The sequence below is a fragment of the Anser brachyrhynchus genome, assembly GCF_964034855.1.
Source record: "Anser brachyrhynchus genome assembly, chromosome: 1".
Taxonomy (NCBI): domain Eukaryota; kingdom Metazoa; phylum Chordata; class Aves; order Anseriformes; family Anatidae; genus Anser; species Anser brachyrhynchus.
This window is the reverse complement of record NC_137694.1, coordinates 186349062-186421150: the sequence shown is the minus strand read 5'-3', so window position 1 is coordinate 186421150 and position 72089 is coordinate 186349062. Positions and strand designations below refer to the sequence as shown.

The window sequence follows — 72089 nt, the reverse complement described above, 5'->3', positions numbered from 1 at the left end:
ATTTGAAAGTCATTTTGAAGCTCTCAACATGGGTCTTCATTTTTCAAAGGTTCACTCCTTCTACTTCAGGGACGTTGCCACTGAAATGTCTTAACAACTTTGATGAACTAATTTTAACAGAGAGGCTTTTGGGTGCACTTTTACAGAGAAATACTATGTAACAGATATTTTTTTCATCTTATCCTTCTGTTTTTCCCTACCAAATTTTATTCTGCTGAACAAACAACTGAATCTTTTATTTCCTTTTCTTTCCCTACACTGGCCCTGTGATCATTAACTACATCCTTATGAAGCACACAAATTGTAGAAACTTCATACCAGCAGACTGCACGCATTTTGTGTTCCTCTTGCACACTGTACAGAAAGAGAGAGGGTCAAATTATTACACCGGAGGGCTTTATTGCACTAGTGTAAAAGAGCATTATTTGTTTTTCTCTGAGCTGGCCTGGATTTTCATGGCTGAGACAAGAACAGCCCTTTGCCCACATTATTTGCAGGTTACATAATTTTCAGAGCAGAAGGAAAAGCACAAACAAGTCTGTTCATTATGGTCACTGCAGACGGTGAGAATTGGCCAGCCGTACTGGGCTCCAGCAAGTGTGGGAGGTCTCAGGGAGGTGTTGAGAGCTGGAAGAATAACATATCAGTTTGGGAAAAAAAAAAAAAAAAAATGGAGTAGTTCTTGTAATTGAAGGGTATGAGGCACTGAGTAGAAAGGATGGTTGAATTTGTAATTCAAAAAAGAAAACCACTGATGATTTGGGAAGCATTTATGGCCAATATGTTGACAGATGATTCTAATTGTTGGACAGATCCTTATGATAGCTCATAAAAGATTCAGCAGCAACACAGTCCCTGCTCCAGAGCATTTACTGTCTAGAAGATGAGTGTGCAAAAGAAGTCATCACTAAGGAAGCTTTCTTTTTTTCTTTCACTTTAGTAGTTGTTTTATTGATTACCTTTCTGGGCATTATGAAGGAAGAGATTCTTTCGGAAGGCTATGAGTGATAAAAGGTCAGCAGATGAAGACAAAGAAATCTTTTATACCTATGTCAATACTACAGACCACTACCAGAGCTAACTGTCAGGGAGAAATAAACCTTTATGTTGAGCCAATGCTTTCAGGTTTTGTTCTCATGCACATGAACAGCTGCCGACAAGAAGACATGTGAAGGCATGAACAGGGATGGGATCTGGAGTTTCATCAGCAGCAGAGAACAAAAAGGCTTAGAAAAGTGCTCACTTCTGGAAGAATGGGACATTGGGTAGCTGATCAGTATCTACAGAGGAATTAGAGATATAGCTATAGGAGAGTAAATAGAAATGTAAACAAACAAACAATCAAAACAAAACAATGTTACCTAATCTATAGGTAATGCTGGGATTTTCTGGTATATACATGCCCAGAAGTATTAAATTCACTCCAGTTTCATCCAGTCACATCTCAAATACTCCGGAGAGTGTAGGAATATCATCAAATCCCAACTGAATGCAGCAACACGTAACTTAAATTTGTAAATTTGTTAGAAGTCTGGGAAAGGTAAAAGATGTATAATGGCAAAGCAGGAATCAGGAGGAATTGAAATGCTTTAAGAGTACTATTAATTGCTTAATGAATCCTTTCAAAACTCTGTAGATACATTATAATATAGACCAGATAAGTGGTTTTCCATGAATTTACGGTTTAGATATTATTGGTTCAGTCTGAGCTCAAGGGGAAGGTTGAAGTGGTGAATAAGGCTTTGAAGGAAACACTCCCAGTGGATTTTTTCCTTTCAAATGCATAAGATTTCTTTCACTTGGGAACAATGTTATCTGCTCACATGCTGTATGGGAAAAGGACTTAGGCTAGGAAGTTCCAGGAAAAAAAAGAAGAAACGATGCACCATATTGGTGGACAGGCTCCTAATTGCAAATAGTCTCAGTATTTTATAGTTTGCAGGCATTATTGCTTGCCATATTTGCTACATCCATCATTCTCTGAAAGGCACTAATAGTGGCCTTGGTATGGCAATATCTGAGAGCCTCACGCGCCTCCATTTAATTAGCAGCAAAACTCCCTCCTGCAATTCAGGGAAATCACATTAGCTGTTTTTTCCAGCAGAGAACTGAAGCACAGAGAGCTTAAGAGGCCTGTCAGAGATGACACGGGCAGTCTGTGGTGGAGTGGGAAGTGAGCAGCATCCAGGGCTTCAGCCGCAGCCCCCTGCTCTCACCACCCACCCCTGCAGGGTAATGCGCCCATAGGAATTGTCTTACCCTGGCATGTGTAGAGTTACTGGAAGTGAGTTTATTGCTTTCTAATGGCTCGGGTCGTTTATCCTTCAGTATTCATGTGGGAGTCGGCGTCCAGTGAGTTGAAACACTGCTGCTCCAGCTAGAGGTAAAGCTGAAACCTAGCTTTGGCAGTGCACTCGGCTTATACTAATGGAGAAGCAAAAACAGCTCTTCCCAACGTGCCCAGTGTTTCTCTGAAAAATGTGAAAAGCCCTCGGCAATTCTCTCTTTTCCAGTCCACATTTATAAAACTTAGCTTTTGACATTCTTGCTGTTGGGCTATTTAATGAGGAAGGCTACAAGATATGTTAGAAATCAGATTTGCTGTAATCTCTGAGTAGGCTCTTCCAGGGTCTGTTGGCAAGATATAATTGTCTGGCTCACGCAACATAAACACGAAAATGAAAAGCAATCACCTTACTCCTTATCTCTTTCTCCCCCTCATCCTCAAAAATGAATAAATAAAAAAGAGTTGCATAAGAAGAAGTAACTCTCTAAATAAATTGAGAATCTAAGCTCAGGAGGGGCCAACCATGGTGCTGCACCCAGTCGTTTACATTTCTAATATTGGCCTGTGCTTTTGTTCCTATCATTGTTTGTGTTTGCTGCTGATTGACAGCTCTGTGTCCTGCTGGTCATGCATAAAATTTGTTGTTATCACATGAAAAATATCACAGCCCAGGTGACCATTATACTTGCTGCACATTTAGCGAAAGCATAGATGTTTCAGAGAGGCCTTCCTCATTCGATGGTGAGGACACTAGTTGGTTGGGACAGCCCTCCTACAAGCCACTGAACAGGTATCTGATAACATCTGGCCAACCACAGCCACAGAAACTCAGTGGAGGAAGCCAAAAGCTCAGCTTTGGTAACTGGGATCTACAGAGCTGAGCTCTTCTGCTGCTAGAGGGACAGTCTGGTTGCTGCCATCACAAAGGCAGGACCCAGGGTCTGTGTTTCTCTTCTCTGGCTCTGAAATGACTTGTTCTTCAAGTAGGAGGGATTGCAGAGACTACAGCTTGAACACTTTCAGCTGTCATAAAAGCAGGACCTTCCTTTCTTCTTCTTCGCTGACAGCTGCACCCTACACCAAAGGGTCAATAGCTACACAAGCACACTCCTACTGAAAGGTGCAGAAAGACTTCAGCATGCCCCCCCCTCCCTTACAATTTTCCAAGCTGTGAGTCAGCTCTGGGAATTGAATAACCCCATCACATAAACTGCAAAGAAGAGGTCCTGTCTGCATGTATCGATGGAGACAAGCCATGACTGTCTGTGACCTTGCTCATGATACATTAAACAACCACTTCAATCACAGTCACTCTACTGCTTCCAATTCGATTCATTGCTTGAGCATGAATTTTTCAGGACTAATTACATCTAATCACGGGTGACTTGGACACGTGAGCAAACTAAAGGTTCAGCAGCAAGGCATGAGATGAATGAGAAATTGCTTGGCAAGGATAAAAAGCCAAATTTTAAGCTATAAAGAGACAAAATGTATAAAATCTCAAAGAGACAGAGGAAAGCTCTGACTGTCCAGGAAAGCTGGGAAATATGCAGGACCTACTTTTAATACATAAAGTAGTTAAGAAAGGGGAGGCTCTCTTCATCTTTGTTATGAGCCAATTGACAGGATACAAGGGACCATTCCTTGATTGAGTTGCCTCAGATCATGAGGAGGGAGGGCAGCAAGATAAGGTGGACTTTGAGGAAGCAAACTGCAGTAGACTCGGGCAACTGATGATTAAGATCTCAGGGGGGGCAATCAAACTGAAAATGGAGTAAATGGTTATTTCTTTAAAGAAATACTCTAAAGTGCATTCCTGCCAACAGTCCCAGAGGGGAGGAGGAATAAGTTTAGTAAGAAGTTAGCCCATCTAATTACTGAGCTCCTCATTGACCCAAACTCATGGGGGCACAGAGAAAGAAAAATGAGAAATGATTGCTGAATGCAATTCTAAAACATGAACATTAGGGTGAAGAGAAATCAGGAAAAAGAAGGCAGAAAGTAAGGTACTTTCTATCTCTGGTCATAGCATAATTTCTTGTTAGCTTCTGTAGGAATGGCAGTAATAAGGAGATAAACAGGAAATGTGTAATCCATTATCAGTAGAGGGGGAAAGCTATTAACTGATTATGCTTAATGTCTTTTGCCCACATCAGTGTTTTATATATATATATATATAATTTTATTTTTTTGCTTCCCTTAGTAAAAAGGTTAACTGCAATCAATTGGCTAATCATTTTATACCCATGACAGAGGGACAAGATGCACCTTGGGGTGTCACTGAAGCAAGCACAGAGCTGCGGGAAGTTTGGGGAGAAGTGAGCTCCTGGGAGACTGGAAAAGACATGGAGGATGCTGAGCTTGGGTGAGAAAACAGGGAAGAGCCAGGCATTTCCTGACCACTCAGCTTATCTTCAGGTCCTGGAAAGATCCTGCAACAAATAAACAAGCTTTCTGGTAGCACTTAAAAGAAAGCCAGGTATATCAACTCCCATGGGTTTGCTGAGACTACTTAGGAACAAATGTCCCATTCCAAAGATAGTTTGGTAGGAGTTGGGTTGTGTCACTGTCATCAGCTGAGATGCCCTTCAGCTCTGTGCCCTCCAGGTCTCTGTCAGAACCAGGGTCCAAGGGCCTGGCACCCAACAGCCCCATGGACAGAGTGGGCAACTCTGGTGGGCTGGGGGGGGTAAAAGTAGTGCTTCACAAGCAGGGCTGCCTGGCGGCAGCATTCCCACAGAAGTACGAGCTGTGTTTAACGGCAAGTGTGACAAGCTGAAGAGTCATATATGCTTTTTGGCACAGCCCCTTGGAAATTTTGGTGGGCATTGATGTCACTCAGGCAGTGCGACATCAGCAGCTAGCCCACAGGGCAAGCCAAGGAACGCAGTCCCTGCAGCTCCTCCATGTGTGAGGTGGGATCGGAGCTGAGCCCTTCCTGCTCTCCCCAGTGCTCTGCTGCTTTTGCCCCAGCCACAGGAGTGAGTCCAAGCAGCTCCCAGACATAAGCCCACTGACATAAATCTCTGTAAAGGCCTTGCAACTGATTTTCTCATTTGTCATGAACACAGTATTGATACAGGGACAGAAGGAGATTAGAAAAGCAAGGGACACTCAATTTGTGGGAAATATCTGTGGAGCCAAATCACCGCTACCCATACATCCTCGTGGGTATAGGCCTTTGTCATGACAACCTACTGCCAAATTTTCACTCTGATTACTGTAGTCCAGCCTTGCCAAATCAGCTCAGCCAGTGGAGCCACATATTTATCAGGCAATGAGACTGGCTCCCCTTGGAGAGGGTTCTGCAGACGGATGGAGCAGCAATGGCATGAGGCAGGTGCAGAAACCGTCCCACTGCCCTTCCAGTGGTGGAGTCTCTGAAGCATTAAGTTAAAACAGAAAGGTTTGTTGGGCAAGAAAAAGGTGGCTGTGAGGAGCTGTGGCTCAGTGAAAGTTGGCAGCAGCTGTTACGTGATGGATCCAGCTCAGGTGATGTGCACAAGTTAGTTCTAAACCAAAGAGGTGGCCCACGCCGTGGTAGCAGGCCAGTTGTAACCTCCTAGGTTCTGTGTGGCTGGTTTCCAAAAATCCTGTGTGGGGCTGGGAGGATTCACTTGTTCCTGTACTGCCATCTCAGGGGTTGTCCCTACCTCAGAAAGGATTTTATTTACATAAAATGCAGTTTCAGCCTGGTTATGCCATAAAAATAAGACCCGACTGCAGAGTGTTTGCAAATCAGGCACAATCCTTCCGTGCAACCTTTGACATGAGGTGGTAACTTCTCGTTTCGGTATGCAAAGTTTGCCTTGGCCAGACTGCTGAGCTGAAAAAAGCACATATGCCACCCTCAAAGCCCGAAAGCAACACTGCCAATTTCACAAGTAGTTAAACTAACGCTGGAGGACTCCTGTTTTCTGAGGCAGGAGCCAACTGTCTCTAATAGGTTCTTTCCATCCCCGGCTTCTCTGAAGATGCAGTCTTTGAAGACTGTGACTGACAGGCTCATTAACACTGAACAGCCTCAAACGCACGCAGAATAATGCGGTGAGCTAATTAGAGGAGCACTGGGATAAAGAGAGCATGACAATACAATATTTCTGACGTTAATTAGAGGAAGGGAAAAAAAAAAAAAGCAAGACTGAGCTCCCCGACTGAAACACGAGATCAGGGTGAGCAGTCCTGCAGCATACCAAGGACTGGGGACCACATCCAGCAGGACCCGTATGGCAGGGGGGAAGTGCACCAAGCACTGAAAAAAGAGGAGATGGGAAATAGCTTGTAGAAAGGACCAAAAGGGTGATTCCTTTCTGCCTGTCTCCAACCTGCCACATAGGTTTTAATTCATGCAGACTAAGACAAAATGCAAAGGAAGGGGGAGGAAAGCAAATCTAGCTCCCAAGTACACAAAACTCAGGCTAAGAGTAAGGAAGAATACGAAATGGAGAGCAGCTGTAGGGCTTGAAAGGTATTAACGTGGGTTGCTGTCTGTCTTAACCATCTCTTGCAATGTTTAAAGAATGAATCCATGTTTTGTTCTGTTTTGTTTTGTTTTGTTTTGTTTTGTTTTCCATTCCTGGCCTCTGTCTCTCTCTAATTGCTTCAAGTTGGGTGTCCCCAGGACACATTTTTCCCAGGTGTGCTCCTGCAGCTCTGCATGCTGAATTTCCTCCCTGTGGGGCTTGGCTGTGGGAGGATGCTGGGGAGAACCAAGCCCTGTGGAAGGGCAATGCCAGCAGCTGGCTCTGATGGGAGCTACCTCCAGGGTGACAAGGGAGTCAGGGCAGTTTTGGGGAGCAGGGACTACTCCCTAAGAAAAAAATGACTACAAAGCAAATGCTTGCTCTTCCTTCTTCCTATCTGTGTCACTAGTATGAAATGTACGCATATCTGCATGTGCCTTTTCTCTTTTAAATAAAAGAGAAGGAAAAGCACCGGTAACTTTCAAAGACTAACCCTGTGGATGTACAGAGAGGTCAGCATCAGATGCAATTGCTGTGTACATCCAGGAAGGTGGTACAATTTCACCTGCCACATGCAACACAGCTGGGAAGTGACGTGGTTCACAACAGATTCAACCCTCTGGTAACCTGCTTTCTTCCGCATATCCTTACATCTCGTTTGACCTGGACATGGCATGTGGCTTTTCTTATATTGGGCTTACACCTGAGAAATTTCTTTTCTCATATAAAATCAATAGATGCCTTTTTACCTGTTGTGGTATTAAAATATTGTTTGTGACATCTCTATATTTGTTTAAAACACAGTGGGTTGAATGTCACACTTCTTTGGCATGTAAAACAATCATCTTCTCTTAAAATTCATTATTTTTCACATAACAACTAATTGTAACATTTGTCATAATTAATTTATGCTTATTTCTGATTAAATAGCTCAGAAGAAGTCAGACGATATGGTTCAGCTAGGGATTAGGAAAACATAAATAACAGAAAACTCACCAAAACAAAATCATTAGGGAGAATGTGTGGGCAATTTTTTTAAAATGCTTTTATCACCATCACATCTCAGCTCTATTTTTATATTTAATGACCAAAGGAAAAAGAGCTATTATTCTGCAAGGCATGGTATACGTGTTGCATAAGACTTTCTGAAAGCACAAGAGATGGTCAACCAGCTGTCAAGGTTACATTAGGAAACTCTGTCCAAAGAAATATTTTCTGCATAAGGCTTGAAAGCTGGTGATGTGACAGCCTCCCAGTGAGGGTGGTTTTCAGCAGGAAAAGCCTGTCACTTCCCAGCAGCAGAGGTGTGGTCCTTTCCAGCTGGGGAAGCCAGAGTCCCATTGTCAGCTCAGCCAAAATGGTGACAAAACCATGACTTGCAGAGCTGGAAGAAGAGATATTATCTCTCTCTCTCTCTCTATCTCTCTATCTCTCTCTCTCTGTATTCCTCAGGGTTTATGCTTTCAAAACTCTAAGATGTAAACTCTTGTTTTGAATAAGAATGAGAAACACAGAGATTTTAGCTCACTCCCTCCTGGGCCAGCCACTATTTGGAAACAATAATAAAGAGGCGGTGATAATGAATGGGCAGGGGGTGAAATTCAGGAAAGCATCCTGTCTTTGCCCATAATTAATGTCTACCAAATATCCTGCTGCTTCCCTGGTGGTGGCTCCTCTGTGGTGGAAGTCCAAGTACTGCTGAGCATGTCCACAAAGAAGTTTTTCCTTTACACAGCAAAACCTGGGCAGCACTGAGCACCACATTTATTTACCTTGTGCTCTCTATCTTGGCTTCTATACCTCATACAGTTCTTTTTTTTTCTCCATTAATTTCTTTCTTCATTTTTATCTCATTAATTTTATGAGAAATTTCCTACCTCCTTTTTTGTCTCTACTGAAATCTCAAAACATGTAAAGAGCTGTAAATACCCGCTCTATTTGCAAAATTGTAGGAAAACACTCACATCTTCAAATAACACCCGAGAAGCAAATAAAGAAATATGAAGTACAGATAGTTCCTCTTCTGAAAATAAATAAATAAATAAGACAACAATGAAATCAAAAGCTTTGACATTGGCTCTGTAAAGTGATAAAAATACAGGAAGCAGAGCCAACCTTTGAAAGTTCTAATCTTTGAATTTAGAAATCCTCACCTGGTAAATAAAATTAATTCACTTAGGAAAAAAAAAGATCAACAGCCTAATCATATTATTCAATTCTAAGTGTTTAAATGCATGAACTACTGTCTGTATCTATTTGTGATCAGTAAATTTGTTCTGAAACTCTCTGTGAATCAAGTCTTTATACAACAGGGGACTGCTGCTCTCTTTCTGGAAACCAGGGGAGCAGGACAAGTAAATGAAGAAAGATATTTCAAGGGATTTAAAAACTGAACCAGACAAATTTATCAATGTGCTAAAGAGAGACAAAGTACTTTTAGGAGAAAACACATGGAGAAAAATACCCTAGCATATGTATTAGAAAATTACAGTCTTTCTACATCCCTTTCCAATTTGCCACTTTATTGACCTAGCAGGGCAATACATCTAATGGACGTTGAAGGTATCATCTCTGGGAGACTGCCAAAAAATCAGTCAAGTAAACTATTCTTTTATAGCACAGATGATGTAATTTAAATATCTATTTCTCTGTGGTCATGTTTCATGGTGTGTTTGGGGAACCTCATTCCTTTGGTTAAGCACAAATTTATTTACATTACAGCATTTCTGCAGGAAAAAAAAAAATGTTATTGGGGTCCCAGTGAACTTATGAGTACATAAAGCACCAGCCCAGTTCCCAAATGGACCACATCATCCAGGCTAAGCACATCCTAACCCAGAAGTCATGATTTCATCACTCTCTCACTGGATTAGCAAAGACAAGCAAGCAAACAGAACTGAATTATTTTCTGTTAATTAGTTTTCCTCCCATTTCTGTTGTGTAGTGTATTGCTAAGCCCCCCCTTTGTCAGGGATCCAGATCCTTTCATTGCACACCTTTACAGCTACCAACAAGCTGCATAGGACAAGGATGGCCAGAGCTGTCTCTACTGTTAGACATATGAGTATATAGTGCTAATTCCTTCTTTAATCTTCAGTAGCAATTGTTGGCTCCCAATTTTCTGGAAATATCTGAGAGATGGAGACCTATCACTTTCTTTGATAAAATATATATTTAATTCTAGCTGTAGATATTTAAAGATAAGTGAATTTCAAACATACTTATTGGCCATCAGATGACCTGATTATATGGTGAGCTCTTCCAACTAAATTTCCCCAACTATCTTTTGTATATATTCTATATACAAAGTAGAGTTGAACCAAGTCAGCCTATTTGTCTGTCCTTTAACCTCATGGCAATGACAGACATAGGACTGGATGTATATACATACGCTACTGATGTAAAGGAGAATGACAGCTTTTTTTCACCGTGGTCTTGCTGACTTGTCTCCGTGTTGAGATGCAAAGACTGTTATCTGGCTAAACTCCAACACCTGAGTCACAGCTCAGGATATGGTTCAAAATCTACTTAAGCTATTTTTCCTCATAGCTCATCATAATTTGGCTACTACCTGCCAGTGAGCTATGTGTCTGCATAAAACATGACTTTCAGTGAATTTATTGTGAATTCTCATTCACCTATTAATCACTTCATCCTCCAATAACTATGCTATGAAAAAAAATTAGCTCCTACCTTGCTTTTGAATTGGAAAGGTGTGAAATACAATTTTTCATTTCTTTACATTGAGTGACAAAAAATGTTAAGGATAAATTGAGGACTGTGCACATCCTTTGAGAAAAATGCCCGACTTCATTAGAGTAACTGGTCTCTCATAGTCTGGTTTTAAAGTCATTTCAGAAAAATAACCTAATCGTCTGCACAGAAGCTTATATTATATGGTATTTGATCATTTTATGTTACTCATAAAAGTGGAAAGTTGCTTGAGTACACCTTCTTGTCTAGAAACCTTGCCTTGGGGAAAAAAGAAGATTTTTTTACTGATAATTAGATGGTAGGTAGAATAAATAAATAATATCTGGAGAAACAACTTTTAGAGGACAACTACATTTTCCTGTACAACTAAAATAAAAAGGCTGAGACACAACTGATAAAAATTTACAGCAGCTGTAAAATCGTTGTGATTTTAAATTTAAACATTGAGAAAGCAGTTATTTCCTTGTTAGCACAGTAGCTTTTTTTTTTTTTTTTAGTGTGAGGCTAGGAATATTTAGAAGAGGGAAAACATTGTTCAGAGTGTTGTGATGCTCAATTCAAATGGTCAAAGAGCTGGTGGGAGTACTGAAGAGGCTAAAATGAAGGCAGAGTACTAGTGGTACTAGGACTTTGGGTACCTCTGTCACCAAAACAGGGGGGTCACTAAGGAGTGATTATAACAGATTAGATGACCAACATAGTTTAGTTGCCTATTTCATAATAAGGTGGATCATCACCTACAACTGTTTGTCCTGGTCCCTTGCCTTAGACAGTCTGGTTCAGAGTCTGCATTGCAGATGCCGTGTTTGGCCATACCAGTCCCATCCTTAAGGTTCACAAAAAGGGATGGCAAGGCTGTGTGACCTGCAGCAGCATGAATGCTCCCAATGAGGCTGGAAACTCTGCCCATCTGCAGGAACTAGAGAGGAGCTTCCAGGCTGAGTTGCAGCGGCAGAATTTCATACCTCTAAATAGGTGTAAAAAGTTATTGTAAGGAATTGTGGGTTTGCTTTTATGCACAATGGTCATCAAATTGGAAATCAAACAATACTTAGCTAAGTCTTCTTGAATGCAATGTATGACATTGCATTCCCTGAGTTATCTAATTCAGGCACCAATTAATACCTCATATGGTAGGAGTACTGTGCCAGACATCAGGATACCCTATTCTGTTGGCTAACCACTATTTATATTTACACCACATCACCCTTACAGGCCATAACGTTACTTCTCTTGATCTTACAGTAAATGTCGGGCATTACAATTCAAAACAGCTTGAATACTGTAGCTATAGTACCAGTTGTCAGAAATGTAGCTCTCTAGACAACTTAGTCTAAACACATTCTCATTTTAATACATCAGCTACATCAGCATATCAGAGGGTTTGCTACTCTGCTATCTAATTAGAAAAAAAAAGCAGATGCTTTTTTTTTTTTTCTTGAAAGTAACATTCGTGTTCCAATCTCTTCTACTGCAACTATCAAAGCTCCATTTCAGAAATTGAGTCCCCTTTGCCTTACATTACTACAATTGCTGGAATTTTAATGGAGAGAAAATAGATCCTATATATTAACGGGTAATAGGGAAAGACAAAGGAATTAATTTATTTTAAATATTTTTCTCCCATTGTTAACCATGGGGATAAGAATATGTAGAAAACTACCTCTTGAGGAGCAAGTCATGGCATAGTCATTTAAATATTTTGGTGTCTATTCCTATTTCAGGACTTATGATTTTGGCAGAATTATAGAAAATTCAAACTGAAGGGCTATCAACTCACTGTACTGTGAATCAGGCATCCTTGGACCATACTCAAGAGATTTTTGTCTACATTTCTTTGAAGAACATAAAATAATAATAGTAAAAAAAAAGATTCTCCTCCTTTCTTAGGTCATGGAAAGGATGGCAAGAGCAAGAGGCAAGAAGGTGGAGTCCATCTTACTTGAAGGGTAGGAAGGAACAGAACAAACATGGGTCAAATTTCGTTCTTCAGTCATCTAGTACAGCACATGTCCAGGCTGCACCGTACTTAAGGCAAGTTACCTAGTCATGACCTCACTGCCTGAAAAGTTTGTATTCATACTTGGACTGTGGCATGTATGGTAGCTAGCAGCTAACTGCTGGAATTTCTGGTTTTGCATGTGATCATATGCAAGACCATGTTCTGCTGAGGTTGATGGTGTACAGCCTGCGTGCTAGGTACAATTATCACAGTTGTATTTGAAAGTTTGTCAGCACCTGACTTATAGCCATCAAATCAATGCAGGAGGTGCAAGAGATCTGTGGCAGAGCAACTAAGTGTTTCAAGTGCCATAAACAAGTGGGGTTTAAATGCAAGCAATTCTGAAATTGTAGTTTTGGAAAAAGTGAAGATGGGAGTGCTGCAAGCACAGCCCCCCCTTTTGGTGATGTATGGATATTTATGTTGATGTTGAATATTAAGGCATAGTAATTGACTGGACTTCATTGTTCGAGAGAGAAGCCCACCTATTTTTTGAGCTGCAGGAGTCGATGAGGCAGCTAATGTGATTATCACCTTTAGGAGTGGTCACTAACTGGTAGCTACCAAACCACTTAGCATGGATTGCATCCTAACCCTAACAGATTGCAAGAGATCTCTTGCTGCAAGCCTACATATACGATATACCTAACATAGTTTTGCTGCCATGTACATTGAGCAAGCAGGGAAAAACTAATTGACGCAGACTTAATACAGTGCTGTGCTACTGTATTGGTGCAATGCTATCCAAGCCACCAAGTGTTGGGCAACAGGAAGGCATGAGAAGAGTATGCTCTGTTTTTCCATACTCTACTATGACCACAGGAGACCAGCATTCAGAACTGGACACACATAACTAAATTAAGGCCTTGTAATGCATTTGGTCTTCCCAAACACTGCACAAAGAAAGGGGAAATCAGAAATAGAAGAGAAGGTGGTGGGTGGCTCAGATATGTATTTCATGACCCTCAGGATTCAAAGAACCTTGATAAAGAAGAAGAACAAGGAAGTTGCTTGGAAGCTTAAATGAAGAGAATAAGCAACCAATGAATAACAGCAATGATCAGAAAGTGTGCCGTGGGTCAACAAAAATTTTGCACTCATTTTTTAAAAATGAAAGAAAAAAAAATACAGTAATTTTCTCAGGTTGTATGCAACCAGGATGATAGTGAAAATTTAAGATTCAGAAAAACCACCAGGAACCTTAAGTTTTATTAGGCAAGCAAAGAGCACATGACTTATGTCCACATGTAGATAAAACCGAGCGTGGAGTGTGAATTCTCTCACTGGATAGACAAAGTTGGAAAGGGCAAGAGACCTTCTTGCAAATAGAAGGTTGTTAATCATACATGGATGAGAAAAAATTACTGTGAAAATAATATAATGTGCTAATTAATCCTACAAGCAGAGAGGAGTGTTCTCTTTTTTGCACCTTATCAAAATAATAGAACACAGACTGCTCTGCCGTTTGATTTAATAGGCTCATACAATTTGCAAGCAAACTTAGTTCTGGTTAAAGAAAAACCCTCATAACAGAAAAGACACTAATTCTTTTATATATATATGTACATAAATTAAAAATATTTTTAATTTAGTCAAATAGGCAGACATTCAAAACATATATAATCCCAAGTACTAGTTTTCAACATAATTTCTACAAGTCTGTGCAATTCACTTGCACTTCATGGTTAATCACTGTGACTGACAGAGTAACTTGACTGATAATAAACTAAAATATGCCACAGATATCTTCCTTGCTGAAGCATGATAAAAGTCTGGACACAAAAAGCCTTACTGCAGGCAGAATTATTTCTCCCTGGAAACGTAAGCTCATATTTGTAAGTGTTGATTGCAGTAGGCTCTTTTTGCCATTCAGAAAAGAAGCTGTCTCAATATGAACTGGAATTACTAGACATGGTGGTATATTAGTAAAACAGGTCCACAGAAGTCAATCTGTCAAAGTGAAATTGGACCAGGGAACACATTTTACAGGAAAACTGTCAGTTAATACATGAAATAGAACAAGTTTTGTATCCCTTTCTGTCCTCAATCATCACAACATGTAGAAAGCCTGATCTGCACCATCAGATTTTTGTTGAAGAGATTTGTTCCTATAAATGTGAAAAACTGGAACTGTGCAAGTCCCTGAAGCCTGCTCAAAACCAGACCTGCCCCAGTGAATGCGACAAATATCATTTCCATCAAAGTGATAAGGGGGTGAGGAAACTAAGAAAGCTTCAGCTGTGGGGGAAAGCATATGTGAACAAGACATATGTGGATATTTTCTTGCATAATGTATATCTTTTAGCAAAGGAAATAAGGAAAAATGTTTATAGTTTCTGCAAAATATTTTGAAATAGGAGGTAAGCCCTTGCTCTTGTGCTCTGCACTGCAAGGATAATTTGTGTCATAAAAGGGTTGTATCTGCATTTTTTGTATTAGGCAAATTGTGTTCCCCCAGATATAAGTATTGGAAATGGATCTCTCAAAAATAATAGTGGCATTGAAAGACAAGGAGGGCACCTAGGTTTTTTGTAATGTGAAACTATGTTATGACCTGGGTTTGATGTCAAATGGAACCATCAGCAAGTACACGATCAAGTTGTCCTCTTCATATAACACGTCCCATAAATACTAATTTGGAAATAGGATTTTTGATTATGGGTAATGGAAAGGTGGAAGTTGTAGATGTGGATGTTCTGTTCAACAGAACAGAAGTAGAGGTGTGTATATGCAGAGGCATACAGATGGGACAAACATCTATAAAAATGTCTAAATTAGCTCCAGATAATATAGAGAAACAAAACACAAAAATCTGCTTGAAGTTAGAGAGAAAAAGAAAACAGTTTTAGTAAGAAATTATTAACTAACATGGGAGCCTAATTAACTAGAAATTAGTCTTTGACCCTCAACAAGAAGACACTTGCAGGAATTAGCGATTTACAAAAGGGAAGATAGTATTGCTTAGTAACAGTCATCTTAGAAAATATATATATGTCACTTTGCTTGTAATGTCCTTACTCCAGACTTCATTTTCACTCTCCATATATGAGACAGCGTGGGCTGAGCTATAATTACGTGTTTTCCAATCTCTGCAGTGAATCCATTATCTAAGGGGAACCCCACTGTGAGAATGAATTTGGCATAGTATATAAATAAACCAGCTTTTGACATAAGATGCAAGCCCATTAGCTTGAAAATGGAGAGCATTATTTGATTACAATTATGGCTGTAATACTAACATCAGCAATTGCATACATAAAGTAGAAGAAACATGAAATGATTTTGCTTGTGATGTTGATTTAGAAACACATCTCTCTAATATGTGTATGAAAATTAACATGTGGTGGTACTTTGCAGTCCCAAATGCTCTGAAGCTGTAACACGACTTGAAGTAGTGGAAGTTTGTACTATTGCACCATAGAGTAGCTAGTGCAAACACGTTATTCAGATATGTAGCTGGCTTCTTGCATTGGAAGTCTGTTGGTGCTAGAGTAAATTTACAAAAATCAGTAAGTTACATGCATGGTATTCACAATTTATTGTGGTAACACCAGCAGAAAGAGCAGCAGAAGTGGTAATGATTTATCTTTTTTATTTTATTTTATTTTTTTAACTGGTAAGTGAAAGCAATGTGACAGATTAGTGAGTCTCCAAATGTTGATATTTTATTTTTGATATAGAGAAATTAATTTACTTCTTTTTCTGCATTTTAATCCCATTTGCTTTTGTATAAACTATAGTGTAAAACCACAATTATGTCATCGATTCCTTGCCTTTACAGTATGACTTCTTATTGAAATTAGTTAAATTAATTAAACTAATTAATTAAACTAATTAAATAGTTTAACATTGGAATCTCTTCTGTGTACATACAGATCCAGCAGACACAGGATGGATTTTCTTCTGGTGCCTGAGAAACAAGAATGTCTTGGTAGGTACAGTTAGCACAAGTGCCTTTGAAGGTTTGCCAAAATCTGAGCTATTAGGAACAAATCAAGATGACAAAAAAGGTGGGTGAGATCTGTGAGACTGTGAAGAAATATCCAGTTTAAACAAAACTGATGGTTGGAGAACTGGATGAATACATAACAACTCTAAAGTTACCCATTCTACTGGTAATATATGGACTATTTTTTTTCTGCTGCGTACTATTAATTGCCACTGACTTACGACGGTTATGTGACATGTTATTAATCCCCTTTGGTTGAAGAACTGGAAGTTTTTTTCATCAGACAATTTTTTACTTACATGCAGGTAAAAATGCTAAAAAAATATAAAATTTACCCCATTATCTGACAGGGAAACATCTGTCTTCTAGACGCAAAAAAAGGTTACTTAATACATACGACCTCCCAAAGATGTTTTTTGGTTTTTTTTTTTCCACCAAAAAAATACTGTTGAATACCAGTAATTGTGTTTTATACCAACATGTTAGAGTTTTAGGTGACTTCAGATAGTTGCATGCAGTGACAACCTTGCCTATGGTGTGCTTCTTCTTTCACAGTAAAAGCAACACCAAGTCCCATGTCCCATCCCTCCATCATATATTGAAACTACAAACTTGTGGTCAGAAACAATTTTCTTCATAACAACATTTGGGAAGAAATACGTGACTGATCCAGAAATAGGTTTGATATTTTGAGGTGTGGAATAGCTTTGCAAGGACATGAAAAAAAATAAAGCCCAATTTCAAACACGATACTCACAAGAGTAAGGTACACATTTTTACACTGACTGTGGAGCTGGGTGTATTATTGCTGTGATCAAGATAAATCTGCTTCCTAAGGGAAGTGAAGAAATATATCCTATATGAATTTTAATTTCAAGGACAAGACCTCAGTCCTGCAGAAGCCCGTTTATTTAGTCTCTTTGGCCATGCAAGAAACTCTATTAACCCTCTAATAAGCAGAGGCAAGTAGGATGAAATGGAGATTGTGTTTTCTTATTAGGAGTTATTGCAACAAAGGCTCATATTACAAGACAGTGAATTTTACAGATTATATTCCTGACTAGCTATGGACATAGAGCTGATACAATCTTGTCTGTCTCATCCATGTATAATTTTGTGCCTTTTTATTTCTTTTCAATATTGTTTAGTTTCAGTGAAATTTTACAGAGGAGTGAAAAATCTTAAAATTACTAAATCCCATTAATTTCATGCAAATTGGCAAGGCAGTAGAGGAAGCAGATTCCAATTACTTAATGGACTGAAGGAAAGGCTGTAGGATGAGCTCTGTCACATTATCAGATGTTGGAGAATCGACAGGGAAAGAAGCCATACAGATGAAGATGACTGTTTGGTCTTCTGGTATGGACAGAACTACAGCTTGAAGAAAGAGGCAGGCACTGCTTCAGTAAGCATCTGTCCGGCTGTGGCACAAAATTACTGACACTTTAGACCTTAGTCTGGCAAATAACTAACACCACAATGTCCTTACCTGCATTTTTATATAAGCTACACCTTTGTAACACAAACACATGGTGAGATTTTTGCACTTTATGTCATTTAGGCTTTTAATATTGCTAATAATATTCTGCGAAAGCAAAGAACCCAAGGCATGTTAATGAAATCTGTTGATAAAGATGAGGAGAGAAAACAAAAAACTGTCTGAAGAGAAAACAATCTGAAACTGTTATAAAAGGTGTCTGCACAAAAGAGAGTTACAGATGAGAATATTTTCCAGAAGACACAAAGAAGTGTGCTGGACTGATCCTTCCTAAGCAAGCAGAGCACTTGGATGCTGTTACAAGGAATTCAGAGAACAAAAGCTGATGAAGGTCTGGAGAAAATCTTACACCAGCTGAAGTTGTTGGCATGATTTCCTCTGTCACCATTAAGAAGATGTACAAGATACATTATAGAAATATTTTAGATTTGAAAAAGTGTAATGTCTCTTTTCCATATTAGGTTGATTGAAAACGCTAACAGAGGCTTCACTTCTACCTGTGAGAAGCAATTTAAAAACCCTGATAGTCAGCAGAAAATATGAAAGAATGCATATCATAATAAATGTGTAAAACAAAACATGAATCTATTTCAAATAATTCAAAATGAAGACGACTACACTATTTCTGCCAAGCCTATACATGTACATACAAACACAGCCATAGAGAAGTCTCACTATGCAACCTATTTTTCTGGTTAAAATTAAATGTTTTCTGGATTAAAAAGCAAATAAGCACCTAAATATTCTAATAATGGCTGGAATGGTATATTCCCACACAAATATATATTTATATTCATCTATGAAATGCTTTTCTAGTACTGCAATTGTGCAGACTTATGAATGTATATGTAATATATGTATACTTGAACCCAGGAATATATCTATATAATACAAGTAGTTATAAATCAGACATTAACTAATATGGATTTTTATTTATTTTTATATTTGTTTGTTTGTGAAGGGGAAGCATACTAATGGTTCAAATGTAAGTCAGACTGCAAACCAGCAGAAGATTTGTCAGGATTTCTGGTGCCTATCTGTTAGGCTACGAGTTACCACACATCTTTAGCACAAGATCTGCTGCTCTTATCGTTTTGTTTCTGGAGGGGGCTGCTGAGGGTAGGCAGTGTTACCTGTAAGACATCTGGAACACGTCGTGACCGTGAAAAGGTGATAGACCATTAAAACTCTAGAAGCAGTTGCTGTTGGGTCAGCTGGGCACAGACACCCCTCTTCTCCTTTGCTTACTCCTGTCTCAGATATATGTTCATCAGATTTATTAGGTTCTTTTCAGCTCTAATCTGAAGTTTTCCTCAACTCCATCCAGAGAACGGCACAACCTATCATATCCCAAGAGTTCTACCACTAACAGGCTGCTTTTAAGCCTTAGGGGAAAACAAAACCAAACAAAACAAAGAACAGAAGAAATGGAGAGAAAATAGGTCCTGTGCACAAAAATATTGCTTTGCTATAGTTGTTCAAGAGGAGATAAAAGCAGTGAGGACAGAGGGGTTACCAGTCCAGATGGACGTGATGGTACCATGTAAAAATCTCACCCTGATTCCCAGGGGCCAACAGCTGAAAGGAAAAAGCATAAGTGCAGTGTGCTACACAGCAGGAAGAATAGGAACTAATGCATAATTCAGACAGTGTGTTAATTAGTGGAACATAGATTACAAGCCCTGGGAAATGATGGAAGAAGTAGTTTCTCTTTGAATTTAAAAGCATTGTAAACTTGTGCCTGAGGATTATTTAACAACAGATTTCCTCCTATCAGATAATTAATAATTTATCTGTTTTAAGGATAGGAAAACTTGGAAAAAAAAATAATCATGAACATCTGAATCAGCCTGGCTACACTAAAGGACCCCACATACCCTCAAATGAAAATACTTTGGGTCTCACAGCAGAACAAGAGCATCACGGGAGAAAGGTAAAGGTTCAAATGGCAGTGGAGGGTATCCTGGAGTTTACATTCCAGGTGCATTTCAAACTCAGTTTAGCCATAATAAGTCCCAAATGATTGACAGAAATATTTTCATATTTCCTCCTCACATATCTGAGCTTGACTTTAGTTGCCTGTTACCCGAGTTTGGCAGTAATTCTGCCTGACACTCCAGTATTAATCAAAATGCTAAATCAGCGCTCTTGGGCAACAGTACACATCGATAATGCCAGCTGACATTAAGACCACACTAATTTCTTCCAGCTCCTAGGGAATGTGACATAGGGCCACTCTCCTAGCATGGCATGGCCCAGGCAGGGTGCTATTGCTGGGTACTGCTGGTGTTCCCCATGGCACTGGGCACTGTAAACATCACCCAACATCCCATCGCAACTTGGGCTTGGGCAGGTGAGCAGCCCCATGTCCCCTAAACATTCTTTCTCTTGGCAGCCTTGTGCCAAGGCACAGCACTGCAAAACAGGCAGCAGCAGCCATAATGCAAGAGGCAGAAAGAAAACAACAGTTGATTGCTCCTAAAATGTGTCTTGGCCGAGCTGGTGACTGCCCAGTCCAAGGCAGACAGAGCGATGCCCAAGCTGAAGTAGCAGCGGCCACCCACCCCTCAGCTGGGTTTACTGCACTCAGTAAATTGGAGGCCGTGTTACTGATCAAAAGCAGTAGAGCAGGTCTTTGGGGTTTTATCGGAAGCAAGATGAATCTTTAGGAAATGCAGCTTGCCGTCTGCGGGATGCAGAGCAATGCTCAGTGGGGCTTCAAAGCAGCCTCACACTGTAGGAGTGCAGGGGAGTAACTGCACTGCCAAGCTGTGCTGATGGGCTGAAGAGCAAGAACTGTTAGGACTAACTTCACGCCAGAATAACTTCCTGCTAAAAACCAAAACCAAACAAACAAACTTAAATAAATAAATAAATAAATAAATAAATAAATAAGCTTCACTTAAAAAGAGAGTGGAAATAAAGATATGGTTTAAAAAGTCTTGAAGTTTCCCTTGATGATCTAATGGGGGGGAGAACTTGTTCCTTTGTAAAAATGAATGCACAAAGAAGAATTCTGCGGCACAAAAAAATTGTTTTTCACTCTGGTTCCTCTCTATTTTATAAGGAAACTCAGACTCCTAAATCATGCCCCTCATGTCTACACCCTTCTTCCTGCCAAGGCTTCCTAGAAGGTTTATGGAAGGGGTCACAGAATCAACACCATGAGCTGAAATTTATGGGAATCAGATGAACAAGAGAACATTATATTCACCACTGCCAGCCAGGCTCACTGTCCCTCCTGGCCACACTGGTGGCAGATGTCCCTTCCCTTTTCCAGGTGGCAGACGAAGTGCTTCCCACCTGCCCTGCTGGCCAGCAGCCCTACACGTGCCCCATGCAGAGATGGGTGCCCACCACCCCCAGCCCAGGGAAACTCCCCCTGGCTGCTCCTGGCTCCTTGCCCACCCTGTCCCTCCTGCTGAAAACACACCCCACAGAGGAGGAATCCTCCAGCATCAGGGCTGGCCTATTACTGTGTTTCCTTCCCAAGTACAGCACTGGCAAAATCCTAAAAATGAACATAAAGGGCTGATGTGTTCCCCTTTACCTTACCAAATAGCGTTGCACTTCAGCCTCCTCTCCCACCTCCTCTTTATCTCCCTCAGCTCTAGCTCATCTTATTCAGACTTGCAAAGATCCATATATGTCTTGGGATAAAGAATTAACAAATTAAGGAATGAATAATACTACCCGAAGAAGGAAAAGCTTCCAGCAGTGGCTATCCATTATTTATTTGTTGCCATCAAGTTAATAACTGCTGTTTGTCTTTCAGGATATTGCTTTATAACTGTCTGCTATATGTTTTTTACAGAAAAAAAAAAGGACATTCGTTACAATAATAGCCCTTAGCTCTTGCACTTATGCCTTTAAAAGCATTACATAATGTTAATTATATGGTGTACATTAAACTCGTTGCAACAAACAGACAAGATTATTTTTCAGATATCCAGAATGCATGCAGAATAGGGGCAATATGAAGACTATCACAGCACATCCTTTATTTTTATTTCATGCTCTGAGCAAACTGTCTCTAAAGCCAACCTGAAGCAGCCTGTTTGGCTCACTTGTTTCTGTGAAAGGCAGAAATTGTGCGAGATGGCCGTGGTCAGACATCTCTGCTCTTTAAAATGCACAGATCAATAAAACCATAAGGCTCACCTCCACATCCTCAGGTCCCGCCTCCCACTGCCCTCCCGCTCCTCCCAGCCCCGTTTGCCGACCTCGTGCCTTCTCGGTGGTGGTGTGGAGCCCCAGAAGAGGAGCCACAAGCTCCATCCTGAGCAGCCACTTCTGCATGTGGCAGGTACCTCGACACTACACAGAACACTGATATATGAAACCATTTCATGGTTAGTTCAGTATTTTCATGTACTTCTGTATATGAAGTGCTGGGTGCAATTTAGTTTGAAGAATATATTAATGCTAATTAGACTTTATATTGTAAAAGATGACGTTCCGTCATCAGTCTGCGTTTAACTGTTGCCGTCCCATTGTCATTTCTGACGATTCTCCCATTATTAGCATTTTTGATCATCAAAAGCGATGATACCTCCAGCCAAGAAGACCCAAAGAAGGCCGAAAGTCAAATATGTGGGGTTTTATTGTGTTTTTTTTTTGACCGAAATACAGAACTCAGTCCACTGAAGGAGAGTCAAATATCCTGACTTTGATTCTCTTTGAATGGATGGGAACTTATCCTTTCAACTCCCTTTAAATTCATCGCTGAGTGCATGCTCACAACATGACTAGTAATTTTATCATCAGCCACCATCCTGCCTAGCTTTTGTGTAAGATAACACTGAATGGTCCTACAATTAGGCTTTATATTGGCTACAAACTTGGAAATTGTCAAAAAGCTTAAAGCCAATATGATGTTTATTATTTTTCTGTATCTTACATCTCTTTTTGCTGAGAGTGTCACCTGAGAGAGTGTCACCTGAGAACTGGCAATGATAAGAAGCAAAACTACAAACCAGGTTATTTTCCTCTCATCTCCTGCAGTAGCAACAAGACACTTCACACGTGATATTTTCTACTTACATGCAAATCTTAGGTTACTCCTCCAAGAATCTACTCTGTTTGTGTAAACATATTTTGCTTGAGCAATTGACAAATATCAGTGCTCTGTGGGTAAAATTTAAGTAAAGTTGAAAGCAGAGAAATATCTATGAGAGCTTTTAATTTTTTATAGTAAAATGTATTGAGTCAGTTTTTTGTTTGTTGTAACTGATGCAATATCAGAGTAGTTCATTTGATTTCACCTGAGTTGTTGAGGATGTATACTACTGCTGAGCAGATTCAGAGAGAACTTATTTTCTTTAAATTACAAGACCTTGATGATGAACTTCCACCATGAAAAGCAAAATAATACACCTTTAAAATTTCTATTAAATCTAAATTTGTATACATCATGTAAAGTATCTTGAAATTTGCACATATCTAGCTGATTATTAACATTATTCAGTGGAGTAATAGCATTCAATTTTTTCAGTTATATTCAGAAACAAATAAATCAATCTCGGGGTTTTCAGCTACTTGAGAAGAAACCACCAGCATAGCCACAGCTTTCAGAGAACATTCTAGATGAAAGGAGACAAAATTATACCTCAGAGAGGAACAATGTTCAATATTACAGTAGAACTACTTGATTAATAGAAGAGGACCATATGAGACCACTTTGATAGCTCTTTTAATTTCAGCCATATCCCTGTTCTCCTGACACGCATAAACCACCACAGCAGTAAGTCACTCTGTCTCGCTCCTCCATGTACAAAGTTTGGGTTGCTGGGATTGTGGCTATAATTTCAGTTCCCAGGGTGGTGAATTTTTAAAGAGCCTGCAGTCTGTAAAGCTGGTATCAGGGCATTTCCCTCCTTTGACTCGCATCTAGTAATTTAATTTTTCTCCTTAGGCGTTCTTGCTGTGCTTTTGTTTCCAGAAAAGCTAATGAAATTAAGTGCCCTCTTGGAAATGCTTCAGTGTCTCCCAGAATAAGATTAAATGAATGGAAGAAGATTTTTAACATACAAAATAGCACCACTGGGATAGATAAATGAAGAGAAGAGGTGTATTTGTACATCACTGTTGACTTCACATAGAATCAAATGTGTTTGGGCTCCAGGTTGGTGACAGTCTTAGCCACACATGGCAGTTTGAAATGCTGTAATTATTTCCCAAGCTATGACCAGAGATATCTACAGAACCTCAAATACCCTGGCATGGTTCATGGTGATAAACTCTGGCCTTAGAATCCTGATGTGGGAGATAGAACATGAGGTAAAGGAAGCAGAACTTATTGCCTGTTGAGACCTTGCAGACCTCCTCAACACGCAGGCTTTCTCTGCGGTAGTCACTAAATGCCCACCTGTAACTGCACAGCCCACACAAAGCTGACAGCAGCACTGGTGTCTCTCCAGATGAGCAGCCTAAGGAGTGATTTCTGCCTGGCACTTGCTTATCTCATTAGTGGTTTTGCAACAGCACCTTGAAACTATGTCTAGGATTAGGGTATTGTATAGACGGTTGCTATACTAACACCTAGAACATTTTATTTACTGAAAGAAAACGTTTCTCCCCATTTTAATGAACTAAAAAAACATTGACTTTAATGGCTGTGGTCCAACACTCACCCTGGTGTAAAATATAGACTTGGGCACCGCCTGCAATGTCAGACTTCAGGAAAAATGGTCTGCTTTCCAGCCCTGGTCCCCAGAGCTGTCAGACCTCTGGGAACTGTACACTCTGTTGGGAGAGGTGCAGGCTGAAACCATACAGCACACTATAGGGTCAGGGCTCTGGCCCCAGCCGGAGCTGCCGTGGGTAGTGGAGCGTGGGCAGAAGGCATCACACCCCCCCCAGCTACATCCTTCCCCTTGCTCAAGGGACCTGGAGGATCCAGATCAGCAACGAGAGGTACTTTCAGAATACAATCCCATGGTCCCATCACTGCATAATGAGAGTATGTGTCCAACATTTAATTAAGCAAAGCCTGATGAGATGAACCCATGGTAGGTGCTCAAGCATCCTTCCTACTTCTCTCTACTGTCCCTATCAAGGTCTGGTAAATAGAGACACCTGCGGTTCTGGTGCACTAATTTCTCTCTTGAGCTTAGAGTCCAGGTGCACAGAAGCACCATAAAAACTTGTCTGAAAGCAGCTGTGGGTTATCTGTCTGAGACCATTTAGAGTGGTACAAAGATGGCACTGCCCTGCACTGCCAGCTCCCGAGCCCAGGACCCCATGGACCCCACGAGGCCACTGTCTTTCTCCACCGCCCAGCCCTGGAAAGGAACTGGTAGTTGTGGGCACTGTCCCTCCAGGTTCCCCCATGAAAACTGAACTCACAGCAGCACGCAGTGAGGTTTAAAGTCTTGGTCCCCTTCCCATGCAGTTGGAATCAGCTCCACTGATATGTGACCAAGTCGCAGTCTGGGCTGGCAAAATTGCTTGTTTGGCTTCAGGAGCTGCACTGTGGCTGGCACGTTCCTGAAGGGGAAATAATTAAAGCCTCAGACAGGCTTGTTCAGTAGAAAGAATATCAGTCTGCGCAGCAGGGGACTGTTACAGGAGCTGCTTTTACAAGTTATTTAAAACTTAGAAGTTTGGGCACCTGATGGCAGCCAGCAGGTAAAGCGGTGGGGCAGGGAAAGACAAAAAGACCATGGCTGAAAGACAAAACTGGAGGTCTGGTGGTTATAGCCAGGGGGACACCAGGAAGAGGAGCAAAGTAGCTGCAGATGGATACTCTGCCCTCTTCTCTTTCCTCTTAGGGAGCTGAAAACCGTCTATATACTGCTCACACAGCAGCATAGATAAGCAGTCCCTTGCTGAACAAGGTGCTCAGGTCCAAGCCCTGGACATGGGACTGTCCAGACAGCCAGGTGCAAGAGAAATGCAAAAATAATTATTGTATTGCCAGTACTGCATTAACTTGAGCATTCAGATCATAGTAAGAGGGCTTCAGGAAAATAATCATCATCATCATCATCATCATCATCTAGGTCAAGAGGATATTATGCTTTGTTGTGGGTGAGGTGGACAGGAATCTTCCTTGCTTGGCACAAGGATCCAAACCTCACTCAATCCACTCACAAGTTGCTGGGCAATACTTTCATCTGTCTGGATAAGAGGAAATTTTTATACCTATAGCTCAGGTTAAGAAACAAAGGAGAACAAAGATTTTGCCATAAGGCAATGCTAGAATTAGATTGAAATGCCAATATCACTAGCATGGTTAATGTTTTGTACCTGGATCCTATATTACTTACTCTGGTTTTAGACCTGTCCCTGACCACAAAAGTGATGTTTCATATATATATCACCATACATTATTGAGAGCAATATTAACAAATTGAAGAAAAATAAGAAAACATTCTGCTGCTGCCTCTGGTATCAGCTAGGTAACATTGTACACTTTAATGAACAGGAAGCCAGGAGCTACAATATCACAACTTGCATGAAAGAAAACACCAGCAAGAGTTTGATAAGGATTTATTTGAGGGAATGTGTGATGCCTTTGCTTTAATACAAGTGATAACTTTGAGTTTTGATATATGTTTTAGTAAGGCTGTGTCTCTGGCAGTCGTGCAAACAAGGTGTCAAAGCAAAGGTGTCAGCCCAACAGTAGGCTAGCAGCCCACCAAAACACACTGGTACAGGTTAGAGTTATCACATGCATTTAATACTGTGACTTTTGTGACATGAGTTCACATGGAAAGTGTTGTGTTAATCCACTTAACAGAATGGTTGATAGATTGAGAAAATCAATCTTCTTTCAGATGCAATAGCAAATAACTAGAAACTGGTAAAACTGAAGACTTTGGTCATTACTGAGCTGGGCAAAATGTGAATAAGAGACCCTGGGGAAAGGGTCCAGTGAATGCCTTCTATTGACAGCTTGCAAATTTTTAAAACTGCTTTCCTGTGCTTTTCTATTAACTGGGAAAAATTAATAAAAAAATCATATATTTGACTTCTTAGAATTCAGTACTGATGCATAATAATAATAACTCATTTGTTATTGTTAACCAATTTATACAGTTTAAAAGCAGTTTTTTCAGCTTAAGGGCAAAAGAAAATTACTAAATCAAATCCTTCCTTCATCTGTGGTGCTATTTGCTGGGGACTTTGCATCTGTTACTCTCCAGTGTGTCTAAAACTTAAAAGGTTGACTGAATAGCTCTCGTTAATGTTTTCTTGTTTCCAAATGTTGGGTCCTTCACAGTTCATGTGACTGTAACCAGGCACATGAATTTATCTTGTACTGATAGTTAGGATTACAGGCCAGTAAAACCAGCTTTTTACTAATATGTACGTATGCATGTACACTTGTATATTATGAGAAGGCAACAAACAGAAATAGTTGCATCATAAAAAATAGTGAAAGAGTAAATCCATGGAAAATCAGACTCTAAGCAGTGATGGGTTTGCTGTTGTTGCAGAGGGTGAAAAACTGGCACCAGCTGAACTTCTTCAATTAGCTACAAACGACAACTTGGAACAGAGATTATAAACCAAATCACAAATTTATTTTCTGTAGCTCTTCTGCTAACTATGAGAAATAGCCGCCAAACAGAATCATTTTACAGATTTTAATATTGGAAACCTGCCTCAAGAAAACTGCCTTCCAGACTGAGCAACGGGAATAAATCAGTTTGTGGATGACTGCTCCTTACATGGGACCAGGATCCTTACGGGGTTCCTTGCATGTGGCTGGCTTTCCTTTTCATGCCACTGTCAGGAATCACTGATGTGCATGGAACTGCACGTACACGATATTATATGAGAAGTGAATCATCCCTAGCATGCAGCTAACAGCCCAGCATCCTGGAACTGCTACAACCAGCTATCTCAGTTTTCCCTTGAGTATTCTTGTCTTTACTGCAATGACGTGTTTAGTTTTGCTCTATTTTATTGATTAACAGAAAATGTTAAGGAAATAAAATATTTTTATAGCATCTTTCATTGGAAAAGCTATCAAATAACTCAGCACATGAGAAAGGATGTTGGGGAATATGAGAGAGATCTCATCAGTGACACTGAGATAGGACCTGTCCTCCAAGCTCTGCCTGTCTCGCTCAGCACAGAGCTGGCCTTCCATACACGTTGGGTGATTTTTGAAAATGAGTAAGGTTTTCCAGACTAGCAAATATTGAAAACCAAGAAAGGGGAAAATCCAAGATTTGGATTAATCAGACTGACAAAATACCATGACATTGTACTCATGACACAACTTACATATGACTATTACAAGTGTTGCATTGCCCTCTCCTAACCCTGGATAATAGTCTTGCTTTTAGTCAGCATGAGCCTGGGATGAAGAGCATAACCCTGAAATCTAATGTGACCTAGATGATCCTTCCTTTCACAAACCTTTCCCTCCATGTGGCTAGAGCAGGCATCTTCTCTTACTGCTCCAGTTCAAACTTCAGCAGAGTTTTGAACTTCCAAACCTCAAACGTGCAAGGTAGGAAGAACTTATCTGTTAGCCTACCTCTGATCTGAAATAATATCAAATAAATCAGTAGCAAGAAAGAATTGCCTTTGGATAGATACACATAAAATTGGATGAGAAAGCATAACTATCACTGTCCTAAGTTCTCTGTTTAAAACCTGAGGAGACACCACAAAGAAGAACCTAAGGAGTTAGGAATAAGGGAACTGTAGTTTGTAGGTGGTCTGAAGCATAGTATCACATGTATTTATGCTTGCTTTAGGGTAAGAGAGTAGAAAACTGCAGAGCTCCACTGTTTACAAGGAGATAAGCCCTTCCAGTGAAGAGTCATTTGCCTCTCTGTCTGCCAGTTATGCTTTAGCATCCTTGGCTGCCATCAAGTGATGCCAAAGGCAAAGGACCTAAAGTTATGGTTGATGGAGGACTCTCCTCACGTATTATAAAGTGCAAGTTCAGGACTTCTCAGAATCTGACCCAACCTATCTAAACACTGTCTCAAACAAATAACAACAAAATGCTGTGAAAATTGCACTTTTCATTCGCATACCTGAGTCTTGGGAAGAAAGATAGCTTTTGGCCCTTTTGCATATCATTGTTGTCTCTGACCCAAGTTAACCTTGCATTATTTACCTTTGGTACTACCAGACTCTGAACTGGTAAGAAGCCCACTTTTTCTTTTTTTCTAAACCTTTGAATGTGAATAAATCACAGAAAGAAGGAGAAACAGCTGTTATTTCTTCACTCTTGGTTGGTGACAGAAGCTGCATTTCATTATAAGGTTGAGATGAAAAGCTCCTTTCCTTGGAATATAGTCTGGCTTGTATGGATGCTTTCTGAGGAGTTGGTACGTTATTCTACCTCAGTGCTGATGTCATAGCATTTTATGCTACCACTGAATAATTAGCTAGGGTCATCACACAGTTCACATTTTCCCTCTGATTCTGATGAATCCAGGGCAGTGCTGGATAAGACAACATTACCCCTCAGGGACAAGAAGCAGCAGCAGCCATTGACCTTTGAGATGCTAAAATTATCAAAAAAAAATCTCTCACTTCTCTGAATTATAATGAACACTTTCCTTAGACTGGTTTAGGTTTTCCTCAGCTCAGAATCTATTACTGTTTAAAAAAAAAATAAAAAAGAGAAAAAAAAAATTACCTTTTAAAGAGTTATAGACCCCTTTGGGAATATTTCATCTGACACACATAAAGAGATGGGCTGCAGTAGCTGTGCCTACATTCCCTGGGTAAAAGGCAGCTCTGTGTGAGATACGTCTTGTGCTTTGGTTTTATTTTCCCTTCTGCTGTCTGCTCCTCAGCCAGCTCCATAGGCTTCAGACAGGAGGCCCCCGACGAGATTTGTCTCTGTGGTCATTGCTTTTACTATATTGTAGGCAGAAGATTCATCTTTTTACTGGATCATTTCTCTTTGTGATAGAGGTCCTGAATTTCATTTATACTTTTGCCACTTTGGAGTGCTCTGGCACTGTAATTGGGCTTTAAAATCAGCTCAGATCGCATTTGTAGTCACTTTAAAGCACTTCTGCTCTGACAGAATGGTATAAAATGGTTGTAGAATACACGGGGATCAGACTTGCTATGTTTTGATTAACTAACAGCTACAGAGCTATCTTTTGAAATGGCATCAACATGAAGACATCACAGGTAAAGATAGCAGGGTATCTCTGCCCAGGGTAGATACAGTATTCGTATCAGATACGAAGAAGATCATCTGATATAGGTGTAATAGCAACCAAGAGTGTGTCCATGGAAAGAACTAATATAAAATTATGCCTAGAAGGACACTTTGAATGTATATTGTAAGGAAAGAAGCTCTGATCTCAAAATTTTTCAGAAACTGTTATAGAAAATAGTGTTGGGTCTATTATTATGTGAACACAGCAATGACACTGAGGAAATGCACTACATAGGTGAGACCAGGCTGCATGATTTGGACGCCATATTCAGGCTGTCAGCTGTATACAGAAAAATGCACGTACGTATAATCTAGACACAACAACCCATTTGATTGTAAAGAGTATAGGTGTGGCCCATGCAGTGGTGTACATTTGGGAGAGGCTGGGGTAATAATAAAATAATAATAAAAATAATAAAAAGGGGTGGGATTTAGTTTGTCCTTAAATACTTATTTGTAGGCAGGTATTTGCAGGTGTCTTATGCGACCTGAGTGCCCAAGATCCCATTATAGACAGCGGAGAACATGGGCTCAGCTCAGTTGTGTCTAATGCCATTTGAGATGCCCTTATGCATCCTGCCTGCTTCCCAGTTGTCAAGTGAGAAAATTGCAGGTTTTCATATCTACCAGCACTGCACGATGTCTTCGGTACCCTCTGACATTTCAGATGTCATGGACCCTCTATGGGCATCTGAATTAAACCCAAGATGCCACAGTTTATGTGTTTAATTTGATTTTACCAATCCTTACACAAAACAGAAATCACTTCACTGAAATCGGGGAACTAGACAATGGAAATTCAGGGCAAGAAAGTATGGTCTTGTTCACAAAAAGAGAAGTGCTATTAAGCATTAGAGAACACACACACCGCCTGCCTTGTGGAGTAGCTACAAGTGGAGCTTGCGTCTTTGTAACAACCAGAACTCATTAGCCTCAAGACACAAATCTGCAAGAAAACCACTTTCTGCAGTTCCAGCTCATGCAGAACTATTCATTCATCATAAGGTATGTACAAAGTTCATTGCCTTTAACATCAACTGCAACTTTCCCATCTGGCTCTGTATTACAGGAGCTGCTGTTGGCTGTTCATGTGCCCTGGTTCCCAGAAGCAGCAATCCCTGGACACGAAAAGACAGCACTGGCTGACCTTGGACATTATCTGTGTACTTAACGTACCTCGCTGCAGATACATCCCAAACAAAGAGCTAACTGAGAAACATTAAAAAGATTCCAAGATAAATGTTAACTATTAACAGGCAAAGCTGATCCATGCCAGTGCTTCATACCATGGTTAAGCAGTGCGTGAGGTGCTTGTCCTTTTATTAGCATGTGAATTTATTCATATTATACAAATGGCATTTAGGGAAATGAATTGCCCATTATTCCACAGGGCTCTCATTAAAGATAACCTCTCCTGTGGTTACTTGATGGCAAAGTTCCTAAGTGGATCAATAGGAAGCATGGAGAGAGCAGATGAACTTTGCAATGACTACTTCTAATAGTGACTGCAGGTAATTAAAAAGACTAGAGGTATTGGGGGTATTCTAATAGTGGTCTAACAGTATTTTAAAAATATCTAATAATTAAGTCAACTTGAACTTTAAAAACCGTTTAGGATATTGGCTTTATTTTTTTAACAAGTAGCTGCTATGTGCTGGAGGAATCAGAAGTTAAACGTTGGCTCAATAGGTCTTTCTTTAAAGAGTTTTCCTACTCGCAATGTTGGTCATTATTAAACAGTAATGTTTATGCAAATTGTAGTGCAGAAGCCTTGTCAGCATCCAAAAATGTTACCCTGCGAGCTCATTAGCTTTCAGTCACTGTGTTGAGCAAAAAGTACAAGACAAGAAATATGCCAAATGCAGTGCTACCATCTGAGGGCAAATCCAGGGGCTAGGACTACATGGTCAGGTTCGGGAAGGAGCCTCCAACTTACTGGTGAAGAATGAGGGGAGAGTCAGTGTTTCTGAGGAAAGAATTACCTGTCCAAATAGCAAAGGGGCTTATTTTTATCCTCATTCCTACTAGACATGCGTTCTCTATATGTAAATGTTTAAAGTCCTGATGCAAGCTGGACAGATAAGGACCCAATATAGTTCATGCAGCCTCTGCATGCCTGTACCTTACGAGTGTAACAAAGCAGCCCTTTCTGTGCATGTCCCTACGTTCCCTAGATATTCAAATGAAGAAAATTAAATGAATTTAAGGCCGTCACAAAAGGTTGTGTACACCTAATTCATGCATAGTCTTAGATGAGTAAGAACTCCCTCTGGAGGTCTTCACAGTCACCTACCACTTTCTGCTGACAACAAAGTGAGTTTAAGCACTTCAGAAAGCCTAATCCTCAGAGCTTTAAAATACAGCTTTGTTTGATGCATAATTTGGGTGAGCTGCACCCAACCAAGTACCTCAATATATACATTACAGTGCCTAGGTGGAGATAAAAAGAACCAGCTAGAGATCCTAACCAAGAAGATAAATGGAGAAATTTAGATAAAAACTTTCTTTGCTGATTAATTTCATAACAACTAAAAAAGGTCAGAATTTCACCCTGTAGAAGCCCAGAGAAGATTGGGACTGTATCAGCTTCTGTCAAAGCTCCCCGGGCTGTGGTACACCTGCAAGCCGTAATAAAGCAGAAAAGTCATGGTGAAGCAAGCAGACTGCATCCCCTAAACACACTGGAAGGAGATAGGGCAACTCTGATGGCAAACTTCCCAGCAGAGCAGGGAAATCATGAAGCTGCTTGCTAACCTTCACCACTTGCTCTAAGCAGGCTCTACGCAGGTGCAGGGAAACATATCAAGAACCATCAAAGCAATAACAGTAATAGTAATAGTAATAGTAATAGTAATAGTAATAGTAATAGTAATAGTAATAGTAATAGTAATAGTAATAGTAACAGTAACAGTAACAGTAACAGTAACAGTAACAGTAACAGTAACAGTAATAATAGTAATAGTAATAGTAATAGTAATAGTAATAGTAACTTTCACATATTTTTCTGTGTTTTGTGTTAAAAATCCGCTACAGACACATTGTCTCATGGGAAACCTAGGGGTGGTCAGGATGACACAGAGCCCTGGAAGCCCAACTGGACTAAGCATTGATCAGGCCATGTCTCCTTAGCATGTCTTTTCCAGAACTGCAGAGACCACCATACCCACCCAGAATACTCTCCAGACCTTCAGCCTGCTGCTCTGTGCTTTTAAGGCAGAGTCACTATGTTGCTGACTGTCGCTGCATTCAAAAAATATTTATAGTGGCTTTGTAAGGACTTTTCTTTCTTTTTTTGTGCTCTTGCCACTTGAAGAACAGCCATGCATTTTTCTGCTTTGCTGCTCCTTCATCCTTTTTTTTCAAACGTTCTCCGTAAAGATCTTTTCTGTCCTCCTGTTCCTGTCTAATGCTACATCTGAGCATTTAGCCTTGCAATACATTTTCAGACACATTTTTCATAAAAGACTGTCCGAAGCAAGGGCCAGCTCACACTGTGCTGTTTGCACAGAAAGCGAGGAGGAAGAGCAAGTTAATTATGTTGGAGCAGCCGCGCTTCCCACTACCACGGCCCCTGCATGAGGTCCTGACGCAGCCGCCAAAGCAGCCTGCGAGAGGCAAGATCTTGCTGACAAGTCCCCTGGTGCTGCTGTGAGCAACGCCACTGAGCAGCTCGCAGCAAATGAACAACCCACAAAGAGCGGCGGGACACCGGTGATGTAACCCATGCTAAAAGACAGCAAGAAGTATCAGTGACCCCTGAGAAGCACAAAAGCCTTCCTGTCCTATTCTCCTCTGCTGAACAAATGTGTGCCCGCTCCTCATTGCACTGTTCACCTCCCCGTGAGAGGCACTTTGTTTGGGAAAAGAGTGAGAAAAACAGAGCAAAAAGGAATTCTTGCTCATTGCCTAAGTGCTGGCATCTTTTTGTGGCTTCACAGGCTAGGATGATGTGTCCTAAACTACACTGTGATAAATACTGAGCACACCTGCATCTGGATTCTGATTTTCTCCCAGCATCGAGGATTACCAGTGGCCATGCTGGATGCACTGGGGTAAGCACATTCACCAGCAGGAAGCACTCAGGAATCTCCTCATTCCTCAGTGGATTAGGGTTTGAACTGTAATCACCAGAGTGAGACAAGTCCAAGGGATCACAGTTTGTTTTCTTTAGAAAGCACTGGTTTTTTGGCTGCTGCTAGTGACTGCATGCCTGGCTTAGCAGCCACTTTGGTTCTGTTGCGTTTGTCTTCTCTTCTCTTCTTCCTGCTTGACCTCAGGGGAAAATTCTTGCTGTTTGTCCCAGCTTGCAATTACACTGCTGGAATAATTGAGCGGTAATGAAAAGAAGCATTTCTCTCGCCTTTTTTCTCATTTTGGGTTGCAAACATTTTGCTTTACTGCTTTTGCTTCTCCCGTCTCCTCAGACTTTTGTGCCTGGGCCCCTGTCTGTATGACAAATAGATACTGAGAAGTTTAATCCACCGTCTGTGTCTGTTTATAGCTGGTGACATCCCAGACACAGGACTCGCACCAAAGAGCCCTCTAGTCAGAGTATACAAATAAGAAAGGATATGGCAAACTCTCAGTATTTTGTTAAAATGGTTTCAGCAGGATTCTTCACCTCTATAATCTAATCATTGCTAGTAGTGTGGTAGGTGTCTGCAATACTTCTTTCCTTACAGTTTCAACAGGTTTCGTGTGTTATTGCTCCAATAGCTCATGCAGTCAGTAAGCCACTGCCACACACACCCCTTTCTGCAGAGTTTTCCAGCTGAGCTGAGCCAGTGCTCTGCTTTCGGATTAGGGATATCGGGTCCCTCTGATACTCCTTCCTGTCTGTGCTCATACACCAAACCTAAAATCAAACCAACCAACCCAACAAACAAAACCCCCGACTTCCCTTTTCATAGCCGAAATATTGAAAGGGGATTTTTGCCTTCTGAAAGCCAAACCCTTCTTTTTTTTAGTATGCCACTGAACTCAGAAAGAAATTTGGTTCGTTCTTTGGGAATAATTTTCCCTTTCAGATTTGTATTTTATTTACTTATTCATGTGCATTGTTCCCCCCACACTGGCTTTGTTTCGAGGCATCCCAAGTTGCTCTTCCCCTGGAACCACGTAGACTGTGTGAAAGAAAGCACATCTCGCAGAAGTGCCTCCGCAGCACATCACAAACTGCGCAGCTCCCAAAGAGCAATTTAAAATGAAGAACAACCTTTTCCAACATCCTTTTCAGAGCTGCACGTGGACATTAGCCAGACACAAGACTGAGCTGCGGAGGGTGCATTAAACTCCCCATCTGCTCTTCACACTGCTTGCCACTGATTTATAACCCACAGTAAAGTCATTTGGCCAAAAAAATAAAAAATAAAAAAATCAGAGTGGCTCAGACAAGTGCACCAGAAGCCAGCTGAGCCTCCTCTCGCACGGCGTCCCCTGCAAGGAACGGGTCCCAGCCAGGTAGCATTTTCTCAATATTTGATTCCAGAGTATGTGATATCTGCAGGTAAGTCATTCTCCAGACAAACTAGGAAAGGCGGATTTTGTTCTCATTTACGTTACTTTATAGGCATTATAGCAGTTGGTCTTGGCACAACTATTCGTTTACCCTTGTGTAAATGATGCCTAAGTATCCTTGAGGGCCTCAGCAGCTGGCCTGAGAACTCGGAAGAGTTTTTGGACAGACACCTGCAACTTTTCATCTCCTGGGGCAAAAAAATACCGCTGCCCTAACCCAGCCCTTTGCGGGGCCCAGCTCCCGGCTGTGGTGCTGTGACCTGTCCCTGTGGCATCCTGGTGGGGTGGCTGCTTCGGGAAAGGGCCAGCCCTGCGAGCTGGGCGGCGACGCATGCAGTACATCAGCAGGCTTTGTTACGGGTCTGGCGAGAGGTGGTGGGGGCTTGCACAATGCAAGTAGCAGTCTGAAGTGGGGGCTCAGGGGAGACCTTATTGCTCTCTACAACTGCCTGAAAGGAAGGTGTGGGGAGCTGGGGGTCGGCCTCTTCTCACAGGTAACCAGTGATAGGACTAGAGGGAATGGCCTCAAGTTGTGCCAGGGGAGGTTCAGGTTGGAAATGAGGAGACATTTCTTCCCAGAAAGAGCAGTCAGGCACTGGGACGGGTTGCCCAGGGAGGTGGTGGAGTCACCGTCCCTGGGGGTGTTCGAGGAAAGGTTGGACGTGGTGCTTAGGGACATGGTTTAGTGGGTGACACTGGTGGTAGGGTGATGGTTGGACCAGATGATCTCGGAGGTCTATCCCAACCCCAATGACCCTGTGATTCTACGACATCCACCCCAGCACCTCGCAGGGCTTTTACCCCCTCCACAAGCCCGAGCACCGCACCCAGCCCCCCCCCCAGCCCTCTCCCCGCCCGGGGGCTGGGGTCCGGCGGCCGCCCGCGGGCAGGGGACGGGCGAGGGGCGGGCCGGGGGCGGCGCTGCGGCGGCGGCCGTGCGGGACGGCGGCGGGAGCCGGGAGCCGGGAGCCGGGAGCCGGGAGCCGGGAGCCGGGAGCCGGGAGCCGGGAGCCGGGCACGGGGGAGCGGAGCCGGAGCCGGGAGCGGTGAGCGGGGGGCGCGGGCTGGGGGGGCTCGGAGCCGCGGCGTTGGGGCTGGCCCTCTCCCTGAGCTCGTGTTGTGGGGTTTCTTTTTTTTTTTTTCCCCTTTAATTATTATTTTAAGGGAGGTCGGTACTTTTTACCATTATATTATTATAATTTTATCTCCCATCCTTCCTAAAGCCCGCTGTGATTTATTGGGTCTGACAGGAGCCGGTCCACCACAAAGTGCCTTGTAGCCGGTGTCGGTGGTCGCGGGGGCACCGGGGTGCTTGGCCCCTCGTGTGCCGCAATCAGGGCATTGGGTTTGCATACCCGTTTGTCCTAGGTAACGCGTTGGGCCTGCCTTTGGTCGTTCCCCAAGGCGTTTTGGCAAGAACCTGGTTTTGCCCTCATTGACCCCATGGGCTGTCAGAGTGCTCGCGTGGAAGACTTTCTGGTTTGGGAGAAATTGCTTTTGCCGGGGGCAGAGAGGGCAGGAGGCTCCCTGGAGGAGCGTGGGGCCGTGGCTGCGCTGCTCCTGGCGGGAGGGATGCCGAGGGAAGGGAGGCACAGGTCGGTTTCTCTTTCGGCGAGATGCTGCAGGCTTTGATGGTGCAGAGTGTGGGGTCATCGCTGTGCAAGCACGTTTTCGGCTCTCTGGGCAAAAGCAAAGATTGCCACGCGTGTGCTCTTTCACATTGTTTGGGGGAAGATGACGGCAAAGGAATTGCTCCCTCTGCAAATAAATTCTAAAACGCCTGTCCTGCGTGCCGGGAGAGGAGTGGAGCTTAGACAGCACAACGTGTTAAAACAAAGCAGGTTGGATGCACAGAAATGTGTCCTTTCCAACCACTTTGTGCCTAGCTAAGAGCTCCAGGCTGTTGCAGTACCTTCTCAGTAGGGGTAAGGAAGTTTGGGACAGAAAGCAAGCGAAGCAAACTCTTCCTACCTCACGTATGCTAAACAGGAGTCCGTGGGAGATTATGAAAACAGTGGTAAAAGGCTGAGCATTTGCCAAAATTCTTGACATGTATATAAGCAAAGAAAATTAGGAATGCATAGTAAGTACTATTAAATTTAATTCGGAGGTAATTGTAGCAGAATGGTACAAAGCTGAATAGAAGAAACGTGTAACAACTGGAGATATAGGAGGTACATAGTGCTGGCAGCTTTATTCTAAGAAGGGATCTGGCTGGAGGGTGGATGTCTGTTCCCTTACAATCTTGCCTTTTGCAGTCATTTTGACCCCGCTCTGAGTTTTCTGAGCCTGAACAGACTGAAACAAAGGACGACCTGAAAGCCCCGGTGTCCTTCTGTCTGCCGTAATGCCTACAAAGGCTTGTCCCCATCAGGGATGGGCACTGCTGCTTGTAGCTGGGTACCGGCTGCCTTCCTTCCCCACCTTCCCCTCAGACTTGGGCCATGCACATCACCCAAGGTGAGGGAAGAAGCAGCATGTCACGCCCGCCTCCTTCATGTTTCCCAGGCTTTCCTCTGCCAGCTCTGGCGTTCAGGCTTGCCTGCCTGCAGCCTGCTGCTCGCTGAGCATCGCTGGCAGCCGCAGAGATGCTGTAGGACCTCGAGCTGGTGGGGAAGGGGTCCGGGGCTATTTCAGCACCCAAGTCTGCTCCAGTGCCATCACCAAGTTGGTGAGTGCATGTGTGTGGATGTATTTGGCTTAGGAAGTTATTGCCTTTTGCATTTCGTTAACCTTTTCAGACGTAAAAGGATGACCGGGGTAGCTTGTGTCTGCCAAATGTCTTGGTTCGTAATTGGGTCTTAGTGGTGCAGTGCAAGTTATAAATTGTATTCTGCGAATTCCCCATCAAAGGCAGGAAGCAGCACAGTTTTCCTCCTGGCGCCCCGTCTACGTAGAAGCAGAAGAAGAATTAGCTCAAGCACAGAGCACATCAAGAAGTTACTGAAAAATACGATGTTTCTGATAGGTTTCGAGACTTGGAATTTAAAAATTAAAAAGTCATGATATTTTCATCTCTCCCCGTAACACCCTCTTGCCAGCACTCCTCCCCTTGTGTCTTCACGACTGCAGTTGCCTCCTTTTCCTGGTTGGCACGGAGGAAATCCTGTTACGACTCGGTCGATCCACAGCGCTGCTGCAAAAAGCCACCTCCGTGCCTGCTGCTTCGGCTGCGTCTCCCCTCGTGGCCAGTCCTGTTTTTGCCCCATCTCCACCACATCAGACACGCCAGCCGCAGGCTTCACTTTCAAGCATCCAGGCTAGCCCCCCTGTACGTGGCATCCCACCTCTCCCACCTCTCCTGCTTTTTCAGGACAAAACCCCTGGGATTTGGTCAGCCCGTGCTCTCAGCATCCATCTCCCTCAGGCTATCATCTTTGTATTTCCCCAAGCTTTGCCTTGCGCTTGTCTGTAGCTTCCTATGGGTGCCTCGTCCATCATTTCATTAATTTCCTTGGTATGTCCCAACACATTTGCTTTTGCTGGGATGCCTTCAGCAGCTGCCTGGTGAGATGCTGAGACAAGCCCTCACCTGCACTGCCACACATTCCAGTCACTGGGATTAGTCTGGGGCTGGATGTGAGCACAACAGTGTCCTCTAAGGCCAGGACACCTGAGAGGCAGTGTTGCACAAATAGCTCTATCTACCACCAGCAGAAGCTGCCCTTCTGTGGTCTGTGATTAGTGCTGGTTATCTTCACTTGCTCTTTTTGACATTTCAGGTGCAACCCTGCCCCCTTATGCTTACACATCACAGCATGGTTCACAGCAGCGGTGTGTGTTTGTGTAAGTTACTGTACACCCCTGTGCAAGCAGTGAAAATAGGTACATGTGAGGCACACACCTGTAGATATGGTAATGCCAGTCTCCTTGTCGAAGGAGGCAATGCAGCCTGCGTTGGTAGAATAAGAATGGAAATATTTTTGGTTATACAGTCGAGAGGATGCAGAGAATCAAAAGGAAAGGTTCTCCCCTTACGCCTCTTGGTAAAGCAGGTACCTGAGTTGGGAAGCAGAGTTACAGCAAGCAGAGTGATAGTACATCTGTGCCTGAAATTCACCTGGCATTTGAGTTCTCAGCCTCAGTACATTGTTGGTATTTTATCTGTTTTTGGGAGGAGAAAAATTTCTGAAATAAAATGGTGCATTAACAAAGGTTTCTGGTGAATACATTGTACAATGCCTGTCCTAGCTTTATATTGTGCCAGGATTCCTAAGGAGATTTGAACAAAGTCTGCTTGACATTTTAGGTCTTGAGGTGGACCACGTACTCTATTTTTACAAAATGTATGGAAACCAGGGTGTAACCTGAATATTACTGTAAAAAAAGTGTTCTCTTTTTACTCTGGATTCCGCTTCCTGCGTCACAACGTCGTTAGTTATGGGCTAATAATCCCATTGACTAGCCAGGCTGAGAGCCCCTTCGTGTTCAGCAGAGCCCCCTGGAGAAGCCTTCAGGGAGGGCTCCCGAGACCTGCTGGGACGATGTGACCACAGGGGTGGACGTGGCCCCTGCGGAGCACCAGGGATGGGGGCTCCCAGCACCTCCTCCAGCATCAGGCAGGATGCTGTGCTGTGGCACCGCTGGGGTTAATAGAGACCTGAGGTCCATTTATTTCCAGATTTACCCACGTTTAGCCCTTAGACTGTATTCCTGGTAGGTGAAGGGGATGGTGCTTGATCTTTCTGAGTTTTTTTTTTCCTCCGTTTTCCCTGGAGGAATGCAAACCAGCGGATCTGAGCCCTGCAAGTTGTCAGCTTCACAGGTGAGCGCAATGGAGAATGAAAGCAAGCCCTGATAATCATGACTGCTTGCCCCGGGGCTTGATATTTTATCTGGCAGGTTTTACTCTGAGTAAGCGATGCGTAGGAGCTGGAACACTGCCCCGTGAGAAGTCCACACAGCTTCAGGGAGAGCCAGCTGCCCTCCGGCCCTTTGGCCAGAGGCATGGAGCCCAGCGCCAGTTCCCTTGCATCGGATACAGAAGGTGGTGATCGGGAGCTGCTGTTAAGAATCAGACACAAGCTAGCAAAGCTTAATTAATTTCTGTTTGCTCTGAGGTAATTGCATCCACACACGCATGCTGGGTGGCTTCTTGTCCAGAGAGGCTCATCCTCCACAGAGCCACTTGCAGCCCCTGCAAGAAGGGGCAAAGGGAGCGGGGTGACACAGCAGAGAAAGGGAAGAAAAGGCAGGAGCAGCTGCAATGTTTTCATATGCTCCTTCCACCGAGGGAAGTGGGCTTTAAATGAAAATTATGGGTTTGCGTTCCTTTCGTTTTGCCTTGTGAAAACGTGCAGTCATCCCACCCCACACTAAAATTTCAAACAAAAATTTTGAAATTGTGTTCATAAGAGATTGGACAAGAAGTCACTCCATAAATGCAGAAATTAAGGAATCCCAATCCCATCATTTTCTCTCTCTGCATGATCTCCCCTTGCACTGGGCCTCCTTGCCAGCCTGCTGCCTCCATGGGTACCCATGGAGGGGTGTGTTGCTTTGGCAGTGACATCTGGGTCGCTGCGTTTGGCTGCAGAAGTCAATTAGAGAGATCTAAAGCCATCAGGGGGAACCAAATGGCTGTTTGAACCTTAGTGTTTCCTCTTCCTGATCATCTGTTGTCACTAAACCTTAGGAGCTCAAATGCCTTTGAGGTTTCTGCTTGGGGTTGAATTTGGCTGAAGATGACCGACAGGAACAAAAGCTGCTCGGAGTGGGATGGAAGGGAATAAGCTGGGACTGGGAACTGAGACATGAAATATGACTACTTGCTGTGGTAAACCAGACTGAGAATGGGATTTTGAATTTCTTTTTTATTTTTTTCCAGTTATCTCTTTTTTTTTTTCCACAGGAAATTTTCAACGGAAGTGGGAAATAAATATCTTTAGCAAACTAACACAGGCAGCAGACTGATTTCCCCAGTGACTGTGTGTCCACTGGGTGAGATTCAGACTCACGCTCCCATGGGAAGCAGAAACACGGAGGGCCCCATCTCCCAAAAGTACAGTGATGAGACTCCTTGCCCCATTCACATCCTGAGCAACATGGGAACAGCTAGGTCCCCCCTCCCCATGTGTCTCGTTGACAATGGGAGAGACAGATGTGGTCAGGCCAAGTCCTGCTGTCAGAACATGGTCAGCATGAGCCTCAGCTGGGGGCTACTGCTGTAACTGAGACCCTCAAAGTAGCTGTGAAGGGCATTAGACTGGTGCAAGAAGGATGAAGGACTACATAAGCCAAAGGGGTTCTTGGTCTTCTGGTCCAAATATTTCTGTATTCTTCGGAGGTAATTAAAAGCTCAGACCTCTCTGTCTCCCTGTGCACGCTTTCCATTTGAATATGAATACAGACATTTAAAGAGCCTTGAGGATGCATTGTGTTTCACGCTGCATCTCTGGCGTGTTTAATCAGCTCAAGATTTCGCAGGCTCTGTTCCCTTTGCCTTGCTGGGGACTGGGGCATTGTGTTGCATGAAGGGCTGGACGGGCAAGAGCAGTGCTCGGTGCATGTCGGGAGAGATGTGCTAAAGAAGATCCTGCAGAGACAAAGGAGAGCTGGAAAAGAAGCAAAACCATTTATATTTGTCATGTCTGAAGATAAAGTCTCTGCTGCAGAGGTTTGTGCCTCCTTCCCCAAGACATCCATTCTGAAAGAAACAAAGGGAAGGGAAAGGGTCTCTGCTATGAGCAGATGAAACTGTGGGGCATGGGATTGAGCTCTTTATTACAGGAGGCAGATTTACAAGAGAAAAGGTTTGCAGGGGCTGTTGCATCCCCTCTCCGTGGCAGTAGCAGCACCTGCCTCAGCTGACGTGCTCCTGGGCAGGTGCTGGGGTGCACAGCCCTCACGTTCAGGCACCAGCTGGGTCCATCCCTGGGGAAGCCGACCTGAGGGTTTACCTGCAGCCACACACCTCTCCTCCCAGGCTGGGAGGTGGTCAGGAAGCCCTCTGCCTCTCCTTGGGTGGAACATCATAACACAGTCAATGTTCTCAAGTGCAATGTTATCAAAACATTTGCATTTCAACGATGCTGACTTTTAACAGCTGCACTAGATAATTTTCTTTATTGAACTTGGACTGGCTTAAACCATAAGTGATTCAGTGATGGAAGGGATGAAAGCAACATAACAATGCATTAACATTCATCCCCAGAGATCCGCTTCTCTAATGCAGTTCAAACCAAATGTGCTGAAAGGGTAGCGCTTTGAGACGGATAATGACTGTGCGAGTGTCTTTTCTTTCCTGGAGAAGATTGTCTTGAAAGTGGCCATACTTTTGCCTTAATCTATATTGTCTGGGATTGTTTCTTCAAACATAAAATCAATTTAGTTTGCTTTATTAAAGACAGTTCAGGGGCCAGGTTTTAAGTATTGAGTGAGTTTAGCATGCAAAAATCTGCTAGCTGTATTTGTGCACATACAATATTCAGATGGCGGGTTTCAGGTAAGTGAATTTAAACTGCAGTTTGTCTGAAATAAAGAGTATAAATAAATAATGGTGTGTAATCCAGAAAGACCTGATTCCTGGCAGAAGCCTTTAGGTGATGACGTGAAATGAACTGGAATGTAGATGCGCAGCTCCAGTGCTTAAAGCAGCACCAGGTGACAGCAGGCTGTCTTGGTGCTGGAGCACTTTGCAAAAGAAGAGGGGCAGGGTGTTATCAAGACATGTCTGTAAAGAGGAGATCAAGAGAGAAGCATGTTTTTTTTTTATTATACATGCAGTGCTGTAGCTGGACAGCAGAAGGATGTGGCTAGCAGAAATGAAAAACATGCCAGGACTCCATTCTCTTTGTTTTACCCTGCAATTTCTGCCACTTTTCATCCCTGTTTGTTTTTTGTTTGGTTGGTTTTTTTTTCTGGGGGGGGGCGGCGGTTAATTAACGTATTTATTACTAAACTCTTCGGCTTTGATTTGCTTTTTTATAGGCACTCTTCTCAGCATGCAGTCCCTTTAGATTTGGGCGTGATAACCATCCACATCCTGCGCATTGGACATTTGTCCTACATCCCTATACCATCCTGCTTGTAAGTATTTTATTCCTTCTCATTGCTTGTTTTTCTCATACTTTATAGAAGCAGATTCATCTGGCAGTGACTGAAGGGGTAGAAGCTCTGGTTTGGTCCCAGGTCATGATGTCTTTGCTTTACATTGATATAAATAACTGTGTAGTGTGCAGATCCATGGCAAATGTAAATGATAAAGGCATTTAAGCCTATTTGAATGAATTAAATATCCTTGTGTCTCCAAGAGTTTCCTTTTCCCAGCCCCACACAAAACCCCAAACAAAATATAACTTGATTTTAACCTGCAACCAAGCCATCTGGGCTCTTGTCTTCTTAGATTTTAAAAATCATACATTTAAATCATATTAGATCATAATAAAAGATGAAATTAGATCATAAATTAAAGGGAAGACCTTGCTTGTGGCAGGAAATAGTTTTTCCTTTTCCTTGTGTGCACATTTTATTGAGTCAGTAGGTGACCGATCCTGTTTCCCAGGCAGAGTGGCAAAGGAATTCAATGCTCCTGGAGGGGTCTGGGGCCATGAAGAAACAGCACCCTATTTACTTGTGGTCTTTCAGTTGCCAAAGGCATTTATGCAAGAATAAGAAGCATTAAGGATCATATTCTTGCAAAACTCCAAGTGAGCAGTCATTGTTTGCCTTTCTTAGCTAATCATTCTACATTTTCAAATGAGTAAAATATTGCTAACTTCTCTTCTGTCTAGCACTATTGTCTGATTCAGCTGCAAGATGCTAAACTGCTACATTTTCCCAGTCTAGAGCAAACTGACTTTCATGGCTGGAGGGTTCCCTGTATGAAAAGTTCATTCAGTCCTTTGGTATGAGCATGTAAAAGTATTTTAATGGCAATAAATGTTTTGTGTTGCGTGTTAGTTGGAAGGACTATATGTGGTGGTTCAGTCCTATATACTAAGGAAATAAATGCATAAAACAAAGGTGTTGGGGAGGAAGATGGAAAAGTTAAACCAGAAGCTTGCTGGCCTTCATACATAGATCAAATTTGCAAAGGTCATGAGAAATCGTAATCTTTTTAACAGATCTAGTGAAAACTGGCTGCCAGCTTTTGGAAGTAGTGATAACAACATGATAACAGGACTGGGAATGGGGACACCTTTAAACATCAGGAAGTTTTAAGTGTCATCGTCTGGGCTCTCTCCTGGGAGTCTGCACAATTACTATCCTGTTCTATCTGCTCTACCGCTGAACAAACGAGATGGTGTTTTTTTCAGGTCACAAGGGGATGATATCATTATCTGTTCACTCCTTGCTCCAACTTTCCAAAAGGGCAAAAGAGAGCAGAGAACACACTCATGAGTCCTTTAATAGAGATAATCAGTGTCATCTTTAATGAAAGTCCTCTGCCTCCCCTCTCCTATTCAAAACAAAGAACTGTCTGCCTAATACAGAGCGTGTAATTGCTGCTCAGAGCCAGAGTAGCATCTTGCAACTGATCTCCCTTTCCTAGCCATTTCCTAGCCAGACTAACAGTCAGTAATTTCAGTGCCTTTTGCTAGCCACCAGATCATCATCAAGGGGATGGTCCCAGGTCATCCTTCGTGGGCATATTCCACAGAGACCACCCAAAGTGTGTCCCCATGGGTCCTTACTGTGCTATTTGTACAAGATGTCCAGTACTGGTATCTGATTTCTAAAAGAAAGCAGAAATGAATGCAAACAGGAGGATTTGTTTCTGTCCCTTGTGTTACCCAGCATCTGTATGAGGCTCCTTGGAGGACTTGTGAGCAGTGGAAGGAGCAGCCGCATCCCTGACTCCCTCTGTGCTTCCCCCTGCCTCCCACGTGTGATCAGTGGTGGGGCTGTGCTTCTTCCACCCACACCTCTGTGTCCCTCGGGACACACGTGTGTGCAAGCTGGGGAACTGGATCCTCGGGAGAACAGTGCATGCAGGGGGAATGAAGCCTGGTGTCCCAAGGCTCCTTGGGCAGATGCCCATGGGTGAGCTTCACCAGTCCGTTGTTGGGTCATTGAGCGACTCCCTGCTCTCCCCAGAACCATCTGTTTTAAAGAAGTTGTAGAAATCTAATTTTTACGTTGCTTTCATCCTCTGCCTCTGTGTATACATTGGGCTGAAATCAGCCAAAAGGGTTTCAAGCTTTTAGGGAAGGAAAGCTGATGTGTCCCATATTGATGTCTGAAGGGAAAAGGGAGCTCACTGTTGTAACTGTTGTAAAGGTAAATTAAGCCCTCCGCTGTTAGGAGTTGTTTACAATAAGAAAAGGACTTTTTAGGATACCTTCTACCTGCAGAGGAAGAGCTGATGGAAGATCAGGACAAAAATCTTAGTTTATCAAGCATAAAAACGCTGATTTTCTTTGATGTCTGTTTGTCTCTCTGCTTAAACACTTTGAAGCCTCTGAAATAGCCAAGGTATTTCACAGCCTGTAGTCACAGAAAACCAGGAAGAACCAAGAAAACAAAGCGTTTACCTATGGCTGATAAACTCCAAATAAAATCATAGAATAGTAGAATCATTTAGGTCGGAAAAGACCTCATGTTCCTCATGTTTTAGGGCCTTGGTGTTTATGAGCATGCACCATTAAATTATATTTCAGTGTGTCTGAAGAAAAAATTGTTGCATCAAGATATGCAGAGAAATATAATACAGACAACTGGATGGTAAAGGATTTATGATCCTGGGGCTATGCAAAAGCTCTCTGTTTACTCCATGCCATCTTGGGAGAGTACTGCAGCCCTGTTTGAAATTCATCTTAGACTGAAGAGGGAGATGACTGATGTCTCAATGATGCTCAAGATTAAATTGCATGTGTTACATATAATTTGGCACTCAGGGCATGTGCTAATTAGCGAGGCCTCTCCCCTTGACCACTCTGCAGTGTTCTGAAGAAATAAGTTTTATGACAGGTGCCATCAAAGGTGCAAAGAGTTGATAGCTTTGGCGCAGCTACCAGGACATGATACTTCACATCAGCTGGGATTTAGCTCTTACGTGTTGACAATTTACTTAATCCTCGCCTCCCCCGTTTGCCTTACTTTTGGTGAAGGTCATTTTGTCTGTCTCCCCCTTACCATGAATAGAAGAAAAGATGAAAAGCTGCAACTGAGGCTGCCTGCAGTATGCATCAGGTAGCCCTGCCCTTGGAATAAGAGTGGGTATCACCTGTGGAAAGTGATTTATACAGAGGACATGAATGGATGAACAATGTGAAACTGTGGGATAATACTTGCATAATGGTTCTGTTTGAAAAGTGAGCATTTACAAATGACACCATGTATCCAGCAAAGCCTTTCCTTGTGTGCTGGCACGCCTATTTGGGGATTGAAGTAACAGAATAAGGTTTTCTTCTCTTTTATATCTAAAACTAGCAGAGAGTGGAGGTGGAGTCTGTGCCATCTTGATGCAGGGAGTAGTTTTGCTAAAATGAGTGAATCTGTATCAGCAGCTTGTCCATCAGAGCAGCAGGCTGTGTAACAGTGGAGTAATAGCAGGGCGAGAACTCAGCCAGGGTTGGAAAGACAGAGTATGGCCTGGGACAGCAGTCAGGTTGGGCTTGGTGACTCATGAAGCCTCCTCGAGCTGCACGTCCCTGTCCTGGAACGACATAGTTCCCTCTGAGAAGGTCATCTGGATCCAGCTACATCACAGATATTGAGTCAATTTTCTCATTATACTCTGAAGTCAGTGACAAACTTCCTAATCATTTTTCTGGGACCAGGTTTGGCCTTGATATTGTTCTGTTTAGTTTTCAGAAATGCACGAAACCATTTACCAAGGAAGAAGATTAAGCCAACATCTGGCTTCTCTGGGGACTCTTCCTTTGGGAGGATTAGGCCCCAGGAGAGAGAGAAATGGTTGTACAACTTATCTTCTTGTCTTGGAAGAAGCAGGGACCTGGTAGCTGTAGTGCATTGAATAAAGCTGCTCTTCAAGGCTGGGAGGTCTGATGTGCCTTGTGGCAGAGGTTTGTGCACGTCTCAGTACAAACTACTCTTGCGCCCCTGTCCCTCACGGCCCAGCAGTTGGCAGCTGAGCCACCCTGGCTGATCTCCAGCCTTTTTTGCAGTGCTGGGATAGCACCAGGGAACTCCATCAGGGATCAGGATTGGACCTGTTTTATTTCTGTACACATTTGTACCTTTCCTATGAATGCTATGCAGATGTTATGAGCTCATATGTTCACACTTCCATAGGACGTTGCTGTTAATTTACTTCAGCAGGGTACAGATGGTTTGTAAAAATCCTTTTAGGATGAGCAGGACTTTACGTTTCTTGTATTTGAAATGTGTAATTAAAACAACCCTTTTTTTTTTTCTTCCTAAAACATCACCTGAAGAGTCACTTTAGCTGAAGCTTTATTTTAGATGAGATCCAGTTGCATATCACATCCCTATGCAGTGTAAGCGAGGCAATGAGGATCTGGACCATAGTCATTTGGAATCAGAGTTTACAGAGCCTCTGATCTCACCGCAAAATACTCAGTTAAAAATAGCCCAATTGACATTGTAAGACCTATAAAGGCTCTGATCTAGCAAAGCACTCACATCTCTGCTTAACTGTAAGATTCTGATTAGTCCTATTAAAGACCATAAATTTTCTGCTCACTTCAAAGGAAGTCCTATGCTGCAGCTCTTCCTTGTACCAGGGCCAAAACCATTACTGGTAAAAGTAGAACAGAGCAGATTTCAAATTTGTGAAGAATTTAAAGGCTTTTAACTTCTGCCATATTAAAGAATTTATGTGAATTAATTCCTTAAGTTATTATAGAGAAATTCAATTATTAATGGATCTGCTTTTCATTACAATGAGTAATCAAGGATAAACATCTTCTATATCAAAGCTTATCTCTTAAAAAGGATAAATTAGCTTTAAGACACTTAACTACTTCCAGAACATGAAATGAACATGTATTGTACCATTAGTTAATTTTGGATCACTGAATTAAAGATAGTTCAAAAGGAGTATAATCTCATAAGGATCTCTCTGTTCAGTGTATTGTGATTCATTTCACAAGGTACAATAAGTACTGCTTCTTGTTGGGGTAAATACTATTAGCATTATAAAATCGGTTTCCTTAAATATATTTTATACATCTGTATAAGTTGTATACCACAAGACTAAGAATATTTTATCTGGCATTTGCAGATGCACTTTTGCACTCCTGCATATCTTGTAGGCTGTTGGGATGCTTGATTAAGACTACCAGAAGCTCTGCAATAAAACAACATCTGGAATGTAACCTTTTATCCATCAGAGTATTATGGATGTGAATATACCAGTAAATTAATCCGGGCCATAGGCCTGTCATCATCTCTCCTGTTGAATTAGTAGCATACTTCCTGGCATGGTTTTGGCCAGCTACCACCCTCCAAGCCATGCCATATGTAGGGTTAGGATGGCCATCATTCTTTCCCAAAGGCAGCTGTGACTTGGCCATCCTGTCCACAGGCATAAAAAGGAGTTCAGATATCTTCATGCAGTATGCCATGCAACTTGTCCGTGACACCAAAGAATAGTCTTGACCTGTTTTATGCAGTTTAGATGTCATTCTGAGGTATAGAAAATAAATTAGAATTTTAAAATATAGGATTAGATTCTACCTACTCCTTTACGTAGTCTTTGTTCACTCAGGGCTCTTAGGGCTTTTTATGGCCTATAGCATAACCTCCTAAATTTAATTTACAGCATGGAAGTACAGTGAGCACCTGGGCAAATAACTTAAGTGGCTGCAAAGCATTTTCAGCAGGTATCACCAAGGCTTCCTGAGAAGAAACAGCACCAGCAGAAAAGTATCTAATCCTTCCTGGGGATTTTTAGTTCAGACTGGGGGCTTTGTGCTCAAAGCAAGCATTAAAAGTTGTCACCCTCTTGAAGAAGGAGGAACTTTATCAAGTTAGCAGAATATGTAATGGGACATATATGTAATATGGTTACAGGAAAAATTAGAAGACAGAACATTGCCTGGAACAATGCTGGGACGCTTCCATGGAAAGACTTCAGCAGCTGTGTGACACACAGAAAGAGACCACAGACTTTACTTTAAGGGCCTGATTCTGTCTTTCTTACTGTTGCTGACAGTTTGCTATCTATGTTGCCATGAAAAGCAGTGGGATTTTCCTCAAAACCTCTAGCTGGGAGTTAGAGGTAACTGTGTAGAGCCAGCCCTAAAGCAAGGTCAAGATGTTGGGAACTTAGGTCTGTAGGGATATTGTCTTCCTTGTGCGGAGGAAAGCTGGGCACCTTTCCTTGCCATGCCAAGTATCTCCGGTGAGAGGTTGACCATGGATGGATAGAAAGGTTGCATGTGGATAATTACATACAGAAAATGAGCTTCATTTGTTCCCCACTTACACCTTGTATTATCTATTTTTGTAGAAATAAAGGCAATGGGTTTCTGTGTACAATTCAGCTACAGCATGTAGACTTTTTACAAGCAATTCTTTACCACCAAGCTTCCTCTTACTCTTCCAGACAGCACCTGGGGATTGACAACGTTAGTTTAAAAAGAAGAAAAAAAAAGCAGCTCAGCATGCCCTGATCTGCTCCTCCTGTTCTAGTCTGACCTTTGCCAGCACCAGAGCTTCCAGGTTTCAACACAAAGAGGCTGAAGGCAAACCTTTGGTGCCCTTAGGCAGACCCCTCGTGTTTGCTGGGCTGCCAGGGCTGCTTCTTTTCTCAGGAATTTGCTCGTAGGTGTCAAAAGCTGCAACACTTCACTGAAACGTGTCTGCCATTGAGATCACCCTGGCAGCATGAGAGCAAGATGCATTTTGATCTTTGAAACCATTTGATCCACTTCATAAATCTATAGTAAGAGGCCAGGTCTGGCAGATTTTCTCACTCTGGTCACCCCAGGCAAGACAGTAGGGAATAAGTGGGTAATGGTAGTGGATTCTGCTGTGGAATCCATCATGGCATTGAACAGCCTTCCTCTAGGTTGAAAAGCTGATGACTTGAGAGGGATTTTTCATTCCTTTATTAGCTTTTATCCACAAAACAAATTTGGGTTCTAATACGTCTTTCCCACATAAAATACAAAGCTATTTTGATTGGGCTGTTCCTCAGTTAAAGAATTCCTCGTGGGATCAGTTCCTGGAATGGATCACTTTTAATTTGTTGATGGGTGGGATTCTCTTATTGCTGCATTTTAGCATATAGAGATGTAAAGATAGGAGTTAGCTAATGCCTTAAGAATTGCACCTCAGTGCTAAGGACAAATAACTCTTAAGAATTGGATTGTCTCAGGTACACATAAAATCATGTTATCTGTTAGTAAATTAATCTTACTTTTTTTTTTCTTTTTTCTTTTTCCTCACAGTTCTGAAGGATACAATCTTCCATTTTCTTGGGTTTGATCAGTAAAGGATAAATCTGATCACTGGCTGACTCGTTATCTTTTTGTTGTGATGGCAAAATGCTCATCTAAAATAAGCCCTCTGTTATGCTGCTAAAACTGCCTTCTAATCCAAGATCTGTGGTGATTTTTAAAACGCAAACCCCAAGATGTCGGAACCCGACCCCTCATCTGGATTTGTAGGAAACATGGAAAATGGGACTTTCCTGGAGTTATATCCCACATCCCTTTCAACTTCCGTGGATTCATCACCTGGCCGTTTATCTAACGTCTATGTCTATGTTTCTATATTCCTTAGTCTCTTAGCTTTTCTCCTTTTGCTATTGATCATTGCACTTCAGAGGCTGAAAAATATAATTTCTTCCAGTTCCTCTTACCCAGAATATAACAGTGAAGCTGGAAGTTCTTTCACTAATTTAGAAGTCTGTAGTATTTCTTCCCAGCGGTCTGCTCTTTCAAACCTTTCTTCATGAAACTAAATGAAGGGGAATATGTGGGGAACGGAAAAGCTTTGTCTTGTTTCTCGGGGAGGTAGTGCATGCAACATTTGCCTTAGAAGACTATGATGAAGAGGTGGCTTTTAAAGTTTCCTTATTTTTCTTTCTTTCCTTTTCTAGTCTTCATTTTCCCTTTTAGTAATGTTGCTTTTCATTTTGGATAATGACTCTTAATCATTGTTTCATGCCTGTAACTGTGATGCTGTCTTTTTCTCACACATACATGGTGTTCATTAGTATTCCTGCCAAATTGTAATATGGTTCTAACCAGATGTGTCATTTTTCTGCTCTAGTTGTGACCCCTTTCCTGGTTTTATATCAGTAATACTCTGACTGTTTGTTTTTTTTTTTCATTTTTAATTAGATTAAAAAATGGATTAAATCCCCATTGCAAAAGTATCAAAAATTAGCTTAAATTATAAATATAGTCCTTGGGACAATTTAAAGTTGTTGCTATTGTTTCTTTTGTAATTTCCTTGTCTTTTTCAGTATTTATTGGTGTTTATGAAACACAACTAAAATCCTTTCCCTGAAGAACGTTACATTGGTTTATTTGTACTTAAATCTTTCTGTATAAAGTGTCTGTATTTCAGTTTTTGAATCGCTGAAATCTTTTGTTAATTTAGTAAAGCGACTACAATAACTGTGCTCACTGCTGAATGTGTAAAGATATTTTTGGACCACACTGCATATAATTTGCCTAATGACTTGTTCCTCTGGTGGGCAGCTTTTGCTGCTGAATCACAAATATCACACAACTCCTTTCCATCCTTTGCTGATCATGCAGCCTGTTCGTGACTGATACCAGTACAAACTGATGGTTTCTTTTAGATCCGCTTACTGTGACCATCGCTGCTAGCTGAATAGCACCTGTGACTGTCCTTTCTTTAGGCACAAGATGTTCGTACTCATTTATGCAGAGCCAGCAGGGACAGATATTACTTGTGCTGGCGAAGGCTTACTGGGGCAGATTTTGCCTTGTAATTTGACGAACGCACGCTGGGGTGGACACAGGGATGTGCGTAGTTGCCGGCCAGACCTGTGCTTTGACACTAAGGAGGTGTGTAATGGATAACTAGCAGTATTGTGCACAGGGTCCTGTGGTCAGCTGTGAATTAAATCAAACCAAATGATCAAAAAAAAAAAAGAAAGACTTGAAATGCCCAAAGTGATCTACGAGGATTGCAGCTCTATAGTGTGCTGTGTTACTTCTTGCAGTCCTTGTTGCAATACAGGAGCAAAGCCCAGTCCTGCCTCAAGTCCATGCATATTCACCTATAATGGCAGTGTCCAAGTCAGTGGCGAGACCAGAGGAAGGGTGTGGAAATGTCTCTGCTGTATCTGTTACTTGTGCAAGAGCACATCTAGGTCTGGGTCATCGCAGAGGCACATTCTGTCATTAACTATGCAGTCTTTGAAAGAGGAAATTGGAAACTCCAGTGTGAATATAATCGTTAAAAACACAGCTGCTCCGTGCCAAACAACATACAGATGATGTTGGAGATGCTGTTTTCAATTTTTCAAAGTGAACCTACAGCATGGTAAGTGGTAATCAATTACGGTGTTGATTAGCTCCTTACAAAGGTCAAAGAACTTGCTGACTAGTAGAGGAATTAAGCCCAAAGAATCTCTGAGCCAAACTGTTCTTATGAATATATTTAGTCTCTTGAATATTTTATTCATCTGGCCAAAAATTCCTTGTAAGTCGCTTTTCACTGTAATTGATGGGGAAAGGAGTTTACTATTGGAAAGTCATTGAGAAAAATTATTTCCATTCTGAAAGCTGTTTAAAATCCCAAATCTGTAACAGAATGTATTTTTGTGTTGACTTGTAGATAAAAATAAATGAACTTTAAATCAAGACAGAGCAGCCATTCAACTATATTCTCTTACCTACAAAGTTGTAAACTTGTTGCTTCCTTTGCTGCAAATGCAGGAATTTAATCAAAACCAGAGATGAGACCGCAGTCTGAGAGAGTTATTTATTACCAGTGATATGTTTCTTTTTACTAGTTTATGTTTATGGATGTACAGACATTTCATATTAAATACAGACTGTTGAACATCCATTGGCTTTGTTCAATGAGCTATTATCAAACTCCACAAGAGCAAAAATTTTTTTTTTTCAGTTTGCACAAAGTAGAAAAGGTGACTGAAAACACACATTTGATTTTGCTTCATAGTTTATAGATGCTATTAGCATAGTTTATTGCATAGTTTATTAGATGCTATTAGCTTTATTTTTTTCCACTCTGCAGTGACATATGGGACTATATAGAGTCATCATGTTTTCAGCTGAGTTGCACCTGTTCTTCTCAGAACAGATTTGAGTAAAAACAAGTTGGATCCAACAGAACAGCATCAGGAGAAGCCACAGGCAAAAAGCACCATGCCATTTTGAGGATTGCTAAGCACTCAGCCTTCAGGAAAAAAAAAAAAAAAAAAAGAAAGGTAAAAAGAAAAGAGAACCTGACCTTGAGTTCACTTGAGCTAGCTGCAGGGATTTTCCATGATGGTAAACTGAAAAATAGATTAGATTATTTATTTTCATCAAAATTCTGTGTTTTCTCTGTCTCCTTCTTTCTGTCACTAACACACCAGCACACTTGGAGGAGTGGGCAGAGAGGAATCTCGAAGTTCAGCAACAGAAAATGTGAAGTTTTGCCCCAGGGAAGAACAACCCCATGCACCAGTACATGCTGGGGGCTGACCAGCTGCAAAACAGCTCTTCAGAGAAAGATCTGATGGTTCTGGCCCAAATTGGCCATGGGCCATCAATACAATGTTGCTGCAAAGGAGGCTGCATTAGGAGGAGCACTCAGATACACCTGGAGTGCTGGATCCAGTTTTGTGCTTCCCAGTATAAAAGGGATGGGGACATACTGGTGAAAATCCAATGAAGGGCCATGAGGTTGATTAAAGAGTTGGAGCACCTCTCACCTCAGGAGGCTGAGAGAGCCAGGACTGTTCACCTGGAGAAGAGATGGCCCCAGATGGCTCTTATCCACATGTTTAAATATGGGCCTGGGTAGCCTACTGCAGCCGACACTGCTTTGAGCAGGGGGGTTGGCCAGGTGGTCCCTAGAAGTCCCCCACCCAAGCTGTGATTCTGTCAGTGTCAGTGCAAAACCTCAGTGGCTTCTATCTCACTGCCTCCTCTGGTGTGTTTTCCCATCTCTGGAGCTGAGTGAACAACATCTTTACTGGGGATGATTTGTTCAATATATTGTAATTAAAGAGTTGCTCTACTCTTTCTCCTGCCTGCAGTCACACACATTTCCAACTTTTCCACTGCCTTTTTGTGGCGAGGGCTCACATTTCACAGGCAGTTTTTACCCTGGGCCTTTTGTTGTTGTTGTTGTTGTTATGGTGTGTTTTTTGGTTTTTTTTTTTTGGTTTGGTTTGGTTTGGTTTTTACTAAGCTCTCTGATTGGGATTGTGCTATTAGCTCTCAGTACTACAGGACTCCAAGACTGCATGGCTTCAGATAGTTGCAAAGCATACCTGAAAATCTATAGAAATAAAAATAACAATAAAACATGGATAAAGGAGTTTCTCAATCACACAGAAAAAAAAATATTTTACTGTACTTTGACATAGATGTTCTGTTTAGGTATATTTAATCAAAATGTACCTGTTGAAGCCCATGGTAGCCTCTGTTTCTAAGATTAGACTTTCTTACGCTGCTGGCCACCCTGATCCCACAGCCAGGTTAACCCATGACATTTACCTTTCCTCACCTTTAACAGATTTTTCTGATCCCCTTCTTGATATAGTGTCATGCTCTTCACTTAGCTACTCTGCAGCTGTGTAGAGTTTATTCCATTGAATAAATTTTCTCATTTCAGCCCTTCTGTGTCTACCAGCTCACCCGAAAGGCTTTTCTCTCTAAGCTTAAACTCTTGACTGGTTTTCCTACAAATACCCTTTAACTTGGGAATGACTCTTACTCTCCTTACATGCAGTTTGTTTGCTCTCTTTTGCTATCTGGCCCTGTGGGGCTCTGGTGAGGCTGAATCCCCGTGGAGCATCATTGTGTTCTGCCGTACTTGAGCTCTTTTCCTTTAGTCTTTCTTTTCAGTGAGATTCCTGGGAAAGATATCTGCACGGGAAGGTCCCATACACCTCCCATTCTCCTTGATGGGACTGTTTTTGCTGCATCTGTCACAGTTGTCTAAGGAAACAGTGCGAACTGCAGCCCAGCTGCTTCCCAAGCTGAATGGCCTTTTCATGTCTGCAGCCCCTCGCAAGCTCCCAAAGACAACGGCCCCACGCTGTGGCTACAGCAGAGGATTACATGCCCCAAATTCAGGGTTTAACAGTAGCCTGAAGATGTTTATTTTGTTGTTGTTTTTGTTTTCTGTCTTGAGTCCAGGCTCAGCAGTTACTGATGAGTGAGAAATAAGTGCAAAGCATCTTTACTGTATTGGCGGACTTCAGACTTTTTTTTGGTTTGTTTGTTTCCCAGAAAAGTCTTTTCTATGCCAGGCTGATGAAATGGATTAAATCCTTACTGGTCCTCTTTTCCAAAACAGCTTTATCAGGATTCAGAGGATGGAAGCAAACACTGAGACTTGCAGATAATATTAAACCAGGACAAGCTTCAAATACCTGCCAGGACAGAGGAATAATACCAAGGCACCTAGTGAGAACAGTAGCATGGCAGGAAGCAGAATGAGATGCAGTCTGAAAAACATGCAAACTAATGTTTGAGGGAGAAATAAAGTGGAAAAGAACCACTCAGGGGGTGGGAAAGATATGGGCAGCAGTGACAGAAAAGCATCCTGTGATGAGAGAGGGCAGAGAATTGGGCACAAATGGGTGATACTGCAGCAAAAAGTAGGATTACCATCCCCCAGGAGGCACAAGGTCCCTTGTCCTCCCATGCTCAGTGTGGGTGCCACAGGGGGACATGGGGACAGGCAATGAGTGGTGGGGCACCAAGTTCAGTACCTGGGCAGGTTGCTTCAGTGGCCCATGGTCACGCACCTCACAGCACCTCCTTGGGTGCCAGCTTTTCTGCTGCTTTCAGTCTTTCACCTCTGGCAAATTATTTTATGCACAAGGCCATGTAAGTGTCCTACTTCTTCCCATACATTAAAGATTTTTTGTGTTTAAAAGCTCCAAAGAATCAAAAGCTCTTCAAAGGGCCATGAAGATGATGGAGGGACTAAAGCACTTCTCCTGTGAGCAGAGGCTGGGAGAGCTGGGACTGCTCAGTCTGGAGAAGAGGAGGCTCAGGGCGATTGGTGTTTATAAATACCTGAAGTGAAGGAAAGAAGACAATGGAATCAGACTGATCTCAGTGGTGCCCAGTGCCAGGTCAGGAAGCAATGGGCACAAACTGGAACACGAGGTTCCGTCTGAACATAAGGAAGGACTTCTTTATTGGATGGGTGAGGGAGCACTGGCACAGGTTGCCCAAGAGATTGAGTCTCCCTCCTTGGAGATCTTCAAAGGCCATCTAGACGTGCTCCTTGGGCAACCTGCTCTAGATGTCCCAGCTAGGACAGGGGTTGGACCAGAGAAGCTCCAGAGGTCCCTGCCAACCTCAACCATTCTGTGATTCTCTGATTTCTGGGATGCCCCCAAAGGGCTTTCTCATGCCATAACACTGCCTCTCCACACACCCTGGGCTGCTGGGCAGGCACCAGTCATGGACCACAGGAGTTGCCTGGCAGGAGCGCCTCAGGTCACCCCTGTAACACAGCCCATGAGACTGCAGCCCATGCTCACACTGAGACACCGAGGAGACAGAAGGGCAGCTGCGGCTTGCATGTGTGCCAAACTCCCAACACCCAACACCCTGGGGAGCGTGGCTTCACAAAAGGTGGCTGGGGCTGGCAGTGTCACCAGCAGGTACCTCAACATCCGAGGATACGCACAGTGCAGACACCGATTTGGTGTTCCCAGCCCTACCACCTGCTAATTCCCCAGATCTTGTATTGCATAGCTGTGTGCTTCTGCATGTGTGGAACTAGCAGCTCTTCAGGAACAGTTGTTTGCATGCCCACAGAGGGCTTTTTCTGTAAGAAATATCTTTATCCTCACAGTAATTTTTCATGTCATTGTGACATTGTTGGAAAACCCAATGGACTGTACCTGGTCTCTATGGTAAAAAGACTGGAGAATGAGTAACATATAAAGTTTCAGTAATTTCTGTAAAATAAAAGCTTCTTCACTGCTTTCAATTTTCATTCACATTTTGAGAGGTTTTATTTGGAAAATAACTCTTCAGTAAGCATCTCATATCTCTGCAGGGATAATTTTCCTTCATTAACTCTTCTATATTTGAAAAATTTGCAAATGCACTTTTCCAGATTATATCCACATGTTATATTCATGAAGAAACGGCCAGATGCACAATTTCAGCCCTGAGTATAAAAATAAGAGCCCTGTGGGGAAAACGGGTAAGACCAAAGTCTGACCTCATGGCGTTGTTCTGGAGACACACAACCACTGACAAGAGAAACACCTCATCCTCTGATGTTTCTTATAACTGCACCTGCAACACACATCTATCAGCCCAGCTGCTGTCTTCAGGTGGTTTTCTACCACTGCTGGCATGTGGGGTCAAATGTTACAGACTAAGATGTTACTGGCATCCCATCCCCTCTTGAATCTCTGGTTTTGTAGGATTTTGTTGGGTTTTGTCTGTTTGTTTGTTTTTCCACCTAGGAGGCAGAACTTTATTTTGTTTTCCATATCACAAAGACTGTTAAAGGTAAATAAGAATATTAATCCACTGATGCACACTTCAGCTGGTCTCTGTATCTCAAGCTACATGTATGTGTTCACAAGGGACCTGGCAGCTGCTTGTCATATCACCAATCCCACCCCCCAGAATAACCTCCAGGAAAATGTATTGGTAAACTCTCCATTGTATTAGAAAACATTGTAACTCATGTTGAAGTTAAAGAAGATTGGACTGACAGATTTATAATTGCTTGGATCTACTGAGAATTCAGAACAAGGCAAGCCTTTTGACCAAAGGCACTTTCTAGCATCAGTCTCATCAGTATTCATTACGTGGAAACGTAGGCTGCTGTGATGAAGAATACCAGATACAGTAACTTGAACTTCAGCAACATCAAAAGCAATTAGTTAGGTACTAGAGTCAGAGTGCTTCATTCAAAGTGGAAGGGAAGAAAATGAAAAAAAAAACCATAGCTTTGCAAGATTTTGCATTACAAAAATGATTGTAATTTCATGATACAAGGGTGTTTACAGAGAGAAGGGGAAGGTGGAAAAAATAACAACTACAACAGTCAGCCAGATCTCCTGATAAATGTCTTTGCTCAGCTTGGGTCCTCCTATCTTCTGCATCCTGACTTGTTCAAAATGGTTGTGAAAAAGGCAGAGCCCTGCCATTGCCCTCTGCCATGCCCTAGTCTGATCAGTTGTCCTCTTAAAAGAACTCTAATGGCAAAGGCTTTCAGGACTGGACTCTTCTCTTTTGGTTTGTTTCCCCAAGGGCAGCTCCCAGTAGAGGGAAAAGCAAAAAGCAAAAAGCAAAACCAAAGAAGTTTTAATCAGAATAAAATGAGATACATAAATAGGTAGGCAAACAAATACATAGAGGATAAGAGAAATAAAAAGGAGTTGGAAAAGATATGTAGATAGAGAGGTGCAGATTCAGTTCAAATGCCATCTGGCATTTGAAAAATATTTTTTTTCCATTTAAAAAAAAAATGGATGAAGAAAAACAAGAGGAAGAAATAAAGAAAAAAAAATACTTCTTTGTGGCAAACCTTCCACCATCAGCTTCCTATTTACAACTAGCAGGCCATCATGCAAAATAGATAAGTGTGTTTACCCACTAAACCATGTCCCTAAGCACCAGGTCCAACCTCTCCTTGAACACCCCAGGGACGGTGACTCCACCACCTCCCTGGGCAACCCGTCCCAATGCCTGACTGCTCTTTCTGAGAAGAAATGTCTCCTCATTTCCAACCTGAACCTCCCCTGGCGCAACTTGAGGCCATTCCCTCTAGTCCTATCACTAGTTACCTGTGAGAAGAGGCCGACCTCCAGCTCCCCACACCTTCCTTTCAGGTAGCTGTAGAGAGCAATGAGGTCTCATGAGCCTCCTCTTCTCCAGTTGGTTTAATCTATTCTTTTTCAGAATTAAAATTCTAAGGAAATGATGCTAGAAGGAACCCAGTTCTGTTCTCTATCCCTCACCAGAGCTGTATTACCCATATGGTTGTGTTTGAACAAATGGGATGACACAAGGCTGTACCTGCTCCCTGGACCTGGGTCAGCCCTGGTAGAGGGGCCATACAGCTGCATCAGTGTACTGCTGCCCTGAGCGTCTAAGACTATATAACTTATAGAGGGGACCTACTCTAAGGTAGGTCCCTACTAAGGGAAGAAAATAATGCAGAAATACAAAAATTGTCCTTTGATATTGGTTGTAAAACCAGCTTTTAACTTTGTAATGTCTAGTTCTGAATAAAACATAATATGTACCCTATTATGATTTGAGCATTTTCTATGTTTATTCTTGATATTCTCATTTCAAAATGTTTTAAGAATCCTACTGAAAGCAGAAGCTGTGCCAACTCATACACATTCTCCTATTGCAAAGCAAGGAAGATGACTGTTCAAGTCTGCGAAGGAGACCACCACTGTTTGGAGCCCTGAAGATCACTAGCCCTACAGTAACACCATGCTTTCAGTGCAGAATTGATTTTTGGTGTGCCAACCCTATCCAGTTTCTCAGGTGGGACATCAACCCAGTCTGCCATATGCTGCCACTTTGCTTGTTCTCTTTTCCAAAAGGTATGTTTTGCATAAGTTTTAATACACCAGTTTGTGTTTCTGCACATTGCAATTGAGAGAGGTGGGAAAACAATAATACTACAAGTATGACTTTGCATTACCTTTTTTTTTTTTTTTCTGGTTACATGATTAGCTTTCACTAGCCTTGTTATCCCTCATAAGCTGTATTAAAATAGTACTCAGGGTGACTGATGCCTCATTACAGTGGACATCCTGAAACACAATGATGGGGCTCTGCTCACCTCCACATCACTTCAGTCTAAATGATTTTCGCTTCAGTCATGTTCATGTCTCAAGTCCATTTAAAATCAGCCACTGTGCTTATTGGTCATTGTTTCCATCTGAAGATCCTCTTATTATTCAGTACCATTCACCTTATTATATTCTACAAAACCCTTACAGCTAAAGACAAATGAAAATGGTTATGCTTAAAACAATGCACCTGCTTGGGTAGCAAGGCAGAAGTCACTAGTTTCAGCAGAAAAAAAATATATATATATATTTATATATATGTTTATTGTGTTTTTGAAACAAATGATGTACAGGCAGTGAGCAATGATTTTACCAGAATTAACCTGCTGCAAACATTCACACCTGTGGGAGAGTCCTATGCAGATATTTCTTATCTTTCTTATCTTTTTTTTATTTATTATTATTATTCCCTGGAAAATACAGGTTACAGTTTAATGTTGGCTTGAATAAAACATAGTATAAACTGAAATGTTTTATAATGACATTTTTGGAGCAAGTGCTATTCTGAAAGATTGTTTTGAAATATATTTTAATATGATTTAAATACTTCTGATCTAAAAAGAAGCATCCAATGCATGTCTGTATGCATTACATGAAACAATTTTATTTAACCTAAAATTGGACTTTTTTAAAAAAAACGTGGCCATGTTTTTGTGAAGAAAATTTACTTCAGATTGACCTGTGATTATTTTTTTTTCAATTATTTAACTCATCCGGAAAAACAAAAAGTCAGTTATTTATAAAACCTTAATCTAATTTTCCTTCATGACTCAATCCTAATGCACGCTTGCACATAGACCTCCTGTTGACCTCCATGGAAGTTATGCATCTAAATGGAATGCAAAGCCAGACTCAGCAGACAAAATTAGTGTTTTTCTAATTGCTTTAATTGGTGTTTAATTTTTCCGCTGTTTAGAGCCCAAGTTACTTTTAATGGGAAAAAGAAATCTATGCTGGAATGAGAATGTAATCAGATAAGAAGAATGGATAACATTATATTAGAGCTCCAGAAACAGAGCAATTGGTAAATGTGAATGTTTTCATTTGAGTTACAAATACCAACAATTTCCATTTCCGTTGCCACTTCAACTAATTTGTATTCAGGAAACCACATCCCTGAAAATGTGTAAAACATCTGTTTTGAGAAACCGAGTGTTGATAACTAATGCGTGTGCTTCACCATACATAGAGCTCCTGAGCTATAAAGATTGTCTACATTAAGGACAGTGATTCGTGAGTTGCCCACAGGATGGATCTAATCACATTATTCATTAATTCAGCAGGACAGAGAGGGGGGAATAGTTGATGATGATGGAAGTACGCTGGTTTTTCAGATGAAACATGACAATGACTTTAAAATGCTCTCAAAGAAGGCAAGTACTTCAGGAAGCCCTCTTTTCCCCTATTTTCCTTAGTTCCAGAAATTACTCTTTGCCCTGCGTACATGGCACTTTATGCTAAGCAATCTGAAACCCTCTGGTGCAGTAACGAGGTGTGACTTCACCTCCTGCTGATTTACTGAGCCTAGAAAAACCTACAGAGTAAAAACCGCAATGAAACAGTAGGGTAATGTGACAGCAGTAAATAATAAGTGTACCTTTTACTGAATGCTATCAACTTTGTTTAGTATGCAACACAGGCCTTCTGCTGATAATAGGTAACATCTGCTTGAGATCAAAAGGGTAGGGAACAAGTACGTCTTGCAGGCAGACTCCATGCATCCTGGGTGTCTGTAGAAAATTTTAAATGGAATGGGTGTATAACAAAAATCATAGCTGACAAGATGTATTTTCAGACACATACCTCTCATCTTGACATCAATATGCAGCACCTCATTTGGGTTTGGGTTTTGTAACAGTAATGAAATCCTTGCATCTCCAAGCATCTTCTGAGTCCTAGTAAATTCACTGTGCCTATCTGATGAGCATGCAATCTGAAGAGTCCCTGCTGTTAAATAAGGATGAGCTGTAAATACAATTCTAGGCAATGTGCTTACTAGGTAAGATAAAGATCAATTACTTTCAGTGCTTAGAGGTGGTGTTGCAGCAATTCTTTACAAAGCCGTTTTATGAAATGCTCTTATCACTACTGCACGTGCTATCACCATTCACTGGAACCACTTAATTTCTTCATTTCTATGTTAGTCGTTATTAAAGAAAGCTAGATCTCCTGGAGTGGATCCTGCCCAGAAAACAAACAAACAAAACAAAACAAAACAAAAACCTCAGCCTTGAATTAGGTGTCTCTTTCCCCATACACAGGCACCAGGAAGGATATGTGATCAAATATGGGATTCAAAAGGGGGCAGATTACTGCTCAGACTGGGAGAAATGGGGATGAGGAATGTAGCATAATCATTTTTTTCTCCTTTCCTAAGAGTTGGACAACCTGAGCTAGCATGTAGGGAAGGCACTATTTTCATACGACGTCTGGAAGGAGGCTTTCCTCTTTTAATTTCTGGAAATGATTTTTCTTTCCCTTAAAACTCTGAAAAAGTCTTCTCAGTCAGCCAACTGGCAGGGAACTTTCAGCCAGAAGGAATACAGCATGGCAATAGAGAAGTAAACAAACAGGATGTGGCAACCGAAAACTTTGTTACTTGTATTAATAATAATGGGGTGCTATATCAGATGCATCTTCATTAAAATTTCACAACACAATCCTAACAAAGTTCGGTATCATAAAATGATTAACATTTCATAGTTAAAGTATTAGCATATGCTTACCATAAATTAACACTTGTGAAAGCAGTAGTCTTGGATCCTTGAGGGCATCAGGCTTTTTGAGACTCTTCTACTGTCCACAGCTGTAATACAAGAGCTAAAGAAAAGTTGCAGTGATTTCTATGAAACATCTGTATCCATAATCTGATAGTCAAATTCTGAATAATTTGTATCTCTGGGCTAAAGTCCAGTAGAGGAATTGTTAAGTAATCACTTCAAAAGCAATTTCCTTTAGTGCAGACAAACGTCTATGAATTTTAATAGGTCATAAGTAGCAAACATTTTGTTTCGTGGTATGGTTTTCCTCCTCTGAAATTAAATCATTGCCAAATGCTCTTGAATACACATTAATACACTTTTTGTTTTAAATAAATTCCTAGAAGCCAGGCTTTATGTGGTGGGATCACCTCAGAGATTATTTTTTCTTTCTCTTACAATAGTACTGTTATTATTCTGAAATATGAATTCTGAGAACATTATTTTCTAACTTATTTAAGATAATTTCTATTTTGTTTTCATAGCACCCTACCCCACTCCCGCATGTGAACAGTTAGACTTCTTCACCACTGCATTCTGGTTTTCTGGAGGTCCCCAAAGATTTGGGGTTTTGCAGAATGGAATCTCAATACTTTAATTAATATCCTTATTATTTAGGGATTATTTTGCTCCCCTGCAAAATCCAGTAGCAAAGTCATGTCATTAGAAAAATATTCAAGAAACATGCTTTTGGACTAGTCAAGGCTATCATTTTGCAAAAGCTATGGACCAAAAGAAGCCTTTTTATTACAGTTTTCAGAACATCAGTAAGAACCTCCCTTGCCTCCAGATAGCACAGACTACACAGCCCCTATGAACATCAGTAAGGAAGAGCAAACCTGAGCAATGGCAGCACTGTGGTGCTTCTTGAGAAACTGAAAGAAACACAGCAAAAGGGAAGACAGCAGGATCAGAGCAAGGAACTGAATTTCCACAAGTCTCCACTGAATCACAAAAACACAGAATGGTTTGGGTTGGAAGGGACCTTAGGGATCGTGTAGTTCCAACCCCCCTGCCATGGGCAGGGACACCTTCCACCAGACCAGGTTGCCCAAAGGCCCATCCAGCCTGGCCCAGAGCTGAATGCAGGGCTCCAGATGGGGCCTCACAAGAGCAGAGCAGAAGGGGACAATCACCTCCCTCTCCCTGGTGGCCATGCTGCTTTTGATGCAGCCTAGGACACAGTTGGCTTTCTGGGCTGCAAGTGCACATTGCTGGCTCATGTTGATTTTTTTGTCCACCAACACCCCCAAGTCCTTCTCTGCAGGTCTGTTCTCAACCCAGTTATTGCCCACGCTGTATTCATGTTTGGGATTGCTCTGGCCCAGAAGCAGGACCTTGCACTTGGCCTTGTTGAACTGCATGATGTTCGCACAGGCCCACCTCTCAAGCCTGCCTGGGTCCCTCTGGATGACATCCCTTCCCTCCAGTGTGTCGACTGCACCACACAGCTTGGTGTCATCTGAAAACTTGCTGAGGGTGCACTCAATCCCACTGTCCATGTAACCAACAAAGACGTTAAATAATACCTGTCCCAGTAGACTCCTGAGAGACACTATTAATTGCTGGTCTCCATCTGGGCATTACAACTCTGACTGCAACTCTTTGTATGTGACCACCCAGTCAATTTCTCTACCCACCTAGTAGTGCATCTGTCAAATCCATGTCTCTCCATTTTAGAGACAAGAATGTTGTGTGGGGCAATGTAAAATGCTTTGCACAAATCCAGGTAAATGACAGTTGCTCTTCCCCTGAGCCCATCATCTCTCTTGCTGGTGTGAGGGTGCTGAGTCCCAGGTCCACAGTTTCTGCAGGGTCCCCAGAGCTGCCAACCCAGAGCCAGTATAGCTCAGTGCTACAAGGACTGATTTCAGCAAAGACACCTCATCCACGGAGGAGCCAGATGATAAAACCCCACAGGTAAATGTGTACTAAAGCACAGCTTTCTGCAACGAGAAGAAACTCAGAAACTATGTCACCCCAGAGACTTGCCCAGACCACGCTGTAGTGTTCCAGTGGAAAAAAGAGAAGGTGACCTTGTGCTGCCTTGAGCAGCTTCACCTTCTTCATCATGCAGAGGAAACATGGTCCTGGGAGGAATATGGGCACTGATCTGTGCACAGACACATCGGGTTAAAACAGGTAATATGAGAGGTGGGAAGGTTTCTATCCTTCCCCCGTTCTCCTGTGTAGGCATAGCCTCAAATTTACCACCAAGCTCCTGAATCATCATCAAAACAAATATGTGGAGAGTGTGGACTGCCTAAAGAATATATGTGTGAAATACAGATTTGTCTGATGTCCTGCAGATCTTTGTTGATAATGCCAAAGGAGTTCATTTTGTTTTCCCACACTCTCGTGCACACATCTATATATTTGCATGCTTGTATGTATGCCACAAAACTCCTCCATTCGCTAAATCACTTCTGTCTTTCTTCACTGAATTCGTCAATAGTTTCTGGGAAGATACTTAGCATCCCACACAATGTTGCAGCCCCAGTCACCCCATGGGCATGAAGAACCTTTGCTGGATTTCAGCTTTGCAAGGAGATATCTTCGCGTAAACAGCCCCAAATTGGCCATATAACCTGAGGCAACCTTACATTTAATCATTTTTTGTTCCTCAACACACTAAACCTTGTTATGCTGTTGCCCTGGTTTTGTGGTACTGCTGGGAATCTCTGTCTCAACTGAGCTTGCCTACATGCAGTGTCTCATCTTTTTCCAGTTTGAAATTCTTTTTTTTGTTGTTGTTCTTCACATATTTTTCACAAATCATTGTTATCTGTTTGCCAGCGGTGCTGGAAGGTCACAAAAGAGGTTGCCTGGGGCCCTCTCCAAGTTAGACTCAATATCTGAGTCAAATCTAAACAAGACTGGAGGAAGTAAACACAGTTATCAGGGGTTTAACTTGTGGATATACAAGGTACAGAGAAACTGTTACCCCTATACTACAAAGCATCTCTGAGAATCTGAAATCAATCAGAAACTTTGAAAGCCTGGGCAGAGGCAAGATGTGCATAGCATAGTCAGAAAACTGAACCCTGGTCCATCCCATTAACCCCAAGCCATCTGTTCCCTTAGCACCTTTTCACTAGTTCCTTGCCTCCACTGTACTCAACTTGTTCCAGTTTAGCTTGCCTTTGAGATTTCTTTTAATACTCTGTTTACTCCCTCTTCCAGATCATTAAGTAAAATGTTAAATAAGCTTGGATGTAATACCAATCTCAGCAGTAAGCCACCAAGCACCAACTTGATACATTAATGTTTATCATTACCCTTTGTTTACAATTCAGGGAGTTTTCATCCAAATCAAAGTAGCTATTCAGACAATTATGAGAATAATATTTCATAAGTGACTCAGTGAAGTGCATTGTTAAAATGTAATTATATTGGTGCAAATTGTCAGAGCTGTATGCTACATCTGTAGATCTGCTGCAGTTACCTCATCTGCTTTTCTTCTCCCTCATTTGGCTTGTATCAGGAATAGTGCAGCCAGCAGGAGCAGGGAGGTGATTGTACCCCTGTACTCAGCCCTGGTGAGGCCGCACCTCGAGTGCTGCGTTCAGCTTTGGGCCCCTCAGTACAAGAAGGATATCAAGGCCCTGAAGTATGTCCAGAGAAGGGCTACGAAGCTGGTGAAGGGCCTGGAGCACAAGTCCTGTGAGGAGCGGCTGAGGGCACTGGGGGTGTTTGGTCTGGAGAAGAGGAGGCTCAGGGGAGACCTCATTGCTCTCTGCAACTACCTGAAAGGAAGGTGTGGGGAGCTGGGGGTCGGCCTCTTCTCACAGGTAACCAGTGATAGGACTAGAGGGAATGGCCTCAAGTTGCGCCAGGGGAGGTTCAGGTTGGAAATGAGGAGACATTTCTTCTCAGAAAGAGCAGTCAGGCACTGGGACGGGTTGCCCAGGGAGGTGGTGGAGTCACCGTCCCTGGGGGTGTTCAAGGAAAGGTTGGACGTGGTGCTTAGGGACATGGTTTAGTGGGTGACATTGGTAGTAGGGTGATGGTTGGATCAGATGATCTTGGAGGTCTTTTGCAGTCCTAATGATTCTATGATTTGTCTGTCTGAGACAGAGCTGAGGCCTAAGAGCAGTGGAGGGGCCTGGGCAGTGCATTGAGCCGTGTGATACTGTGGAGAAAACACAGCTGGGAGAGACAGACTGCTGTCTGGATGGGTAGTATCTACAGTATGGTCCACTGTGTCTTCTGCTTTCCTTGCACAGACCCATCCCGGTATTCCTCCAGCTCTGGGACATCACTGAAGTTACTCGGTATTGATGGCTTCTCCCAGGTACCACCTCAACTCTCATGGGCTCTGCAGGAACTGGCAATGTGGCTACTCCCAATTAAACCCTATGTTTCTGCATAAATATCACAGTCACCACATGATCTGAATCCACTGACTATTTTATGTTTATATTTTCCAGGAGTCCATGGCTGGTTTGCAATTAACAGGTCTTTTATTAAGTCTCCTTTACTTCCTAAATGTTCTTTTTCTTTCTTGTTACAGATATAGCCTTTTTAGAATCAGAGATAAAACTCCTCTTGTGCAAATTCAGTCTCCTCACTGACTTCTGGATGTTTTCCTTTATGGCAGCCTTTTTCAGGCAGGAAGTGGCCTTCATTAAAATGCATTATATTTTTCATTTGTCCTTTGATCGCTTCCAACTGCATTTCTATTGGCTTTTTTTACATACACCTTTTCCTTGAAAGTCTTAGCTGACTCTCTTTTTGTTTTGCTTTATTGTTTTTAAATATTTTTAATCTCATTTCTTTCTGTGCAGCTCCTTAGTCTAGACTTGAAGATGAGAATGGTGAGTTGAAAGAAAAAAAAAAAAAAAGAAAAGAAAAAGCATTCCTGAGATCTTTAAGAAATTTAATGCAAAAAGAACAGTGCCTTCTGCTATGAAGGCTTAACAGTCCTACACGTAACCTCACTCCTGGCCACTGAAAACACTTAGACCCCCAGCCAGTGGCATGCAACCTCTAAGCATGGTAGTGCCAGAGCATAGTACGCACCTTAGCTTTTATTCAGGAAGAATATTTGCTGAAATTGCTATTAAATGACTGAAAAAAAGTATGAAAATCATAGAAGGGCCCAGTGTCCTGTAGAATCACAAACTCAGGTCTTCATCCCATCACTTTAGCTGGTGTTAGGTTTATTTGCCGCAGTAAATTCTGGTCCTACTTTCTGGTCTTGGTCCAATGGAGAAAATTTTACTCAACCAGAGCGACTGAAAAATAAATACTTCAAGGCATTTTGTCAACTCAGAGGCATTTGCCTTACCACAAGATGCCATGCTCAGTGAAAGAGCTGAACGCAGAATCAATGTCTTTTGCTTTCCTTAGTTTTAAGCACAAAGATTTTAACAGAAGTCTACCTAAAATAGGGAATGTTTGAGTGTCCATAAAGGAAAAGTTAATAGGGCATGAAATACTATATCTCAAGCCTGACTGCATTACTCTGGAAAAAAAAAAAAGGGAGGGGGGGAAGATTAATTTCTTTTTAGAGGACTCAAAATTGTGTTTTCAAATATGTGGATGTGGTTGGCCACTTTTCTTTCTCAGTAGTCAACTACAGTATCCTTTGCAATGATTTGCAAATCTACTTCTTAAAAGAAATAGATAATTTTAAATTCATGAATATTATTTGAAATAGTAATAAAAGATCTTCTTGAAAGGATTTTTGGAATATTTCACAATATATTTTGGATATATCAGTGTGTCATATCAGTGTAGTCACATCAGAGTGGATCTTAGACATGAATATATTTACATAAATGGAAGAGAAATGTGGGTCGGTCACTGAATTTGAAACTTACTGCATGAACTGAAAGCCTTCACCAAAGCATTGTTTTCACAGTATCTATTTCCCTGCTCACACATTTCAGAAGGCAGAATTTTCATAGTGTTTGAGATCCCTCCTGCTGCAATCAGGCTGTGCAGGCATCACATACACTGCTGAGCCACTGTGCTTGGTAATGGAAATAGCTGGCTTTCAGGAACAATGGTCAGACCTGCCATAATATGTGCCAGATGTCTTTGCGAAGCATTTCAAGGGAGCTATCCTTGCCTCTGTTTCTAGTTTGCCAGTCCCATCCATGAAACATTCTTTTAGTTTTGCTATTTATTTGTTTTATTGTACTTGCAGCCTGAAAGAAATTGGAATGCAGGTGTACCAGGCAATCCCTGTCCCAGAGAATGCTCAGTACAAACATAGAAAGAAAAGGAAGAAAAACAGAGCTATTTTTCTCTTTTGCAGATGACTGATTAGGTCTTTCAAGCAGGAAGTTAAATGACTTTGCCCAAGTCATATTAAAAGCATACAGCAAATATGTGAATTGGACTTCAGTATCTTGAATACTTGGCCAGGGTCCCACCTACAACGATCTCTGGCTCTTTGAATATTCAGTTAGATATGCTTTGTGTCTCTAAGCCTCTGTCTAACACAGCAAACAAAAGCTGTGTTAGGCATACACTCAGTGCTGCGTTCCCATCTCTTTTACATATCAGCTGATAAAATACCACAAAACTTTACAATATAAAAAGATGCTCAAGATATGGACATGCACTATCATTAAGACTTTGAAATATTTCACTTTTCATTATCTTTTTGTTATGTTGATTTTTGTTGGTTTTGCTACTAACTGCTAGTTAGTCCAGAGAGAATAAGCATCTCCTACTGAAAGGGATACACACGTGTAAATACATGCAATGGATCTACCGATCTAAACATAAACGCTTCTTCAGAAGGTCAGCTGAGTAACTCTCCTGGCTTCATCAATGGCGTTGAACAGATTTTGAGCAGCTGGAATGGGTGGAAAGACACTGAAATTGTTTGTAAATGCCTACATGTAAATCCGTTATCTGCAAGCAGAATCCTGCTTTATTTACCTACAAGGTAGGCATCCACTCCTGAAGCAGCTACTCCAGACTCCCATGACAATTAATAGAGAGAAACAATTAATGGAACAAAACTTTCCAAGATCCAAAGCATCTGACCTGCTTCGGGTAACTATTTTTCTGATGAGGCATTTCATGACTTAGAACTGATTTTTGACAGTCAAAGGAGTCCAGAGTGAGCAGGTCAGGTGCTGGTGCTGCAGAGGCTCACCCCGGGACAGGAAACTTCCCCACACATCTGCTCTCTGAAGGCCCTGATGCTAAACTATCACAGACGAGCTGTAACTCACTGCTTTTTCATCTCCCTTTTCTGGACATACCAAAAGCAACCAAACAGGGATCAGAGATTTATCTTTTTTACATGACAGCTGAAAATACTAGTGCAGACAAAGCTTGAGGTTTGCTCTTTATAAACCTATTAATTCTACAGCTCTTTTTATCAATGCCTGCTTGCTGGAGCAAGTTTAATTCTTTTCTAAACTGGAAATTAGCCATTAGACAGTTGAAAATAACTAGCCTTATCAACAAAGCAGTGATTTCCAAAGGAAGGACTCCTTTTGTGTCACCATCCAAGTACCTATGCACATAGCAGGGAAAAACTGTTTAGTTTTCCTAATTTAAACCAGATAAGGATTGAAGCAGTTTACTGATACTTTACCACAATACCTTCCAGATCAATATCAGTAATGGATCAGATAAACCACACCTCCTGCAGGAGAATAAACGTCCCTCCACAAGCCCCCCCATACACGGAAGACGACCTTCAGACAGTTTCAGGTATTCAATACACACACGCACACAAATTATGCTCACGCTCTTGTCTTACCAGGTGTTATTCAGGCCACTTGCCAAGGGTGGCTCTATGAGCACCCTCACAAACTTATTTTTTTAAATGTTTTGAATTATTTTTTTATTGTTTAATGTAGACTGTGGTTTAGTTTAATATCTTTGTGGATGCTTGAAGCTGTGCGCTCACCTGCAAGCCTGTTATTCATTAAAATGCAATCAGCAGCACTGCCAGTGAATTAAAGGTTGCATATTGAAGCTTCTGATAATTACACAGGGAAAAACAACTATGATCATGCCCAGTGCACTGAGTTACTAAACTACTGGTAAGACATAACTGAAGACAAATTATCGTCAGCTTTGTTACTGCCAAATGGACTGAGCAAAAAGTGGGAAGCTGAGAAAACCTTTGCTTCCAGACCTGCACTTGCTGTTAATGTGCCATGTTACACTGAAAGCAACGCGTGGGAGATGGGAAGGGCCTGAGCAAGTACGGGTTCTCAACATCTACTGAAAGATCTCTATCAAATTGAATAGACATTTACAGTAGTGGAGGGATCTACTCCATCTTCAAGGAAAACAGGAGCTGCTCTTGGCCTTAATAAACCCACTGCATCTCTTTCATCCTATTAAGAACCCAGGACAACAGAACTAGCCAGTATCATGGGAATATTGCACTCTGCTACCTTTTGATCCTCTGCTGTCCTAAGCTTGTTTTGGGGCTCCTTTGTACCTCTACAGAAACCAGCAGAATCTCATGGATGCTTTTGTATGTTGGTGGGCTTCTCACCCATGCCAGGTGCTCAGACTGCATCTCCTGGTCCTGTCCCACTGGCGTTATGGCCCGTGCTGGGGAAACCAGCCCTGTCTCCTCAAACTACCTGAAGTTGCTTTGCAGACTTTTATCTCAGGACAAGATTGAGTTCATGGAGAATAAACATGATATTATGGATATGTTGCCAAGCTATGTATAGAGTGCAAGTACAGCTATAACACAGAGCATCAAAATACTGGCTTGGTTTGGTAATTGGCTGTTGTAGGTAGGAAGAGCAACAGTCTGAATGAGGAACATCCCAAGGGAAAATAAAAAGAAACTTTGAGAAAACAGCCAGCTGGAATCTGTGAAATAGAAACATCAAGGCTCCAACACAAGTTATACAGTGGT

General features: G+C 41.9%; 1 protein-coding gene across 1 annotated transcript; it reads left to right on the top strand.

Annotated features, from left to right (window-relative positions):
• Positions 1-36532: 36532 nt before the first annotated feature.
• Positions 36533-53296, top strand: SERTM1 (serine rich and transmembrane domain containing 1). The gene is made up of 3 exons (XM_080603198.1): positions 36533-36627; positions 43511-43609; positions 50905-53296. The coding sequence occupies exon 3, from the start codon at positions 51090-51092 to the stop codon at positions 51411-51413; it is 324 nt and encodes a 107-aa protein (XP_080459324.1). The 5' UTR covers positions 36533-36627; positions 43511-43609; positions 50905-51089; the 3' UTR covers positions 51414-53296.
• The last annotated feature ends 18793 nt before the right edge of the window (positions 53297-72089 follow it).

Coding starts and splice junctions, on each gene's coding strand:
- SERTM1 (XM_080603198.1), top strand. CDS start 51,090: ATGTCGGAACCCGACCCCTCATCTGGATTTGTAGGAAACATGGAAAAT.